The sequence below is a fragment of the Glycine max genome, chromosome 14 (genome assembly GCF_000004515.6).
Source record: "Glycine max cultivar Williams 82 chromosome 14, Glycine_max_v4.0, whole genome shotgun sequence".
In the NCBI taxonomy this organism is placed as follows: domain Eukaryota; kingdom Viridiplantae; phylum Streptophyta; class Magnoliopsida; order Fabales; family Fabaceae; genus Glycine; species Glycine max.
In genome coordinates, this window is record NC_038250.2 from 32810810 (window position 1) to 32882898 (window position 72089).

The following is a 72089-nucleotide window of genomic DNA, read 5'->3' on the forward strand; positions in this document are numbered from 1 at the left end:
ATACCATTTATATTTACATATTAGCAAAAAGAAATCTGGATACAAACCATCAATCTTCTTCCACTGGGAGCAATCAGCCGGATGACGAACCATTCCATCAGAAATCCTTCCATTTGCATGCCATGTTAGGTGTTTTGCGTCGTCCTCGTTAGCAAAAAGACGCTTAAACCTTGGAATGATTGGAAGATACCACAAAACCTTTGCTGGCGGGCCCCTCTGTGACTTTTCATCATAATTGCTTTCCTCGTCATCCTTCACTTTGTACTGTGAAGTCCCACACACAGGGCATTTGGACATTTCTTGGAATTCATGGCTGTAGAGTATGCAATCATTGGGGCAAGCATGAATCTTCTGATACTCCATACCCATGGGACACAGTATCTTCTTCGCCTTATAGTAACTTTTAGGCAGCGTGTTGTCCTCTGGAAGCACATTGTGCACTACCTCAAGCAGTGAGGTGAAACTTTTGTCACTCCACCCATACCTGGCCTTCACATTAACTAGACTTAACACCACAGACAACAGGGTTAAGGAATCCTTGCACCCCGTATACAAAGGCTTCTTTGAATCACTCTGCAATCCTTCATACACAGGGGCATATGCTTCTTGAAAACACTCTTGTCCAAGGTCACGAATCATGTCCTCCAAGCGATCTCCCATTTCTACATCAAACGGTTCAGATTGGGACCCACTCTGCATGTCAGTCACTTCACCATGTCATATCCACGTCATGTAATTCTTCTTCATCCCATCACACAATAGATGGTCCCGTATGTCGTCAAGTAGTTGTCGCCTTCCATTCAAATAGTTGATGCAAGGACAATAATATTTTCCTTCTTCATTCGGTCGACCTCTTTCTAAAGCAAATTGCAAAAACTGCTCGATGCCATCCTCATATTCTGGGCTCATGCGACTTTGATTGATCTAACTTCGATCCATCTAAGCAAATCCATGCATTATAGGTGTGGCCCTATCCCATTTAGGAAGACTGTCTTTTATGTTAGCCTCAAACGTCATGGTTAGCATTATTTTGAACAATTTGAGTAAATTTCGGCAGCATTTCGCATTGGTCTCCAAGTATATGACATCGGTGAAACGAATTTCACGATAATCAAGTATGCACTCAGAGAACAACTTGAAATGCATTGAACCGAAATTTCATCAAATTAATCAAAATAATAATAACCTGACCGAATGAGTCTAACATAAAAGTATCAGTCTCCCCAAACTGTCCAAATGGACAATTCAAGACTAAATACAATGACTAATGCAAACTATCCGCAAGTATCATTGCATTCAGTCTCAAACGGGAATCTATGGTTCACTCAGCATGAACAACAGTTATTTATATAGCAAATTACATTCAACACGTATAACAACATTCATGACATACAAGAACATTCATGACATACAAGAACATACAAGGACATCAACAGTTGTGTGTGTGTGTGTGTTTTGTGTTTGTCTCTTTATCTCTGTGTGTGTGTGTGTGTGTGTGTTTTGTGTTTGTCTCTTTATCTGTGTGTGTGTGTGTGTGTGTGTTTGTCTCTTTATATGTGTGTGTGTGTGTGTCTGTCTGTCTATGTGTGTGAGTGTGTTTGTCTATGTGTGTGTCTGTGACTCAGTGTGTGTGTCTGTGTGTGTGGCTGTGGCTCAGTGTGTTTGTGTGTTTGTCTGTCTCTTTATGTGTGTCTGACTCTGTGTGTGTGTGTGTGTGTGTGTTTGTGTTTGTCTCTTTATCTGTGTGTGTGTGTGTCTGTTTGTCTCTTTATGTGTGTGTGTATGTGTGTTTGTCTATGTGTGTGTGTGTGTGTGTGTGTGTGTGTCTATGTGTGTGAGTGTGTTTGTGTATGTGTGTGTGTGTGGGTCTTTGTGTGTGTCTGTGGCTCAGTGTGTTTGTGTGTTTGTCTGTCTCTTTATGTGTGTGTGTGACTCTGTGTGTGTGTGTGTGTATCTTTATGTGTGTGTGTGTGTGTTTGTGTTTGTGTTTGTGTCTGTGTGTGTTTGTCTCTATGTGATCTTGGAATCAAAGATCTTAGGACATTTAACGCAACCCTGTTGGGAAAATGGCGATGGGATCTTTTTCACAAGCACGAGGAGCCTTGGGCAAAATTGCTAGATTCCAAGTATGGTGGTTGGAGGGCTTTGGAGGAGGGCACAACAACTAATCAAGATTCCATTTGGTGGAAGGACCTCATTTCAATTCTGCACCAGCAGCACAATTCTGCAATAAGAAAAGAAACTGGTTGGATAGTGGGGGGAGGAGACAAGTTCAGATTTTGGGAGGACCCGTGGTTAGATACTACCATGCCTTTAAGGGAGAAATACCCAAGGTTATACCACATATCCTCTAAAAAACAGACAACCATTTCGTGCATGGGAACCAACAATAGCACTGGATGGGAATGGAATCTCACTTGGAGAAGGGATCTTTTTGAATCAGAGTTACTGTTGGCAGATACTTTTATTGGGGATTTAGCTCAGCAACAAGTTCAGCCTCATAGGGAAGATAAATGGATATGGAAGCATGACCACAGTGGACATTACTCATCAAAAAGCGGGTATGACCTTATATGGAGAGAGCTAAGGGGGTCAATCCAGAATTCTGATTTTGTGGACCTATGGAAATTAAAAATCCCAGCCAAATCAGCTATCTTTGCTTGGAGATTTATCAAAGACAGGTTACCAACAAAAATGAATCTTATAAGGCGCCAGGTGGTGGTAAATGACAGGTTATGTCCATTCTGTGGACTTAAAGATGAGGAGGCAGAGCACTTATTTTTTAACTGCACCTATACCTTACCCCTGTGGTGGGAGTCTATATCTTGGGCTAATTTAACAACAGCACTGCCAATTAATCCAAGAGACCATTTCCTACAGCACACACTTGGAGCAGCTGGAGTAAGGAACCATACAAGATGGAAATGCCGGTGGGTGGCTTTGACCTGGTCAATTTGGAACCACAGAAATAAAATAGTCTTCCAAAACCACATGTTTAATGGGAGTAGATTAATGGATGATGCAGTTTTTGTACTCTGGTCGAGGTTTAAAACTATGGAGAAGGATTTTGCTGTACATCTCAATCAATGGTCCTCAAACCTAAAGGAAGCTTTTACTAGCTAGGTGGGGAGGGGTGGTTTATAACCATGTAACAGCTATAGGGGTAATAGCTTGGGTCTGTGTATTCACAGGATTCAGCTGAATACTTACTATCAATAGTTGTATCTCTAGTACCTTTGGTACTATTTCACATTGTCGCAACCTACCCTTCGGCGGGAGGGCGACGCGTGACTCGCGGGATGCGTGTTCCACGAAAGGAATACGCGCGGAGACGCCACCAACGTTTATTTGAGGAAAACGTCGGAAAAACCGGAAAAGACGCGATCTATGAACTTTTAAGTGAAAGGTTCGGGAGTTGTATTTACGCACGGGAAAGGTATTAGCACCCCACACTTCCGCCCCAAGGGACGGCAGCCTTTAATCGAATGTGCAAACATGACTTTGATTTTTTATGTTCCCTTTTTATGTCTCTATATCCTTTATACCCTTTTTATATTTTCTCTTTTTGTGGTCGACAAGGGTGTTTCCCTTTGCTCCTACGTATTCCTCAATTTGGGATGAGAAAATCAGACCTACGTAGTTCTTTCTTATCAAGTGATTCTTTTTTTACTTTAAGAGGTGATCATTTTAAGGCGTTGGACCTTAAAAATGATCCATTTTACTTAGTGAGAAAATGAAATGACAAACTTCAAAAGCCTATTTTTATGGACGAGCTTGACTAGGCGAATTGATTTTAGCCTTTAGTTTCACTTTAGTTATTAATCAATTCGATTAAGAATGAGAAATCCCAAAGAGAAAACGTCCGATTGATTTTTCGCTTTATTTTACTAAAAGATGTCTTTTTGATTATTATATTATTTTTTACCTCTTTTTTGATTTCCAATGTGGTTACGGCACGACCGAATGGTCGGAATTCATTTTAATCGAAGTTAACGGATAATACAATTCAAACGTTCGGTGGAAATTTATTTTATTTTTAAGTTAAGCGAGAAATGACTTAAGTAAAATGGCTTAAGCACGTCAACAGGGGGTATAAAAAGTAAACAAAACGAGAATAAAAATGCACGAAACACAATGTGGACCACTACGGGTACATAGAATGAATCGAAAAGCTTGGTTCGAGGTACTTACCCGTTGAAGATCGAAGAACGATGAAGAACGAATGAAGAACGTCGAAGAACGGTTGAAACCTTTGCGAAATTCTTCATGGAAAACGTTACGGAAACGTTTCGGAAGCGCCTCGGCTTAGATTTTCTTCACGGAAACGATTTTTCCAAGCAAATTCGAAAGAGAGAGAAGTGCCAAAGGGGCTGAACCATTTTCTTCTTCACTTCCTCCCCTATTTATAGCAAAATAGGGGAGGTGGTTGCCGCCCAGCTCGCCCAGGCGAGCTCAGCTCGCCCAGGCGAGCCAGGTTGCTTCCTCCAGAAGCAACAGCCTTCTGGAGGAATATTCTGGAGGGCCCAAGTGGGCCTGGGTGCTATTTGCACCCCCATTTTTACTAAGTACACCCCCTCTACTTTTTTTTGGTGATTCTTTTTTCGTAAAGTTACGGAAACTTACGAATTTCGTAACGATACTTGTTTTCTTTCCGTAATGTTACGAAACCTTGCGGATTACATAATCATCCCCCTTTTGACTTACGGAATGTTACGGAACCTCACTTAATTATGCAACGAGGCTTCCATTTGATTTCCGGTGTGTCACGGAAACTTACGGATTGTGCATCAATATTTTTTTGGTTTTTCGGCATGTCCTGGAATTTCACAAATTGCCCAATGATGGATGCCAAGCACCTCACAAGGACCAAAGAAAGGTCGCATGTCATCAAGCAAAGGTCCCCGGACGAAATTAGGGTATGACAGTTGCCCCTCTTTACTTGTCTTTTATTGGAGATAAAAGGAAAGTAAAGATAAGACACTAATTTCGTTCCTCTCGATTTGACGAGAGTCGCGGGTGACCATAAAATCTCCACATGCAAATGACTTGTTGTTCCCGGATTTTCACAAATTGCCTAATGATGGGTGCCAAGCACCTCACAAGGACCAAAGAAAGGTCGCATGTCATCAAGCAAAGGTACCCGGACGAAAATTAGTGTATGACACTAATTTCGCTCCTCTCGGTTGACGAGAGTCGCGGGTGACCATGACTTGTCGTTCCCGGATTTTCACAAATTGCCTAATGATGGGTGCCAAGCACCTCACAAGGACCAAAGAAAGGTCTCATGTCATCAAGCAAAGGTACCCGGACGAAAATTAGTGTATGACACTAATTTCGCTCCTCTCGGTTGACGAGAGTCGCGGGTGACCATGACTTGTCGTTCCCGGATTTTCACAAATTGCCTAATGATGGGTGCCAAGCAGCTCACAAGGACCAAAGAAAGGTCGCATGTCATCAAGCAAAGGTACCCGGACGAAAATTAGTGTATGACACTAATTTCGCTCCTCTCGGTTGACGAGAGTCGCGGGTGACCATGAAATTTCCGCATGTAAATGACTTGTTGCTCCCGGAGGAACAAAAGGTGCAGAAGACTAAGTCAGCCTCTGCATGCTATCAAGCGTTCTGTCTTACAGATAGCAAAAGAATGTTTATACGGATAACCACTCGGGTATTTCCGCGTATCATCGGGCCCGCCGCCTCTGGATGATACAAGGGTGCAGAATGACCAAATTTGGTCTCTGCTTGTCATCGGGCCCGCCGCCTCTGGATGACAAAAGGGTGCGGATAACCGTAAGGTATCTCCGCGTATCATCGGGCCCGCTGCGTCTGGATGATACAAGGGTGCAGAATGACCAAATTTGGTCTCTGCTTGTCATCGGGCCCGCCGCCTCTGGATGACAAAAGGGTGCGGATAACCGTAAGGTATCTCCGCGTATCATCGGGCCCGCCGCCTCTGGATGATACAAGGGTGCAGAATGACCAAACTTGGTCTCTGCTTGTCATCGGGCCCGCCGTCTCTGGATGACAAAAGGGTGCGGATAACCGTAAGGTATCTCCGCGTATCATCGGGCCCGCCGCCTCTGGATGATACAAGGGTGCAGAATGACCAAACTTGGTCTCTGCTTGTCATCGGGCCCGCCGCCTCTGGATGACAAAAGGGTGCGGATAACCGTAAGGTATCTCCACGTATCATCGGGCCCACCGCCTCTGGATGATACAAGGGTGCAGAATGACCAAACTTGGTCTCTGCTTGTCATCGGGCCCGCCGCCTCTGGATGACAAAAGGGTGCGGATAACCGTAAGGTATCTCCGCGTATCATCGGGCCCGCCGCCTCTGGATGATACAAGGGTGCAGAATGACCAAACTTGGTCTCTGCTTGTCATCGGGCCCGCCGCCTCTGGATTACAAAAGGGTGCGGATAACCGTAAGGTATCTCCGCGTATCATCGGGCCCGCCGCCTCTGGATGATACAAGGGTGCACGTCACATGACCTCAGGGTCAGTATGACAAAGATTATGGGGCGGCCGACAAAAGCAAGGCTCTTGCTCCTACGTATCCTCCAATGCGGAACTCAGACCTACGTAGTTCTGGATAACTTGTGAGACTTGAAAAAGTCTCGGTGTTTTCTCCACTAAAAAAAATGCAAACATGCTTTAGCAAAGAGACAAATATTCCAACTGTTTAGAGCAGCATATGCTTTTTTGAGTGACAAACAATGCGCCTACCAGGGAAGGAGAGTCTGCTGATGGGATCCCCCATAACCATAAATGAGATCTTGGATGTTAGCATTTCGTTTCTAAATGACCATTTAGAGGAAACACTGGGTTCGACAAAAATAGAAGAAAATCACTCAAAGTGTATCAATCTCACACAGGTAAGTGTTTCATCCTAATTCCGGACCATAGATATGTCATGACTTGACTTTGCAAATTATTTCCTATCAAATCAAAAATTACATGCGTGATCATGGATCAATAGGGCTTCCCTTGGGAATGGGTTCTTTTGGTGGTTTTTTTTTTTTGGCTTTTGTGTGTTTTTGGCTTTTGATTTTTCTGGCTTTTTCTTTTTCTGTTCTTTTTTTTTTTTTTTAGTGCGGGGCGAGAAAAAAGAGTCGCTAGCGCACGGGATTTTGGTTGGTAATCAAAGGGAGAAGACCATTTTAGGTCGTGGTTTCCTTTCCTTCCTTTTTTTGTTCATTTGGTGACAATTCTGTATTGTTCAGATATTGTCCGGTCCAAAGACCTCTCTGCACATTTCTTCTGTTTTTCCTTCGACCCCCGATCAAGAGCTTTCTTTCCTTCTTCTTCTTCCTTTTTTACTTTCTCCCATTCTTTGATTGGGAATTTCCTTTCTTTTCTTTTTGCTTTCTCCCACTCTTTGATTGGGGAATTTTCCTTCTTTTCTCTTCTTCTTCTTCTTCTTCTTCTTCTTTTTTTTTTTTTTTTTTTTTTTTTGCTTTCATTGGAAATTTTCCTTCTCTTTTTCTTTGATTGGAAATTTCCCTTCTATTCTTTTTTGCTTCCGAGGGTAAGGATTGACATTCTCACCCTGGGTCAAGGTTTATGGTGAGTCGGGATTTTGGCTCAAAGCTCGTAGAATGGCTAGACATGATACATGTCAGGGCTTGGTTTGGTTCAAGGATAAAAGGGATGCCCCACATTATTTCCATGACACAAATGCAAAAATGATGATTTGGAAATTTTATGCAAAACTGGTCACGCATGCACCTATGCGGACACTCAAGTGTCAAATTTTTATGGTCATGTGATGCTAGGGCTCAGGATTCATTTCCTCTATTTTAGTCAACCCAATGTTTCCAAAATATGTTCTTTTATCAATTTGTGCATTCCTCCAAGTCATTTTGGGCGTCCGGGGAAATTTTCACAGCATTCACCCTTCAGGTGTAGACACGTTTTTTCTTCAAAAATCGGTTATGATCAATGAATGAATTTTTTTCAAAGAAAAGTTGGAAATCGTCTCTTTTCAAAAGCATGTCGGTTTTTAGCTAGACAACTTATTTTCTCTTTTTCCACCTTTTTCCTTGCTTTCTTCCTTTCCTTTTTGTTCTCTTTTCCATTTCATTCATTTCATTTTTTCTTTTCTATTTTTATTTTTATCATGATTTTTTTGTTTATTTTACACATATATTTTTTGGACGATGTTCCTAAACGAAGAACTCTACACGGTTCCAGAATTTCAAACATCATCAATAGTAATGATATATAAACACTAACGCAACAATCTAAACAAAAATGTATGCGCTGTACAAATGACAATCGAAACAACAAAAACAAACATTAGTCTCTCAAGTCAAAACAATAACATAGAATAAAAGAAATATGAAAGAAAACATGAATCTGGGGATCTCCCAGTCACGTATCTCCACTCCCTCCCAAGAAGTCAAGCAAATCGGCCATCTCCTCATCCTCGTGGGCTTCTTCTCCATCGCCGGGAGCTTCTGGGGGTGCCTCTCCTGCTTGGGCCTCGGGCCAATCTCCGGGCCATGCAACCTCTGCCCTGAACTGGTCTGGAGTAGGGCATGAAAAAGAAGCGAAGCCCTGGCTCTGCATGCTAAGGCTCATCTGGTACAGACAATCATGGGTCCGTACATGTGCTCGGTGGTTGGCCGCCTGCTGGCGAACCAAATGCCGTAAATACTGCTCCATGTCAAATGCCCCAGCCTGGCCAGCCTGATGAGGTGGTGGTGGCGCGCCTGCAGCCTGTGGAGCATCACCCTGAGCCTGTCTCTGGGTACAGTACTTCTCAATAAAAGCCCGGGTGATGGGCGGCCGAATCACCTTGGTAGGTGCAATGGGGACTCCGAACGACTGGCAGAGTCCTGTGATCAGTGCGGGGAATCCCAGGGCCCTGTTGGACTTATCTGGGTCCAAAGGGTGCCTAGTGGGCGCCATACCTGCAAAAATATAGATGGCATCAGCGATCAACTGAGCCACATGGATGCTCATCCGTGTCAGGATGGCGTACACCAGCTGACACTTCGGCATGGGAAGGTCGGAATTATGATCGGTGGGCAGGACGTTGCTGAGGAGCAACGTCATCCATATCTGGGTCAGGGTGGTCATGTTGGTGCGCATGATTCGCACTCGCCTCCCTGCAGCAGTCCGGGCAAAATCCTGCCCCGGTATACATAGCAGCTGGGCGATGGCCTCCTCATCGAACCCATCAGACCGGTTCCTCCTCTGGCCATACTCACATTCCTGGCCCTCTTCCAACACCAACGGATATCCTAAGAGTTGGCCGATAGCGTCGGCATCAAACGGGATCCACTGACCCCTTACCCAGGATCTCATGTCACGCACACCCTCCTCTGTTGGCCAAGCATTGGCATAAAACTCAAGGACTATTTCTGGATCAAACTTGGCCATGGGAGTAACCAGTGATGCCCACCGCCGGCGCCCTATTTCCTCCTGGAAATCAGTATATTCGTCGTCCCTGAGCTGGACGCGTCGCTCCCGGAGAAACGACCATCCCCTGATGGCCTCGAAGCGCTGCTGGTGTACAGCGCTCCTAAAGCGGTGACTGTCATACTCCGGAGCGAAACTAGTTCCTTCGGCTGCCTTGTCCTTCCTGGACCTCTTTGAGGCAAGCTTCCTTGGGGCCATTTCCTGCGAAGGCAAACTTTTGGAAAGTTAGTTTTACCAGTGGGACACTACTCTTAAAACAAAAATGGCATACAACCTCTTCCCATAAACATCAATGTAAATTTAGAGCAAGCTTATGCGCATATTTCCTTACGAACGTTCGCTTGCACAAGACATTCTTTTAACTAAGAAAAATGCACCCATATACAATCAAGGCAGCTCTGTTACCTAGATTATTTTACATGTACTTCCAAGGTGTATTTGTTACTTACATCACACACATCTCCTTGGCTAAATTTACATACATGCATACTCAAAGCATTTTGGGGTACCAAAAATTGCACATGTGCACATCTTGGTATTTCTAATACCTATACATACACAAACTTCATGATGAATATTGACTATCTACACAATAAAGTGCTACATTTCATGCTCTTTTCAAGTTTTTGCTACCTAAAGCCGCATGCAAATTCAAGTATATTTTCCTTTGCTGACTAAAATTGTATTAAAAGGTATATATTCTTTTTGTAATGTATTTTCTTTACATAACATGCAACATATTTATATATATTTTTTGTGAGACATTTTGACTACCAAAAATTATATGTACATACATCCAAGTATTTTGCTATCATACCCAAAGTGTAAATTGCCAAAGGTATTTTGCTACCTATTCTAAACCAACACATTCATGACGAGCAAAATTCCTAAACATCTAGGCGTAGGGAAATTATTGTAGCATGGCCCATAGCTGATTGCTGGCCAAAAAGGGTAACTTTACCCAATATGCACCTCTTCTTGTGTTCTTTTTGCATAAAATTTTAGTTCCTAGGCCTAGGATATATGCGGGGCAATTACTCTAGCCTTTTTCAGGAATGAATACATATTCCGAAAAAAAGAAAATGTGTACAAACCAAAATGCCCCATGGGTTGTTTCCTTACAAAAGTCACGCGCTAATGCCATTGAGGCATTTCACCGAACACTTGGTGGGCGCGCGTTTAGGCGTCAATAGCAAGAGAACGGGGACAATGTGGCATGTCCCATTGTTCAAAAATGCATTATAGGCCTAGGGCCATCCCATACACACCCCTAATTCAACCTAATCAATCAAGAAAACAAACCAAAATTGCCCTATATATTTGAGCATACTCCCACAATTTAGAGCACCAAAAGGAGATCAAAATACACCAATGAAAAGCTAGAAAGCTTAGGGATGGAACACTTACTTGTTGGTGATGAACAAAAGCGCAAAACGGAATCAAAAAATGCGGAAAAGGATGACCCTAGGGCTGCAAACTCGTCAATCCTGTGGGTATGGCTTTTGAAAGGGGGGAAAAGAAGTTTTTGAATGCAAAAACGCCCCCCCTTTCGTCATTCTTATAATTTGGTGCAGGGGTGGCTCGCCCAGGCGAGCTCAGCTCGCCCAGGCGAGCTAACCTGCACATTTTTTTTTTTTGAGGGGAACATTAACCATGTCCCCTCCCTTCTCATGGATTAGCATCTTGCCTAACTTGAACTTACTTAGGTTAGAATTAGGCGTTGATTACTTATTTTTTTACTTTTTAAAACAAACAAAAAGTAAAAGAAAGCTGCAAAATGCAAAGGATACGGGGCTGCCTTGCAGCGACATTCTCTGCTTGTTTCGCACAGAGAAGGGGCAACAATCGGTCGGTCGTGACCCCATCCCCACTTAATCCGTCCTTAAGTACCTGCAAGTAATAAACAACCAGGTATGGCCAATCTTGACCGCGTCATTACCCTACCTTGATTGGTTTATGCCGTTCATGTTTTGTCTCTACTCCAGAAGGTAGCCCAAGGTGATCCTGCCCCTGTTTTACCACAACAATATACATGCGTATGCGTATGCGTATGCATGAATGTTTTCAAATGCAGCAAATTTAGGGAAAGTTGGTTCAGGTTCAATTCTAATTAAGCGCTTGGGGGATCCCATGAACTGAGCGGAAGGGCTCAGGTGATCACAGATTAACGCAAGGTGTGAAACTAACGTGAGGACTAAAGCCTCGAATCCACGTTCATTTCTTTGAAAGATTGTAACGAGAGATACAACAGACAGGAAATCCCTGGGGGAAATCCAGAAAACGCATAAAGATAAAGAACATGCAGCGACATCCTTAATTGCCCCAGCTTCTAAGCATAATATTGTTTGACGACATCAGAGTTCACGGGTGAAGGTAGCTCTTCGCCATCCATGTTGGTAAGCACCAGGGCTCCTCCGGAAAAAGCCCTCTTCACAACAAAAGGCCCTTCGTATTTCGGGGCCCATTTCCCTCGATGGTCCTTGACAGCATGGGACATTTTCTTTAGCACAAGGTCTCCCTCATGGAACTTGCGTAAGCGTACTTTCTTGTCGAATGCACTCTTCATTCTTTGCTGGTATAAGCGCCCATGACTCATGGCCGTTAAGCGCTTACCCTCAATGAGGTTGAGCTGATCATAGCGTGTTTCAGCCCACTCTGATTCCTTTAATCCGGATTCTGCCAAGATCCTTAATGACGGGACTTCTACCTCAAACGGTAACACAGCCTCCATCCCATATACCAATGAGAACGGTGTTGCCCCAGTTGACGTTCGCACTGAAGTCCGGTAACCGTGCAACGCGAAGGGGAGCATCTCGTGCCAATCCTTGTATGACACGGTCATCTTTTGGATAATCTTTTTGATATTCTTATTGGCCGCTTCCACGGCTCCATTCATCTTTGGCCGGTAGGGCGTGGAATTGTGATGCTGGATTTTAAACTCCTCGCACATTTCTGCCATCATCTTATTATTCAGGTTGGTGCCGTTGTCCGTGATAATCTTCCTTGGCAAACCATATCGGCAGATGATCTCTTTCTTAATGAACCTGACCACCACATTCCTCGTGACATTGGTATATGAAGCCGCCTCGACCCACTTGGTGAAATAATCTATCGCTACGAGGATGAAGCGATGACCATTCGAGGCCTTAGGCTCGATGGCCCCGATGACATCTATTCCCCACATGGAGAAAGGCCAAGGGGCGGACATGACATTCAGAGGGTGTGGTGGGGCATTGACATTATCTGAGAATGCTTGACATTTGTGGCATTTCCTCATATGGACACAACAATCACTTTCCATGGTAAGCCAGTAATAACCTGCTCTTAGGATCTTCCTGGCCATAGCATGTCCGTTGGCATGCGTTCTAAACGAGCCCTCATGGATTTCTTCGATCATGTGATTTGCCTCCTTGGCATCCACACACCGCAGGAGTGTCATGTCATGATTTCTTTTATACAGTATGCTTCCGCTCATGAAGAAACCGGCTGCCAACCTCCTCAATGTCCTTTTATTGTTGTCGGCAATCTCTGGCGGGTATTCTTTGCTTACGACATATCGCTTGATGTCGAAATACCAAGGCTTTCCGTCCCGTTCCTCTTCCACTTGGCAACAATGTGCGGGTTTGCCACGACACCAAAATTCAATGTAGGGTAGATCCCCGTGCGGTGTTAGCTGGAACATAGACGCCAACGTAGCAAGTGCATCCGCCATTTGATTTTCCTCGCGGGGAACATGATGGAAGGAGATCTCATCGAAAGTCTTAGCCAATTCCTTGATATAGGCTTTGTAGGGTATCAGCTTGGGATCTCTAGTTTCCCATTCCCCTCTCAGCTGATGGATTACCAACGCTGAGTCGCCGTACACCTTGAGTAGTTTGACATTGGAGTCAATTGCTGCCTGGACGGCTAGGGCACATGCTTCATATTCGGCCATGTTGTTGGTGCAGTCGAATCCTAGCCTGGCTGTGAAAGGTACACATTGATTTTCCGGAGAGACCAACACTGCCCCTACGCCATGACCTAGAATGTTTGACGCTCCGTCAAACCATACAGTCCATTTGTCCCGATCTTCGTCCAACTTTTCCTCGAACAAGGCCATGATGTCCTCATCCGGGAATTCCGGATGCATGGGCTGGTAGTCGTTAAGAGGTTGTTGAGCCAAATAATCTGCCAAAGCGCTTCCTTTTATCGCCTTTTGGGTGACGTAGACTATATCAAACTCAGATAGCAAGACTTGCCACCGGGCGATTCGTCCTGTGAGAGCTGGCTTTTCAAAGATGTACTTAACCGGGTCCATTTTGGATATCAACCAGGTAGTATGGCTCAGCATGTATTGCCTTAGGCGATGGGATGCCCATACTAAAGCACAACACGTTCTTTCGAGCAAGGAGTAATTCATCTCACAGGTCGTGAACTTCTTACTTAGGTAGTAAACAGCGCGCTCTTTCTTCCCGGATTCGTCATGTTGCCCCAGCATACACCCCATTGACTCGTCCAAGATTGTCATGTACAAAATGAGAGGTCTTCCAGGTACTGGTGGCATAAGCACGGGAGGATTCATTAGGCACTTTTTGATCCTTCCAAAAGCCTCTTGGCAATCCTCATTCCATCGATCAGTTTGGTTTTTGCGCAAGAGTTTAAACAACGGCTCACAAATGGCGGTGAGCTGTGATATGAATCTGGCAATATAATTCAAGCGCCCCAGGAACCCTCGGACTTGCCTCTCTGTACGGGGTTCTGGCATCTCAAGGATAGCCTTCACTTTTTCGGGGTCTACCTCTATCCCTTTCTGGCTTACAATGAAACCAAGCAATTTCCCTGATTTGACCCCGAAGGTACACTTAGCGGGGTTCAACCTTAATTGATATTTCTTAAGCCTTTCGAACAATTTCTGCAGGTTGACAAGGTGTTCTTCCTCGGATTTAGATTTAGCAATTATGTCGTCCACGTAGACCTCGATCTCTTGATGCATCATATCATGGAACAAAGCTACCATGGCCCGTTGATAAGTTGCCCCGGCATTCTTGAGTCCAAAGGACATCACCTTGTAACAGAACGTTCCCCACAGGGTGACGAAAGTAGTCTTTTCCATATCCTCGGGCGCCATCTTTATCTGATTGTAACCAGAGAAACCGTCCATGAAGGAAAATAAAGCGAAATTGGCCGTGTTATCTACGAGGATATCGATGTGTGGTAAAGGAAAATTGTCCTTGGGACTAGCCCGATTCAGGTCCCGATAATCTACACACATTCGTACTTTCCCATCTTTTTTAGGAACTGGTACGATGTTGGCAACCCATTCTGGATACCGAGCGACGGCCAGAAATCCAGCGTCAAATTGCTTCTTCACTTCTTCTTTTATCTTCAAGGATGTTTCGGGCTTCATCCTCCTCAGTTTCTGTTTTACCGGGGAACACTCGGGATTTAGAGGTAATCGGTGCTGTACAATGTCAGAACTCAAACCGGGCATATCTTGGTATGACCAAGCAAAGATGTCTTGGTAGTCTTTTAGCAGGATTATTAATTCTTCACGGATAGGTGCGGTAATACCTGTACCTATCTTTACTTCCCTCTTTCCACTGCCAATTCCTAAGTCTACTAGCTCTGTTTCTTCTTGATGAGGCCCCATTTCTTGGTCCTCATGGGCGACCATTCTTTCTAGTTCTGGGGGAAGTCCCACATCCTCATTTCCTTCATCTTCCGTTTGATTCATTTCTTGCTCGAAGTCGATAGACGGGTCCCAGGTATTAGTACCTTCGGGGGACTCGTCATCGGATCTGCCGTTTCAGAAAAAGAAGTAAACATGCAAATGAATGAGAATGGGTAGAGACCAGGAACAGATGAAGAAAGATCCTTGTATTATAAATTCAAAAACAAAAGACACAAAGCCTTAAAAAAGGAAAAACTCTAAAGCCTAGGCCCAACTATAGAGCTTTTAAAACCGTAAAGGTTTACATTATGCTTGTTGCGTAAATGCCGGGGCGTTCCTCCGCTCGCCAACTTCCCAGCTGGAAATCAGGAGGGCATGGTCGTACCAAATCCAAAGTACTCGGAATACCATCTTCGCATATCGCAAACGCTTGACCTTTGTCTCCCGAACCCGCGCTTATAAAGCTTCTACTTATGTGGCAGGGCGGGCTTCCTTCACCTTCTTGTCTCCAACGCGAACTTTGACCATTGTTCTTCCTTCCCGCGATGCTTCTTTTCATGTCCGCCTGAGTGGGCTTATAGCCTAAACTATACTTCCCATGATTTCCTTGGGTATTTATCAGGCTAGTTATGCCGCCTTTGTTTTTGCCTAAACCCATCCCGGGTTCATAACCGTTCCCCAACATAACTCGGGCCATCATTACCGTTGCATCGGACAGACAAGGCTGCCCAAAGAGGGAGTCCACGGAGGAAATGCTGACCACCTCAAAAGACTGGAAAGCAGTTTCTAACGATTCTTCTGCGGCTTCCACATAAGGCATGGAGGATGGGCAGCTTACCAAGATATCTTCCTCGCCTGACACGATGACCAAGTGCCCCTCCACTACGAATTTCAGCTTTTGGTGGAGTGTAGAAGGCACAACTCCCACCGAGTGGATCCACGGGCGCCCCAACAGGCAGCTGTAGGGGGGGTTAATATCCATTATTTGGAAGGTGACTTGACAGGTGTGAGGGCCTATTTGTACTGGGAGATCGATCTCTCCCCTAACCTCTCGGCGAGTGCCGTCGAAGGCCCGAACCACCATTGAACTTGGTTTTAAGTGGGAAGCATTGAATGGTAACTTCTCCAAAGTGCTCTTAGGCATCACGTTTAAACTGGAACCATTATCGATGAGCACCTTGGCTACGATATGGTCCATACACTTGACTGATACGTGTAAAGCCTTATTATGCCCTCTCCCCTCGGCGGGGATTTCTTCTTCGGCGAAGGCAAGATAGTTGTTGGCAGTGATATTGTTGACCAGCCCTCCGAAACCTTCTACCGAGATATCTTGGGCCACGTGAGCCTCGTTCAGCACTTTTACTAGCAGAGCCCGATGAGGCTCGGAGCTCATAAGTAACTCCAACAGCGAGACCCTAGCCGGGGTTTTGTTGAGTTGTTCGATAACCTTGAATTCGCTCTGCTGAATTATCCGAAGGAACTCGCTGGCTTCCTCTAGCGACACCTCCTTTCTACCATCCTTTTTCTCCGGGGGCCCCTTTGCTGGAATATCTTTATTCGAAGCGTGGGGTGCTTCGCCATCTTGTTCCTCCACCACTTTTCCTTTTCCCTTGACGTCGGCGGGTTGGACTGGTAGGTCCGGAGGTGCGAACACACGACCACTACGGGTCACACCACTCAGTCCCGTGATATTTGTTACTTTAGCTGACAGCGAGCTGACGTCAGTGACTTCTTCTTCCTTCTTCCCCGGAGGTGTATATCTCCACGGGACCGCGTGACTATTTTGGTACGGGAAAGGAACAGGTTTGGCTATTAAGGGGTGTCCAGGCTTTTGCGAAGCTGCGCTTTTAGTGAAGTATATCACCAAGGGTTTGGGCTTCGCAACACCGCTCCCCTCCGTAGATTGCATGCATATATGCTGCTCTTCTTTTCCTTCAATGCCGACTTCCAGTCAACCTTGATCTATCATCCGCTGTAACAATTCCTCTACTTCCAAACACGTCTCCATGTCATGCATCTCGCCGGAATGTAGCAGACAGGAATCCTCCTTACACCCACTATGGGGAATCACACCTCCTTTTTGTAGGGCCTCAAAGATAAACCTCCTAGGGGTTGCCACATCCCTTAAAGGTTTAGACCTGTGTGGCCTATCGGATTCAACTGCATTAACTGCTCCCCCTCCATGATTGGCGAGCGGGTTGGTTCTCACATTGGGCCGATCCTCTTGGAAAGTCAGCCATCCAGCATCCATTAAATGTTGGACCTTGTATTTAAGGGCCAAGCATTTTTCGACGGAATGCCCCGGGACACCCCCATGGTACTTGCAAGTTGCGTTAGGGTCATACCACTTCGGGAAAGGGGGTTCGAGGACCCTTCCGGGAGTTACCACGGCCAAATGATTGGCGATGAGGGATGGTAGAAGATCTTCGTACGTCATTGGGAGCGGGGTGAATTCCGGCAATGGCCTCGGAGGGAAGTTCCTTGTCGTGTTGGAATTACCGGCCAGTCGAGTCGTGTTCGAAGTTGGAACTTGGGGAGCTTCCCTCTGGGTGGGTGCCTTAGGCTGCACGGGTGTTGAACTAGAGGCATTCCCAGTATGAGCCGAGAAGTTTGGGTGATGTTGCGCGTACTGATGGGTACCATGAGGTGTTTGCTGGGTTTTGACCCACGCGGGTGTTGAAGAGACGGCATGGGCATCTCCCTCCTTCCTTTTTGCCCCTGTTGCCCCGATTCTTTTGGCATTCGCGTTTGTGGAGGAAACGTAATCAAACTTTCCTCTTTTCAATCCTACCTCGATTCTTTCCCCGGCAAACACCAGATCCGCAAAGCTGGACGGCATGCAACCTACTAGCTTCTCATAGTAGAACACTGGCAGAGTGTCTACCATCATGGTGATCATCTCTCTCTCAACCATGGGAGGAGCCACTTGTGCCGCCAAATCCCTCCATCGCTGCGCATATTCTTTAAAGGTTTCACCCTCTTTCTTGAACATATTATGCAGTTGAGTACGGTCAGGAGCCATATCAGAATTGTACTGATACTGCCTTAGGAAGGCGGTAATCAGATCCTTCCAAGTACGAATACGGGAAGCTTCCAAATTAGTGTACCACACTACCGCAGCTCCGGCCAAGCTATCCTGAAAGAAGTGTATCAACAGCTTTTCATCTTTAGAGTGGGCGCCCATCTTACGGCAGTACATTTTGAGATGGTTTTTGGGACAAGTCGTCCCTTTATACTTGTCGAAGTCCGGCACTTTGAACTTCGGGGGAATAACAACATCGGGTACTAAGCAAAGATCCGTCATGTCTGTGAACGGATAGTCCCCAAATCCTTCCACAGCCCTCAGTCTTTCCTCAAGGAGATCGAGCTTCCTCCTTTCTTCAGTTGCTGGGGGCGGCCCTTCCGTGGACAAAACTATTGGTGATGCTGCGATGTTGGGTTGAGGCAACGTGCCTGGTGCCGGCCCTTCGGGGATCGGGGGATAGAACTCGACATCCCTCCGAGCATAATCTTGAGGGTCTTTGTGGACCTCGTCGGGCTGCTGAGGAGGCTCTCTTTCATGGACGGGAGAAACAATGTGGCCCGCATCTTCTTGCAAGACGGGTGGTGAATAGTTGGGCGGCAATCCATAAGGGTAAGCCGCTCGGTTGTATCCCAGGTGAGGGCTGCCATCGTGCCCCAGTGTGTCCCTTCCCCGTCCTACTATGTTTGAGGGAGGATGGTGCGTAGTTGCCAAGAGAGTCGGGTCTGCTTCGGCAGCCGAACTGACAGCGGCGACGGTGGCCGCGTTCTTCTCTATGAGCTGCTTCATACTTAACATGGCCTCCATCATGGAGGCCATTTGTTCTTTCAGAGCCGACATGTCGGCTTTCATCTGTTCCTGCGTCTCCTCTTGATCACCCATCGTTCTAGATTTGGATCTGGTGCGATAGGGATCCCTTGCGGCGCGTTTAGTTATGGTGTTTTTCCCTAAAAAACCAAACGTGAGGAGTGGGTAAAGAAAGAAAATGCATGCTAGAGATGAAACGTAGGAGTGATTTGATTTGCACAAGTTTTTTGGAGTAGAAACATGGGACCAACTCATTTTATTTCAAAAAGGAAGTCATATCTAGTCAAGGTCTGAGAGACCATACAAGTTTCCTAACGATTTCTAATTATGTGGGCCATTAAGTCTATCATATGCTGACAATAGCTGAGAAGCCCGTGAATCTCTTCGGGGGCGGAGTAGGTGTCTGCCATCGCTTTGGCCTTGGCTAACAATCGGGGAAGTTCTTGACTCCCGTTCAAGGTAAGAGCAAACCGATCCATCCACATGGTTGCCTCTTGGTGTAAAGAGTCGATCACCCTTCCTCTAGCCTCTTTTTCCGCGTATACTTGGGCATATTCATCCGCAATCCTATGCTCGTGGGCCGCGGCTAGACCTAACTCTTCTTGGTACTTGGCGATGATAGCTAGCATGTTGGTCTCCGTCTCGCATAAACGCTGAGACAAGCTTCTTTTGGACCTTGAACAGGCAACTAACTCCTCTTTCAAAACCATGCTATGTGCTCGCGACTGGTCCCTTTCTTCCCTTCGCAACTTGAGTTCACTATTGCTACCCCATAGAGCTCCGCGAAATTTGTTCCGGCCATACACTTCCTTGCGAGCCCTCTTGGTCTCTTGTTCAAGGGCTCTTGCGGTAATTGCATTCTCTTCCCGTAACCCGGCACACTCCTTCTGTACGTGTGTAGCGGCCAACTTGAACTTCTCCTTGGCAAGTTTTGCCTTTCCTAACTCGCTTTTGAGAGCTTGGACTTCTTCGTCCTCTTCCGGTGCTTCAAAATTCTCTTCGCTGACGACTTTTAACTTGGCGAGCCAATCTAAACCTCGTATATGAACTTTCAGCCATTCGTGGTACCCACCAATGATGCCATTACGAATGCCTCTAAGCTCTTGATCTTTCCTTAACGGGGTTTCCCATGCCTTATGGATTCTTTGTATAGTCTTGGAATTTTGTGCGCCGAGATCCCTCACAAGGAAAGGAGACATGCTTTCTTCCGTCGGTGCTCCCCTCATGGGGTACCCTAGTTGTCTTATAGCGAGCGCGGGATTGTAGTTAATACAACCCCTCGTTCCTACCAGCGGAATGTTTGGGTATCTTCCACATGAGAAAAGGACTCCTTCTTTTCCTTCCTTCCATCGGGGGAACCAACTGATTGTTCTACCTCCTATCCCGGCCAAGAGCTGGTCCCAATCTATTCTCCTCTTTTCAGTACACGAGCGATGGCTCAGGAGCGGACATGGATGTCTTGTGTCTTGTTGGAACAAGTGTGAAACCAACCAAACACAGAGGGCGGGTAAGCAACAGATGATCCGTGCGCTACTCTTTTCGCACCTTCGGTCAAATGTGTCAAATAGATCTGCCAAGACAGCTACCACCGGACTTTCCTTGCTATGGTGGTAGGCAAGGAAAGCGTCGATTGCTGCTAGGTCTACCAAACCATCCACGTTTGGAAAGAGGACGACCCCAAAAATTAGCAAAGCTAACACATCCATAAACGGGACCCAGTCTCCTTGATTGGCCATACCCCTCGCCTTGTCTTCTAGGTACTTCTGTGGTAGGCCCGCTATGCCGTTCCGAGTCTGTTTTATGCGGTCCAAACCTCTTGCTGAATCCTTCACCACACTTGCAATTCTGCTCAAAGAGGGGAGACACCCGGAGGAAAGATATGGTTTTCTTCCCCCGAGGGGACATCCTAGAATTTCCTCAAATTCTTCAATGGTTGGTACTAATTGGAAGTCTCCGAATGTGAAGCACCTCAAAGGCTGGTCGTAGTATTGGGTAAGTGATACAATGGCTTCTATGGACACCTCTGCTATGGTCAACTCTAAGATCTTTCCGTAAGTCTTGCGGAAGGTTTGCATTTGGAGGGGTTCCATCAACCGCCCTAATTCCTTGATGCTAGTGGTATCTAGGCTTTTGACCTTGACTTGGTAGAACCTCTTGCTGGTTTGATTTGTTCCCATGCTTACTAAAGTGAGATAAAAGCTGGTGCAAATCAAAACTCCGGTATCTCATGGGTGGGATGGATGAATGCATGATGGAATGCATATGACACAGATGCAATCTAGGAAAACGGGGGTCCGGGGAATTTGTCCCCTTCTTAGATACGACGTCTAGGGGTAGCGAAATGCCCCAACGCACGTTTTTAAGAAGGCGACATGGACCCTCCGTTGGTTTGTTTACAGTAGGGATCAAGACAGAACCCATATGCAATGCCTATGCAAAAGACACAATGCGGGAATGTGCACAGTATGACAATATTTACCGAACATAAGCAAAAGGGTATATGATACTCATGCATGGCAGTGTGAAAAATGGCACGCAACGTGTTTGCTTCGTGCCCCTATTTAAGGGACCTATAAGGGAGAGAACTAACTAGGCTTTTAGCAATAACCCCCAAGGTAGTTATATCTCTCTTGATGGTTTCTAGAGGTATCATCCCCTTTGAAGAACATATTGTAGCAGTAGGGACTACTAGCAACAATAGGTTTTCAAAGAGAAAAGCTCTAGATGAGGGTTCACTGTAATCAAGCAAGTCGGAGACCTAGCATGATCACAGATTCACCTCCACTCCTTATGCTCCCATGAACCCGGGTATAGGGCCCTTTTTCACTCACAGTGTGTGCAAATAGTGTTGGTGTTTGTGTGCATCAAATGAATAAATATTTACTTCATGCATACATTTAAAACGCACTAAAAGCAACAAAGAGTTTATATACACAAGAACATAATGAAAGGAAACCCACAAAGGGGTAAGTCACGGTAAAACATTGCACAAAATTAAATGGCCTAACTCTCTAAAAACATCTCCCCAGTGGAGTCGCCAACTGTCGCAACCTACCCTTCGGCGGGAGGGCGACGCGTGACTCGCGGGATGCGTGTTCCACGAAAGGAATACGCGCGGAGTCGCCACCAACGTTTATTTGAGGAAAACGTCGGAAAAACCGGAAAAGACGCGATCTACGAACTTTTAAGTGAAAGGTTCGGGAGTTGTATTTACGCACGGGGAAGGTATTAGCACCCCACACGTCCGCCCCAAGGGACGGCAGCCTTTAATCGAATGTGCAAACATGACTTTGATTTTTTATGTTCCCTTTTTATGTCTCTATATCCTTTATACCCTTTTTATATTTTCTCTTTTTGTGGTTGACAAGGGTGTTTCCCTTTGCTCCTACGTATTCCTCAATTTGGGATGAGAAAATCAGACCTACGTAGTTCTTTTTTATCAAGTGATTCTTTTTTACTTTAAGAGGTGATCATTTTAAGGCGTTGGACCTTAAAAATGATCCATTTTACTTAGTGAGAAAATGAAATGACAAACTTCAAAAGCCTATTTTTATGGACGAGCTTGACTAGGCGAATTGATTTTAGCCTTTAGTTTCACTTTAGTTATTAATCAATTCGATTAAGAATGAGAAATCCCAAAGAGAAAACGTCCGATTGATTTTTCGCTTTATTTTACTAAAAGATGTCTTTTTGATTATTATATTATTTTTTACCTCTTTTTTGATTTCCAATGTGGTTACGGCACGACCGAACGGTCGGAATTCATTTTAACCGAAATTAACGGATAATACAATTCAAACGTTCGGTGGAAATTTATTTTATTTTTAAGTTAAGCGAGAAATGACTTAAGTAAAATGGCTTAAGCACGTCAACAGGGGGTATAAAAAGTAAACAAAACGAGAATAAAAATGCACGAAACACAATGTGGACCACTACGGGTACATAGAATGAATCGAAAAGCTTGGTTCGAGGTACTTACCCGTTGAAGATCAAAGAACGATGAAGAACGAATGAAGAACGTCGAAGAACGGTTGAAACCTTTGCGAAATTCTTCACGGAAAACGTTACGGAAACGTTTCGGAAGCGCCTCGGCTTAGATTTTCTTCACGGAAACGATTTTTCCAAGCAAATTCGAAAGAGAGAGAAGTGCCAAAGGGGCTGAACCCTTTTCTTCTTCACTTCCTCCCCTATTTATAGCAAAATAGGGGAGGTGGTTGCCGCCCAGCTCGCCTAGGCGAGCTCAGCTCGCCCAGGCGAGCCAGGTTGCTTCCTCCAGAAGCAACAGCCTTCTGGAGGAATATTCTGGAGGGCCCAAGTGGGCCTGGGTGCTATTTGCACCCCCATTTTTACTAAGTACACCCCCCTCTACTTTTTTTTGGTGATTCTTTTTTCGTAAAGTTACGAAAACTTACGAATTTCGTAACGATACTTGTTTTCTTTCCGTAATGTTACGGAACCTTGCGGATTACATAATCATCCCCCTTTTGACTTACGGAATGTTACGGAACCTCACTTAATTATGCAACGATGCTTCCATTTGATTTCCGGTGTGTCACGGAAACTTACGGATTGTGCATCAATATTTTTTTGGTTTTTCGGCATGTCCTGGAATTTCACAAATTGCCCAATGATGGATGCCAAGCACCTCACAAGGACCAAAGAAAGGTCGCATGTCATCAAGCAAAGGTCCCCGGACGAAATTAGGGTATGACACACATTAATATATATCTATTTTTGTTGAGCAAAAAAAAAGGCAGAAATTCTACAACATCTGCAGTATGTGGGTGAAAGACCAATTCTGCAGCCAACTTGGGATCTTTGGCTTGCCAAAATTTATATAAAAAATAATATAATCCTCATACAAAAACAATCATGCAAGCATATTTGAAAACTTAAAATACGAATAACTCAAGTTAAAACCAATTCATTTTTTACAACTGTGAACAAATTAACTAAGGTACAGTAGGCAAATTTGTTTTCACTAATATTAGTAGGTCATCACCACTGCAGTAGAATTTAAGTTAAACTTAGATAAGTACCTTATAAAGAGGCCAGCTACCTTGTCACAGCTAACAAGTCAGAACTGAACAAATTTCTGCATGTATAATTGAACAAATTTGTTATCAAACTTGTGTGTGTGTTTGTATGATGAGTGTGTGTGTGTGTGTGTGTGTGTCATCAGTGTGTGTCTGTGTGTTTCTATCATACGTGCGTGTGTGTGTGTGTGTGTGTGTGTGTGTGTGTGTGTGTGTCATTAGGGTTTATGTGTGTGTTTCATGACCAATTTTTCTTACTGGCAATTCAGTGGCAGTGTATTGCTTAGGCTTCCGTCGAAATGAAAGGAAAATCAATGAGTCTGACAGAACAACTTCAGTCTTCACTCTTCACTAGTTGAACACAAATAAAAAACAAATTAAACTACTTCAAGGATAAATAAAAGGTTCAGAAGCAGCAGACCTAGATTGTCTAACCTATTTTATAATGGGCAGCTATAGTTACAATGATGATGAAATGAACCATAGAAAAAAAAGTATAAAATACAGAAGAATAAAAAAAGAATTAAGGGTAGAACTCAAAAGCTTTTAGCCATGCTGGTTAGAATTTAATCAATGAATCAATCATGTCACTGAAATTTGGAACATAAATTAACTTCTCCCTTACTATCATTCTCTTTCTTTATTTGTCCCCCTCTCTCTAGCTGCCTTGTTATGTTATATATCTATCTGCATATACAAATGATACTCTCTTTTTACTGGTTTCAATTTTCTACACAAGTTACATACAAAAATTATTAGGATCACTTCACAAACAAAAATATGCATAAAAAGCAATCATTGGAACTATCTTAACTTTTAGACCAAAATACTGACATTGTGTTGGATTAAAAGAACGGGTTGATAGAAACTATCATTGGAAGAAAAGTCACCACAACAACAATAATAGCCTTATACCACAAAGTGACTAGAGAAGAAAAGAGAATCAGAACACATTTAGTAAAAGGGCAGATAGAAACCTACTATTCTATTGCAGACAACTGGATTATCCTTTTTTTTTTTGGAAGGCAAAAATATGTATATTAATATTAAACAGTGGTGTGGAGACCAGCATCTTGGATGGGGTGGTATTGTGCTCAAAAATAAATTGAGGAACCTGAAATCCAGAATTAAACAGTGGAGTATACAGAATGGGGATGTCAATAATAACAAAATTCTGCAACTGAAACAGAAGCTGCGTGAAGTTGATTTAATTGCCCAGGATAGAACCCTGTCGGAGGATGAAGCTAAGTCCATGAGGTCCATTCAGCAGGATCTGTGGGAGGCTTCATTCGCATATGAATCACTCTTGAGGCAGAAATCAAGGATTAAATGGCTTAAAAAAGGTGATAGTAATACAACATTCTTTCATAAAACCATAAACTTCAAAAGACATTATAATGCGATTCAAGGCATCTTCATTGATGATGTTTGGGTTCAGCAACCTAAAGTGGTTAAGGAAGAAGCTGTTAAATTTTTTGCTAGTAGATTCACTGAGGAAAGCTTAAACAGACCTACCTTGGATGGGGTCCAATTCAACAGGATTACTCACACGCAAAGGGAGGAGATGATTGCCCCTTTTACAGATCATGAACTTATGGAAGCTGTATGGAGTTGTGGAGGAGAGAAATGTCTTGGGCCGGATGGATTCAACTTTAATTTCATAAAGGAGTTTTGGGGGGTCTTAAAACCAGAATTTAGGAGATTCATGGATGAATTTTATGTTAATGGAAGCTTCCCTAAGGGCAGTAATGCATCCTTTCTGGCCTTAATACCTAAATCACACAACCCCCAGACGTTTAATGACTATAGACTCATCTCCCTCATTGGCTGTATGTACAAAGTAACAGCCAAATTATTGGCAAACAGACTTAGCAAAGTGATGGCTGACCTTATTGATGAAAGGCAATCGGCTTTCATAAAGGATAGACACATCCTTCATGGAGCTTTGATTCTCAATGAGGTAGTAGAGGAAGCTAAAAGGTGTAAGAAGCCAGCACTGGTTTTCAAAGTGGACTTTGAAAAGGCCTATGACTCGATTTCATGGTCATTTCTGGAGTATATGCTGGATAGGATGGGTTTTTGCCTTAAATGGAGAAATTGGATCAATGCTTGTATGCAATCAGCCACTATATCAGTCTTAATAAATGGCAGCCCTACAAAGGAATTTGCTCCCTCTAGAGGACTGAGACAAGGGGATCCTTTAGCCCCTATGCTTTTTAATATTGTAGCAGAAGGCTTGACTGGTATGATGAGGGTGGCAACAAACAAAGATTTGTTCAGAAGCTACTTGGTTGGGAAGCAGAAAGAGCCTGCAAATATTCTGCAATATGCAGATGATACAGTGTTTGTGGGTAAAGTTTCATGGGACAACATAATTGTGCTGAAGGCAATGCTTAGGGGTTTTGAAATGGCATCTGGATTGAAGATTAATTTCTCAAAGAGCTATGTGGGGATATTTGGAGATGATACCAGTTGGGTTCATGGTGCAGCTCAGTTTTTGAATTCTAGGCATATGGGGACACCCTTCTACTACTTGGGAATCCCTATTGGGGCTAAACCATCTAGCTGTATGGTGTGGGAACCACTGATCAAAAAATATGAAGCCAAATTATCCAAATGGAACCAGAAAACTCTATCAATGGCAGGGGAGGCTATTTCTATTTTTTACACATTTAAAACTCAAACATATAAAATAAAAAATATATAACAAACTAACAAAGATAAAGACAAAAAAAGGAAATATAAACTCACCTCAGTTGGTGCTGCTGCCCATCATTTAACTCTCACAACAAATAGGAATCATGTACCTGCATGGAAGAAATAATCACACAACACACAATGATCAGAATAAGCAAATGCATATAATTAAGCATGATACAATATCAATATTGATGGAAGTAACAATGACTTGTCAAAAATTTGGATGAAATTCAATATGTAAATCAAAGCTTTGTCCCTGAAACCCTCTATGTAAATTTGATAGCCTCGTCTCTCCCTTCCTGAAAACCCACTAAAAATTGCCTAACCCCCCCTGTTGTTACTCCATAATTTATTCTGCAATAATTGCTTAAGGCAGTTACATATGGTCCTAAATCACTACAGATTCATTTTCGATTAACCCTTTGTTCCTAACTAGGGTTTCGAAACATCACAACAGAGACAGACCATTGAACAATGGATTTTCATCATTAACATACAACAGAGACATACCTTCGATGGAAGCGCAGACACGAACTCCACAAATGCGAACTCGACAATGTGGTTGCAGTCATGGAAGCGCAGCCCAGTTTGCGACAAACACGAACTCAGGCAAAAGAAGAAACAACAATAACGCCCTGGGAGTACCCTTTCCGGGACTCTTTCCTTTCCTACTTTTCTTCGACCTGTGAAAGTGAGCAAATGTTAAAACGACGAACGCCTAATGTTAAAACGAAAGGACGTACCTCAATGGATAAGTGGCAAAGACGATCTCCACAAAGACGATCTCCACAATGTGGTTGCAGTCACGGAAGCGCAGGCCAGTTTGACACAAAGACGATCTCAGGCAGAAGGAGAAAGAAGAAGAACGATAGGGTTCAAGCGCGCGGGTTGTGCAATTTTAGAAGTTTAATATATAATGATAACAAAATCGGTTTTTTAAAAATAACCGATGTTAACATCAACTACGTAACATCGGTTATAATAAAACCGATGTTAACATCGACTCGATAACATCGGTTTTTACAAAACCGATGTTAACAACGACATACTAACATCGGTTTTTCCAAAACCGATGTTAACTAAGTCTACTTATTTACAAAAATGCCACCGCGCTTTTGTTAACATCGGTTATGTGAATAACCGATGTTAAAGGTCCGATGTTATATGTAAAAATTGTAGTAGTGGATTTATTTAATGGATTCGATCCAATCTGATATATTTAATAACAAAAATTCATCCAATCCATCCATTAATACAATTTTCATAAATAGATATGCATTCAATTTATCCACAAACAAAAAATTTAAATTTAATTATTTTTAATTTAAAAATTTAAAACTTAATTGTTTTGACTAATCTCAATCAAGATTAATTTTTTGTCAACATCGACTGTGACTATCTTTCAGCCAACATCGACCGATCCATGATGATTTTTGTTTGACATCAACTAACTATATTTTGCCATCATAAGCTTGAACTATTTTTTGGCCACATGAATATTTTTTGGTCATGGGCTCATGGCCAGCTAGGTTTTTAGTAAGCTAAAATTTATACAATGGTTATCCCGCCAGGTGCTAAAATTATGGCACAATTATTTGCTAGTGTACAATTATTGTTTACCATTAATGTCAATAAATTCATTGTACTGCAATATGAATTGATAGTTAGCTAAAAGCACTTATGATGTTACTATGAATTTCCAATTTTGAAACATACATAAGAACAAAAATAAAAGTAATGTAGAATTGACAGGAATATTTAATCTTTGACCAAGTGTTAAGCCACATGTAACTTGGAGAGTGGTAATGTAACACTCCATCTTTCGGAGAATAAATTATAAATTATTTTTTATTTAAAAATAAATAAATTTTTAGGAAAATGATGAGATTTTTATAATTAAATAAATAAGGAGAAATAACTTTATTAAAATAACGGTTTGAAGGAAAATAAAAATGATATTTTATTTATTCATTTGATAGGAAATAAAATGAGTGAATAGACAATTTAGTCCCTAAGATTGTACCTATTTTGCATATTAGTCTCTAACTTAATATTAAATTCAAAATAGTCTCTTTCTTTGCATAAGTGTTACAAAATAGTCCTTCTGTTAAATTTTAAAGTAACGCTGTTAGTGAAGTCAATTTTAGTGCCTCGTTGGATAGTCCACGTGGCATGACACGTGGACGTGTCTCTTAAAAGATGTCACGTCATTTGATGATAACAAAACGAGTAAATAGGCAATTTAGTCCCTGACTTTGTACCCCTGTTGCATATTAGTTCCTAACTTAATGAAAAATTGAAAATAGTCCCTATCTTTTAGCATAAGTATTGCAAAATAGTCCTTCCGTTAAATTTTAAAGTAACGCTATTAGTGAGGTCAATTTTAGTGTCACGTCATTTGATGATGATAGAATGAGTGGCTTCTTTAAATTTGATGGTTCTAAACCAATTGAGGCATATATACGAAAAAGAATCCACACACACTTGCACAAATAAAAAGAACCAAAAATTCACAGCAACAATCTTATCTCTGTATCCGTCAACACCAATGGGTGAGGTATGCATAACCATTCTCTTTTGCTCTTTTTTTGTCTTCAATTACCATCAATGTATCATTCTGGGTTTTGATTTTTTTTTTTTGTGTTTTGAATAGGAAGAGAAAAAACCAGAGGACAACAAAGTGGAGGAGAAAAAAGCAAAGGATGAAGAAAAGAAAGAAGAAGAGAAAAAACCAGAGGAATCAAAAGATGACAAGGAATCCAAGGAGGAATTTGTCCCGCCAGAAATCATGCAAGACACAACCTTTGCAATGCATGGACACTTTAAGCACGATTTCTGACATCTTTTAAGTTAGGGACTATTTTGTAACACTTATGCAAAAGATAGGGACTATTTTGAATTTTTCATTAAGTTAGGAACTAATATGCAACAGGGGTACAAAGTCAGGGACTAAATTGCCTATTTACTCATTTTGTTATCATCAAATGACGTGACGTCTTTTAGGAGGCACGTCCACGTGTCATGTCACGCCATCCTTTAGTGCCCCGTTGGATAGTCCACGTGACACTAAAATTGACCTCACTAACGGCGTTACTTTAAAATTTAACGAAAGGACTATTTTGTAACACTTAGGCAAAGATAGGGACTATTTTGAATTTAACATTAAGTTAGGGACTAATATGAAAAATGGGTACAATCTCAGAGACTAAATTACCTATTCACTCGAAATAAAATAGAGTTCATTTTTATAAAATAAAAAAGAATAGAATAAATAAAAGGCCTAGGATACCCTAGCTATAAATAGAGACGTAATAGGTCACTCTTTACATACATTTAAGGTGTGTCTTTGCTCTCTCTCTCTGAAATTCATTTTCCCTTATTCCTTTTCCAAATCTCTCTCTTTTTCCCGCATACACTCAAACTTCTGTACACGTTAACCATTAGATCGTCATGAAATTTGAACAAGAGGTTCGCAACTTATTTTTGCACACACTCACCATTGGGATTTTTGAGATAATGTCTGTGGTGGAAGAAATATCCCTTACACTGAGCTTTGTCTTTTCCCTCAAACACCCAAAACTTGTAACAGTAAAACTGTGATCCCAGATTCGTCAACCGTTGGATCGTCGTGAAATTTAGATACCATCTTTGGAACCCATTTATCGCAATTGGTGTTAGAATGAACATGTGTAGGGATTCTTAGAGGATCAAATTGGGGTTTATTTTGAAATGTTTATTTTATTGTAATTCTTCATGTATGATTATAATTGTGAGACTATTATATCGGGATCATGAAATTGTGATTCTAATTTTGTGTAAGTGATAAATTGAATGTGATGAATTATGAGATAACATGTTGCATTGAGATCATAATATTGTTATTAAGATTGAGTATAAGTGCAAAGTTGAACATGTATTAATTTGTGAGATTCACATAAATATGTGATGGTGGATTGTGATATTATGAGATGTTAAATTGTGAACATGAGATTTGATTGTGAATAAGTGTGTGGTTAACACTTAATGTGACAATACTTGTGTTGTGAGCTGTGAATTATACAATAACCCGACTGGTGTTTACCTTGAGAAAAGTGTTTATGTGTAGTGTTAAAGGAAAAATATAGGATTCCTAGTTAGGAATCTAAAGTGTTAAATTGTAGCATAATGTGTTAAACATGTTTGAAACACGAGTGTGAGGTTGTGAGTATTGTATAATTCATTAGCAGTGTCTGCGTGCAAAAATTGTTTTAGGGGTTAGACCTGAATCAGGAAGGTGAGACCCTAACGGATTCTTTTGAGTCTAAGTCTTGGGGGTAAAGACACTTAGTTTGAGTGTTCCTTTAAGCCTATATTGATCCCAGATGGTTGGAACATTCTCGCAAAATAGAGTGACCCTGACTGATCATCTTATGATTTTACTTAGTCATAGTGATCTGACATACCCATTGTGTAGTGTGTCATGTCATGTACTCTTAAGCGCTCCAATGTGATTTTTCACTGACATGGTATCACATTGCATATAGGTTTGAGTCTTAGTATAATTGTTGCATAATGTTTGCTAATTGTCTATTATGAAATTGATGAGTGTTATTATGTCTTAACCCGAGTTTGTGATTCATGTGTAATGTGATTGGTGATTGAAAAATAAATTTTAAATGATAAAGTAATGAAGTGACGTGGATTGCATTAAGTTGAACTATGTTATAAATACTTCCATAATTTATTTTGATTACGTCTTGTTTATTTGTTTTTTTATAGAAATATGATAACTCTCTCCCTGTGTGTTATTTGTGTTTGAATCTTGTGATGATCTCAAACCTTGTATTCATGGAAGCAGATGATTAGGTGGATGATTTTAAAGAATCTCATGCTAGAAGACGCTAAGACACAATGCTCTGATAGGATGTGACATTGGGGATGAATTTTTATTTTTAATTATATGATGTTATTTTATTTTATTTTACTTCACTGATTTAACAAAATTTCATTTGTAAACTTTGACGGTCTTATTCTGAGCCGGATATGCTTTTAACAAGTTTTATTTGATAATAATAAAATGAATGTGAAACTTTTACCCATGTGAATTTGTTTATCTATATTTTTATATGTTTTATTTATTTATATGTATGTTGAAGTAAAGGGTGTCACATGTAACGAAAACAAGCAACAAAATATGATTATTCATGGCTTGCATCATTGTCTTCCCAAAAGTACGTTCAGAGGGTATAAGAAAAGTCGTTTTAGTATATCATCTAATGAACAAAGTATTGAAAGGGGTGAATTTTTGTATCATAATCCGTACGTATACATGGATCATTTGCTTTTGTAAACTATCTCTTCATCATCCACATCAAATGCTGGATTACAGAGGCATTTGAAGAGCCTACCCAGACCCTGCAGAAGCATAAATGCACACATATTATCGTAGTCAGAGTATCATGTATTATACATGGTGGTATAAACTTAATTTTAAATATTATAAAGTGTAAATTTAAATTTGAAGTAAGGTCTCATACGCATGCATTTGATTAATTCTAAATATTTCTAAACATACCTGCGTGAAAAAGGGAGTTCGATAGGAAATTGCTCTAGGCGATTCATCATCTGAAGAATCAGAACTGCTTTCTTCATCATCAGAATCAGCAGCAATCTTCTTCTTCAAAGTTTCTCCTTTTGGATACTTGTCCTGAAGGAAGCATCATCGTATTATATCAGCTAACTTGATAATAGCTTGTTTGACTTCCTTGCAGAATAGGAATTTGGCCTTATAATAAGATCCAAATTGCAGAGAAATCATATAAGAAGACCAAAATTGTCTTGATATTTATAGTTATACCCAACTACACTGTTTTAAGAGGATTAAAACGAAAACAACCATATTATCGGGACTAAAGTTATTTAAACCCAGAAATTATTATAATGAACAATATTCCTAGAAAGCTGAAAACTGGAATAATTGATGCCAAAGTTTCTGAAAATTGGCACCTGAAATATCTTCCCAAGAATTTTAAGAGCAGTAGCCCGAAGTCTAAGTTCCTCTTTCTTAACGTTATTTTCCTTTAGTACCTGCAACAATAAATTTATGAATAAAAATTTGTTAGCCTTTTTACTTCCTTTTAGGCTCAAAAGATGCATATCTAAAATTCATTATAACTCCTTTCAGATTACATTTGGCTTTAGTTTCTCAGGCTTTCTACCTAACAAACCATTCCTCATTTCACCTTGTGGAAATAGCAGTTATTTTTTCATACCGATCTTCATGGTATCTGGATAAGTGACAATGAATACCATAACCTGTTTCCTGATCAACTATGGAAGTATGGAACTACCAAAAAGCATCCCTTTTTGTCATATAATTAATAATTAAAAAGTGTTAAGAACTCACCATTTGACACACATGTACGAGGGTTACTTCTATATCCACAACATTTAACTTCCACAAGGAATTCATCAATGTATCCTTATTGAGGCGAATGTGAGAGTCAACATCATTTTCCGGGACACTACTACCATCCATTTTAAATTGCTTGCGGATGTCATCTTGGAGCTGAAGCAACTGATAAGCACCTAGATTTCATGTCCTTGGAAAAATTAAACACTGTTCGGAATAACTAACCTCCAAGAAAATGCAACTGACTTTTTAAGGGAGGGGTTGCTAATGGAATTGCCTGTCATTTTACCTTTAGCAGCTGTGAATTGTGATTTCCAGAAATGCCCTTTGTTGCGTACCCATTCAGCCAGAAATGGCACTCCTAGATAAATGGCTTTTTTACCTAGTTCTTGTGCTGCCTGTCTTGAATATATGTAGCCGATGGTATGTAACATATCTACTCCAAATGCTGCATTCAGAGACAGTGGAGACTAATTAATTATATCAACGATACATCATACAATAACATGCTTAAAATCATCCTGTATAATGTTATAGTCGTTGCTATGAAGCTGAACTCATCAATCATGATGAAAAGCATTTGAGTTTCGATGGCACTGAATGATAAGCAATGTTACCGAGTGTTTAGTCCCTAGAAAAGTGTTGAAGTTCACTAACCAGCACGAGAAAGCCGTCTTGCTTCTGATTCTGCGCGTTGGAAGAATCCTTTTTTGTCACCCCGGACATATTGACCAAGATAATCCCTCAAAATTTTTGCTAGCTTTTCTTCTCTTTCTTTTTGGACAGCCTATAGAACACACAAAAGACAAGGTAAAATTCAAAACAAAAAATAAATGTACCCCCTTTCTTTTTCTCAAATCAACTATCTAAAGTATAGTTAACTGTCAATGTCATATTATCACCACAAGATACAACAAGGTTTTAAATGAGTCTAAGTACTTAGTGAAATGGTTGTAAAAACGAATGTATATTATATATACTCGGGGAAATATTGAACACTGGGTAATACTGAACAAAAGAGGCAGAAGCAATATAATGAGGAGTCAGGACAGTATAGATATTTCAATTTCTTAGACATAGAAAGAATAGTCACAGTCTTAGAATTGAAATGATTTTTTTATAACAAAGAATACTACTACAGAAGATTTAGCAAAACTAAATAATATAATAGCTTACCTAGTCTGTCATATCAAACTAATTAAAGTAAGTTATGTTTCAAAACAGATGGAATTAACATTCACCACTTCAGCATTCTAGTTCTAGGTGAACAAAATTGACAAATTTCTCTAGTTTTGATCAATGAATCGAAATGTCTCTATTAATGATAATTTGTGTGTTTCAGAACAAAGTTACACTATTTGAAAGCAGAAGGAAGTGTGTGCTCAGAATTTTTTGTTAGCATCACAGTAAACCAAAACTATCAGCTTCTACTACGCAAATTACCCAGATTGATTTTTTTTTCCTTTCTCATAATAATAAGAGAAAGTGTGCAACTGTATTGTGTTCTGGAAATCTAACACTGAAAATATGATTACACCCCAAAAGTGAATGTAACGTAGACAGAGTCAGAGTAATATTGAAAAGTGAATGTAAAACATTCTTGCCTTTAGCTTCTCATTGAGTTTATCAGGATCCTCAGTTCCATCAGCTAGCTCAGAGGAAGCCATTGATGCCACAGCTAGATGCCCTATGTAGTCCTCAAACAATTCACTCCCAAAGAGCAGAGCGAAGACAGCCATGGGGTCAAGCATAGTTTCCCTGTCAAGGAAAAAAGAAATTCTTCTTCAGGGAAGATAGCAATTCAAGGATATTTTTTTACTTTTACAATGAGGACGTTTGAAACTAAAATCTCATCTAAACTACCTAAACCTTCGTCATTAAGCCGATTCTAGTAGATAATTCGAGAAGCTTTTAAAAGACCTTACGAATTTATCATCTTGTCTTTAAGTTATTTTTAACATTATTCCAATGATAATTAATGAAGCTTATAAAAATAAGTTTACTAAATTAAGTGGTTATGTCATAAGTTCTTCTACAATTAAAGTTTTCATTAAATAAATCCTTAATTAAATTATTCAAGCTTAAATATGTTTTTATTTTTAATATATAGTCGAATTTTGTGTTTGATCCCTGATAAAAAAAATTTTCCGCCAATATTCCTGATATTTGAAAATTTTTGTTTTAGATCTTTGTCATCAACTATATGATGACGTATTAGTTAAATATTTGATAACACGATTTGTGACGGCTCAAAAATCACCCATATTTGTTTCAAAATCAAATTAAAAATGAATTGCTTTCTCTCTCTCATATTTCACCCTTATTTTTTGCCTCTCTCTCTTCCGCCCTCTTCTCTTTCTTCCTCTTGCGTGGAAATTCAAAAAACCACCCCAAAACTACAACGACACCAAATCACGAACCACCCAAACTACCACAAGCCACAATTGTGAACCCGCCCCAAAACTACAATGGCACCAGATCAACACAAATATAGAGTGCGTTCAAGGAAATGTCTAGGTTGTTATTTGGGTCTCGGATCTAGGTTGTTGATTTGGGTTTCAAATCTAGGTTGCACTCTGTTAGGTTAAGGGTGTGGTGAGCTTTGGGTCGAGGTGTGGTGGTTGCAACACAAACCAGATTGCAAAAGTTGGTTCATCGAGGAAGAGCACGATGAGGTCATGAATGATATCGATTCTGATGGAGATGTAGTGGCGTTCACCACCAGAGACGCTCCAGTGGCTCTCATCATCAATGGCGGCGACAAAGGGCCTTCCTTACCCCAATTAGCCAAAGTTCCTCAACCTAGAAACTGAAATTTATCTTCATGCACACGCACACACTCTATTTGTAGCCACTAGAACCATCGCGGAGCGCCATCAGCCCTCTCCACAATTGCGAGTTTGCGTTTCATGTTATGGTTCAAAGTGTGAGTTTGAAGAAACAAAATTTGTGATGTTGGGAAGAATGATAGTGTTTGTGAGATTTTTTTTAACTGATTTGAAATATGTCTTTTTTAAAAAAATTGAGATTTGTTTTGAAAGATTAAGGTTGAAGGAGAAGAATGTAGGTGAAGGGCTGATAGATGACTCGAAAGAGGGTTCTCAATGTTTGATTTACGTGTTTTTTTTACTTTAATTGATTCTGTCACCAAATAATTTAAATTTGATTTTGAAACAAATATTGAAGATTTTTGAACCGCCAAAAATCTCATTATCAAATATTTAACAGACACGTTATCACTTAAGTGTGAATAGAGATCTAAACTAAAATTTTTAAAACATCAAGAAACAAGTGTGAAATTTTTTTTTATTAAAGATCAAACATAAAATTCAACTATATATTAGAAAAGGAAAACATATTTAAGTCAATTATTTATAAAACACCCCTTTAAGACCGTAAAACGTGGCTTAGACCAATCGTCTTTTTATTTTTATTTATTTGACCGTAGCCATCTTATTTTTCTTTTTCTTTCCGGTTCACTTTTTGAGGAATTTTCACTTTCTTAACCTAGATTGTACTCCGATTCTAGTCAGTTAAGTAGAATTGCGATTAGATATGCCTATTCACAATGGCTATGTATTAGTCACGAGAGGCTATCGTTAAAACTAACATTATCATTAAATTCTAGTCATAATAATACCTAATATAACTTTTTTCAGTGAACTCATTAATCCAGGTTGTAAGGAAATAAAATAAAGTTCCTCATCGAATGACATCTAAGCTAAGAAAATTCATCATCATCATTGAGCATCATTTGTTACCTAGATACAGAATGCTTCCCATTTTGATTGTACGCATTCCTCTGCACCGGATCACTCAAAACTTGGTACGCTTCACCCAAAATCTGCCAACATCACAGAATACAATAAACAACTACATTATATATAGCAGCATCCAAGCACTTAAGAACCTCGAATCGTTAATAATAATAATAAGTTTAATTTCGATCAACCTGAAGTCAATCAAATTAGAAATCACTCTTAATATGATTTTAATATACCAGTTTAAAGTAACCGTTACTATATAAAGCAATTTACAATTAGATGAGTGCATTCTAATTAAATTCTAGTTGTAAACTTGAGAGATTGAAGTGGATTCGAGTTACCTGAAACTTTTCGGCAGCGTGAGGATCGTTCGGGTTTTTATCGGGATGAACTTGCATTGCCTGCGATCATTTAACAACAACAGAAAATGAGAAGAGAAAAAAAAAAGAAGAAAGTTAATTCAATAAATGAATGAATAATTAAATGGATTAAAATAATTAAGTAACCTTGTGATAATAGGCCTTGCGAATTTGGTCATAGGAGGCAGAGGGAGAGACCCCGAGGATATCGTAGTACTCTGTTTCCTTCACCATTGTTGTGTGTGCGAGCACAAACGTGAGAACAGAAGAGGAGCAAGAAAGAATGAAATGGGAAGGAAAGGAAAGGAAAGGAAAGGGGTCACGAGGAAGTGGAGGCTTTACAGTTCTGATGCGCAATATTGTATTTCACGGGAAGTACTTTTTCGCGGGAGGAAACAGTTTTTTAAGCGCTTTGGTGTGTCCCAGTGACAGTGAGAAAAATGGAATAATGAGGGGATTGGCTTTCGGAGTGGTAAGTGGGCCTTTTCACCACTGTGGCCCTTAGTTTTTGTTCTTTTGGACTTCTGGAGCCTGCTGCTGAGAGTGTGTGGTGGCTTTTCTAGTATGTTCCACCTTTGATGGGCTTCGAGGATCCTGGAAAGTGATTTTTATGGAAAAATAAAAATTTCCAGCTGAAAGCTGCATCATGATTTGATGTATTGGTGTCAGGGATAACTTTTCTGTTATTCTGTGGCTGGAGCTGAAGGCAGAGGAAAAGAATTGCCACAAAAAGGTAAATCTTGATATTTTTATATATCGTATGATAAAAATATGATAAGAAAACAGGTCCTACCGGGAGTCGAACCCAGGTCGCTGGATTCAAAGTCCAGAGTGCTAACCACTACACCATAGAACCATTGGATGTTTTAGGAAATAAATTTTAAGTTCGTGTATATTATCCATCTTTCTTTTTGAGGCATTGTTATTTGTTAACCGACTCAGTGTCGAGCTTTTGCAGCCAACCACAATGATTAGCTATTTTTATGTCAAAATTCGAACCATGAATTTCATAATCAGTAGAAAAGCCGTAGTTATAAACACAAACTATTGCCACCCCGATCCAGGGCCCTGCCATTATAGATTCCGGAAAATTTTGACTCTAGGTTAAATTACATTTTTTATCTTTCAGCTTATACTTTTAGTTTATATTATGTGTAATTTTAGTTCTTTATGGTTTTTAAAGTTAATTAAGTTATTTGTTTTTAAAAATAAACAAACTCTCTAACGGCCAACAAAAAATATCAAATATAACCAAAATAATAAAATATTCCCTATTCCAATCCTAATATGACTTCTTACAAAATCTTTCAAATTTTATTAAATTTTCAAAAAACAACACGACAGTTTTAAAATTATTTCTTATTCCAAATTCTTCATAAACCATTAAATATTTGGATAAAAAAAAATATAGAAGAAAATTGAGCAGAGAATAAATTTATTTAGTTTTATCAGTAAAGGAACTAAAATGACTCAAATTTTAAACACCAAAATTGCACATAATCCAAACTAAACAAATTAAACAATGATTTTCATTTCTGAAACACTTTCTATGAACATCTTCAACAATTTTACAGAAATTCTTTTGTTGATTATTTTCTCGACTAGTTTTCCACGAGAGCAAACAAACAAGCTAATATGAATCAACAAGTTCGATTTATGACACGTGAAGAGGGGGGACCATGTACACCCGACATAAAATCACGTTGACAACTTCGTGAGGCATTGTTCATACTGTCGTGGCGTTTTTCCATGTAAAACTTTATGTATTCTGGATTATTACAATAATATAAACATGCACTGCTTAACATTTAAGATAGGTGTAAACTGATTTTTAATCTGTTTTAAATTAAATGTCAACCGTCGAGAACGTTACCATAACACCACCTTAGAAATCCAGTTTTCAGAAACAATTTAAACATTATCAGCATGATGAAATGACAATGATGTTACACGCTTCTGATTAAAAACATACACAGTCAGAACCATGATGCCACGTTTTTCGTTTGTTTCATCTTCTGAATTTCCAATTCTCTCTACTAATTATAATGTGAGCCTAACATTATCATGACCATTTTGTCGTTAGTTTAATCACCCAATACAAGTAGACTATGAACTTACAACTGATTTGCCACCTCCGTATTGGGTGGCAGGTTCAAAAATTCTATGATGTTCCATACTCTTGTATGCTGTGGAAGTTCTCGTTTGGCTTCTGTAGAGAAATTTGTTTCCCCATTATGTAAATCATACCCATGATCTTGTTAAAATATCAAAGCATAAATATAGACACACGCTTTTCATATGCAAGGGCAGTATGAACTACGTATCCCGAGCTGATTACTTGCTCACACCACAAATAAAATGGAGATCTCTAAACGTTAAGAAAATTCTTGAGAGCAATAATTTAATCTAGATATATAGGTTGTAATAAAAATATTTCTGATACATGTAATGAAATTTAATTGCACTTGAAATCCGGACCATACCAAGGAGTGGAAGATGAAATCCCCTTAAACATGTAAATTACCATGAGCAGCAGCCACTACTTGATGCATCAGACAGTGGGGGTTTCTGCTTGAAGATGTTCTTTTTCACACCAGATGAGCCCTCAGCCAAGAGGCTTGGTGTCTCCAAAATCTGCAGATAAACAGGGAACCCAAATTTGAATCATTTCTTCCATTTTTCTGAGGTGTTGAATTGCACTTGACTCAAATAAAATATAAGCAAACCAGGGAGGGCAACATTACAACACCCACAATTCTTCTGACAAAGATGGTGAAAAGGGAAATCTTGAAATGCACGTCAATTAGATTCAGTATTTGCGCATAAAAATGGTTGCAAAGTCTTAAAAGGATACAGCAGTCTTTTGAGTATTTGAGAAGCCTACACCATGAGATTTAGTTACATTACAATCTACCATTTGAAGCTTATATTTAGGACAGCCATCATGCTGCAAGCATTTCTTGGAGGTAAGAAGTGAAGGACAAAGGTACTCTATTTAAATATACACTGAGCTGCTGTACTGGCTACTTAGATTGGGATTGCTTAAGCTATTAGTGTTCATTTGAGGTAATCGGCAGTACATCAGACAGCTAGGGCAAGACTTTCCTAAGGGTCAGGATTTGTCTTAAATAGACCAGATTGGTAACTTTTTATTTTATTAATAATAGCTAGAATCTCTCTATTGGCTGTGTTCAAATCTCTTCCCTCCTTCTTCTCTTATCACAATTCCATTTATCCTGTCCTAATATGTCAAGTTACTGTTCATTTCATTACTTGAAGTTAAGTATTTCCAAAAAAATATTTCACAAAAAAGATAATGTAATGAAAGGACACAAACAAAGCAATATTAACCATTTCAATTATTTCAGACCCCACCCCCTTCCTGTTTTTGTCCTTCTTGCGTTGGAAAGAGTTGCATTGTATGCATACCTTCATCACAAGCTCATCAAAACACTGTGTAACATTGACTCTGGTTTTTGCACTGCATTCAGTATACAGACAACCATATTCCCTAGCAAAGTCTATTCCTTCCTTTTTGCTGACAACCCTTTCACTTTCCTGAAATATGAGATTATTAGGATGAGGTATACTTCCATTCATGTCTACTTTAAAATATGACAGCTCACAAGAGCAGCATTTGAAAAAACATTCCCTTGCAAATTTCTAATGGAATTAGTGAATTGAGACTTACCCTCACTATTTGTTAGAAAGAGGAATTATACAAGGCAAATTCATCAATGACGTACCTTATCAACTTTGTTTCCAACAAGCATCTTGATGCAATCTTGATTTGTTGAGTATAAGTCAATTTCTTTAGCCCATATATCAGATAGATTTGTAAAGGTTTCCCGCCTTGTTACATCATATACTGTATTGATCACTCAGATTCATTGAATAGATTTATAATATATAACTGCAACAAGCATGTGATTGATACAGATAAAACAATTTAAACAATAAACAATCACATTACATTTGGAAGCAAAAACTGCTATTCTATTTCAGCCAACCAAATTTATGGTCCAGAAATAAAGACAATAATACTAAGTAATTATTCAACAAATGAGAAACTATAACATCAATAAATTCTCTATAAGTAATGTGTCCAACACTCTCATTGCAGTAGTATCTAATTTACGATATTGTGAGCTCAAGAAAAAGCTTTCACACAATTGCCAACACTCAAACATCAAATGTTCAATATTTTCAAATTGAAGGAAATATCCTGGAAATCAAGGCTATTGAGCTGAGTTTCTCAGATTTAGAAGGAATAATATTATTGTATATCTTTTATGAGGTACACCAGGTGCCTATATATACACAAGCCTGTTGGCTATTTTAGGAAATAGGGACAGCTAATTCTAGGGGACAAATCTCTGTGATTATGGGATTGCTTCCTAATATACACACCTAGTATTAATAGCAAGATACATAACAGATACGGAATAAAAATACAGCAGGGATAAAATATAAAACTTCCCAAAATAGGAGTAACACAGTTTTGACACTCCCCCTCAAGTTGGAGAATAAGTGTTCTCCATTCCCAGCTTGGATATAACTCTTTTGAAGTTACTGCTGTTCAGCCCCTTGGTGAGTATGTCTGCAAGTTGACCCTGAGTAGACACATATGGGGTGCAAATCAAGCCACTGTCTAGCTTTTCCTTAATAAAATATCTGTCCACCTCAATATGTTTAGTTCTATCATGCTGCACTGGGTTGTGGGCTATACTAATTGCAGATTTATTGTCACAATATAACCTCATAGTTTCATCCCACTTTACCTTCAAGTCCTCAAATATAATCTTCAGCCATAGAAGTTCACATATTCCTTGGGACATTGCTCGAAACTCTGCTTCAGCACTAGATCTAGCTACCACACTTTGTTTTTTGCTCTTCCAAGTCACTAGGTTACCTACTTCTTTAAGCAAATCAGTAATACATTTTTGTTGAGATATGAAGATTCCTTTCTTGGAATGGGCCACTTCAATCCCCAAAAAATATTTAAGTTTCCCTAATGTCTTGATCTCGAACTCCTTGGCAAGGCATTGGCTTAACATTTGCTGCTCCTTTTTGTCATCCCCAGTTACTATAATATCATCTACATACACCAATAATATTGTTGTTACCCCTAAAACTGAATGTTTGATAAATAAAGTGTGATCCCCTTGGCTCTGTTTGTAGCCAAGACCCGTCATAACTTTGGTGACTCTCCCAAACCATGCTCTTGGTGATTGTTTAAGCCCGTATAGCGCCTTTTTTAACTTGTAAACGGTTCCTGCAGCAACCTGTGTCCATCATAACCAGGGGGCAACTCCATGTATATTTCCTCTTCAAGGTCTCCATGTAGAAATGCATTCTTCACATCGAACTGCTGCAGATTCCAATCATGGTTTGCTGCTAATGACAATATTACTCTGACCGTGTTCATCTTGGCAACCAGGACAAATGTCTCCAAGTAATCCATTCCATAGGTTTGAGTGAATCCTTGGGTCACCAACCTTGGCTTATACCTTTCAATGGTCCCATTAGCCTGATACTTTACTGCATATACCCATTTTCATCCTACTGGTTTTTTTCCAGTTGGTAAGGTGACAAGTTCCCAGGTCCTGTTTTTCTTCAACGCCTCTATCTTCAAGTCCATGGCTTGTTTCCATTTCCTGTCAGATTATGCTTCAGATACAGAGGAAGGTGTGGTTGTAGTGTTTAGGTTTGTACAAAAGGTTTTATGGGTAGGAGAGAATTTTTCAAAGGATAAGAAATTGGATAGAGGGTAAAGTGGCTGTTGGGTACATGTTCTGGTTCCCTTTCTAAGAGCAATGGGAAGGTCTAGGTTTCGGTCCACCTGTGCATCTGATTTTTCAGAAACAAACTCTTTAGAATCATTGGAATTTATAGGATCAGAAAGTGTTACCTTATGTAACGATGTTGGGTTGGATTCTTGGACATGCACAGATCCTGGAATGGCCTTTTCTCTTCTGGAATATGTCATATTCTTTCCAAATTTCCTACTATTAGGTGCGGGTTCAGATGCAGGTCCTGCTGTTCCGAGTTCAGGTGCAGGTTCTACTACTGATTCAGGTGCTTATTCTGATTCAACAACACGATGTTCTACTACTGATTCAGGTTCTTGTTCTGATTCAACAACACCATTTCTTCTGATTTCTGGTCCAAATGTCATATTTGGAAGCATGGGAGGCTCATCTTCCTCTCTTACATTCTCCCCCTGAGATGAGGCTGCTTGAAGTAGCTCTCTTGTTCGTTGAAGGTGACATCCCTTGACACAATTTTTTTGGAGGGTGAAAGCATCTATACCTTTTGTGTGGCAGAATACCCTAAGAATATACATTTTACTGCCCTAGGATCAAGTTTTCCCCTTTCATTCCTATGAACATGCACAAAGGATAGACACCCAAATATTCTAGGTTGGAGTTTATTTGTAGGGGCCACATGTGGGTAGAATGAGGATAGGACTTCCATGGGAGTTTTTGATTCTAAGATTTTAGACGGTAACCTATTGATTAGGTAGGTGGTAGTAAGTATGGCTTCCCCCTAGAACTTAGGAACATTATTTTGAAAAAGAAGTGCTCTAGTTTGGTCTAGTAAGTGTCCATTTTTCCTTTCTGCAATTCTGTTGGGGTGTGTTAACACATGAAGATTAATGGATTATCCCTTTCTTTTGACAAAAAGAGTTGAGCACAAGATTAAAGTAGTCCTTGGCATTATCAGACCTAATTCTCTTGATATTGACTCCAAATTGATTTTTAATCATTGAGACAAATTGTAAAATTACAGAGCTAACCTCAGATTTTTGTTTCAATAAGAAAACCCAAGTCACCTGAGTACAATCATCTATGAAGGTTAAAAACCATTTAGCACCTAAGATATTAGGAATATGGGAGGGACCCCACACATCAGTATGAACAAGATAAAAAAGGAGAGAAACTCTTTTTATTGCTAATGGTAAAAGGTACACACTTGTGTTTAGCAAGTTTGCACACCTCATACTGAAGATTTTCCACATTTAAATTCTTAAACAAGGAAGGCAAAAGAACTTATATAACTCGAAATGAAGGGTGTCCCAGGCAACAATGGTATAGTTGAGCTTTCTCTTTACTGGTCATGGTAGATTCAGATATGAGAGTGACTCTTGGTAGGCTGATTGGGATCATCCATGTAGTAAAGGCCATTCCATTTTCTAGCATGTCCAATCATCCTCCCCGATTATTTGTCCTGCAATATACAAGAGTCGCTATTAAAAACAACATTACATGAGAGATCTTTTGTGAGTTTTTGTATAGAAATCACATTGGTGGACAGTTTAGGGACATGAAGGACATGTTTTACTCCTTGTCCTGTTGCTGTTATAAGGGTTCCATCTGCTGTGAAAATTTCCTTGTTGCTAGGACATGGAGAATATGTGGAGTATTTAGGGAGTGGTGTCATATGGTCAGTGGCTCTAGAGTCTAGTATCCAATAATGGGTAAAAGGTGTATCTGAAACATTAAATCCAAAGGAAAATGGAAACTTACTAGAATATGTTAAGGAGCATGTAACTGTGGGCGTTTCCATTTTACTAAGGAAGGATCTTGCCCTTTCTATCTCTTCATGATTTAGCTGGACAGATCCTTCACCTTGTCTATTAGCAATGTGTGTTTATCCCCCCTTTCTTGGAGGGCCTCCCTTGTGTCCCCATTCTCACTCTCCTTTCTGCCCCCATTCTTAGCTTGGGGATTTTCCATGTAATTTCCAGCACTTCTCCCTTGTGTGGCATCACTTGTTGTAGTAGGTACACCAGACCCCTTCATATTTTTTCTGATCAGCAACCATGGTTGTTCCTCCTTCGACCACCATTGCTAAGCTTTCGGTAGTTGAGGTCTCTAGCATCAGTCCTCTCCTGCTTTCTTAACTCCGGATACTGGCTACCACTTCATTAAGCCCTGGGACTTTCTCCTTTTCCAGGATCTGGATTCGGACCTAGTCATATTCAGGGTTCAGGCCCACCAGAAAATCGTAGACCCTATCTTGTTCAATATACTCCTTAAGGATTGCTGAGTCTTCTAAACACTTAGCTTTTATAACTCGGTAATGGTCCAGTTCCATCCATAGAGACTTGAGTTGATTGGCATATTCTGTAACTGATTTATTCCCTTGTTTGGCAGCCACGGTTTTCACCTTTACATCATAGATTTGAGCAGCATCCTTGGCCTTAGAGTAGGTTTGTTCTACAGCCTCCCAAATTTCCTTTGCTGATTTGAGGAACATGCAGGTATCACTGATTTCTGGGACCATTGAATTCCACAACCATGCCATGATCATGGAGTCTTCTTCATCCCATGATTTGAACTTGGCATCCTTTTCATCAAGGGCAACATCAGTCACGTGACTGACCTTTCCTTTTCCTTTCAAGATCGTCCTAATGAGTTGAGACCATTTGAGATAATTCTTTCCAGTTAATCGATAAGCTGAATGAATATTCTACAATTCACCAGCAGTCTGGGATTTGTCCCCAGTTTCCAGAATAGGGTTCACGATTTCAGCCATCACTGATAGGTGCGATCAAGGTACAAAGTGAAATGCGCAGCAATGAAGGCTGCGATAAGGATTAGGGTGCGCAGTCAGAGGCTCCCAAAGATCAGAAGCTCTGATACCATCTCAGATTTAGAAGGAATAATATTATTGTATATCTTTTATGAGGTACACCAGGTGCCTATATGTACACAAGCCTGTTGCTATTTTAGGAAATAGGGACAGCTAATTCTAGGGGACAAATCCTTGTGATTGTGGGATTGCTTCCTAATATACACACCTAGTATTAATTGCAAGATACATAACAGATACAGAATAAAAATATAGCAGGCATAAAATATAAAACCTCCTAAAATAGTAGTGGCACAGTTTTGACAGAGTTTAACAGAAAAGTCAGCTAAACCATTGCAATCACCACTGTCCACTGCCACAAAACTGGCCAATATGTTAATATATTAATGCTGGTAATGTCTATGGGCATTGCTAATTCTCTCGATTCTTAACTAAAGTGTAGTTTAACTATTAGAACTCTAGGTTATCAAAGATCTGCATCCACAACAAGCATATCCCTTGTCCCATTTTATGGGATGCCTTTGCTGGATTGAATTCTCCTCATAGTTCTTAATAGGAGTGTAAAATGGATAGTTTGGATAAATTTGAATTTGATTATAAATTTATAATAGATGGATAAACAATGAACCCTTAATCCATTTATAATCTATTAAAAATGTGTTAAAAGAATTCAATCCATCTATGGCCCATTTAATAAAATTGTCCAACCCTATCTACTATTTCATTAGTTATTTTTATGGATGGATATCCAACCCATCCATTTAAAAGTATATTATACTTTCAAATTTTATTTTATTTTTTACCTATCAAAATTTTCTCTCTAAATTTTCACTGTCTAGTTTAAAATACTTGGTTCATGACACAGCTATGGCATTAGATTTGGTCAATTGTTCTAACAAATGTGTTATTTAACAGAATGATGCTTCATGCACAAGACTATGTTGTTATATTCTTATAAAAAAATTTCAAAGAGATAAAATAGAAATAAGTATAAACTACAGAATAGCAACGTTGCATGATTTACAGATTAACAAGATACCAAATTTTAAACAAACAATAACAAGTGCACATCATATTCATGGGATAACAAACTGAAATTATAAAATATAACGTACCCATAATTATTCCTTGTGCTCCTCTGTAATATGAACTAGTAAGTGTTCTAAACCTTTCCTGCCCAGCTGCACAAAGAGAAAATAAAAAGGATTGCAATTAGCTTATTCTAATGAAGGATGACCAGACTTCTCTAAAGCATAGGTTAGACAAATTTGCAACAAAGAGAGGAGAATTAAGTATATCAGAAGCTTCTTATTTCTCTATATAAGAAATAATATAAATTATACTGCACATAATTGCTGAAGCATTACATTAGACTATATGTTCTCTTAAATATACATGATGGAACATTTTAAATATGCCACATTTTCAATAACATATATTTGAAATATGATTCTATAGTCTAATACTCTGTTAAGGACTCTGATAAAAGATAAGGTACATTCCAGTATGCTGATTTTAAACAATATTGCAGAACTTTCCAAATTCTGTTTAACTTGGGTGTTATGACTTATAATCTCAACCTCCAAATCCATACATGTCATCCTAATAATATGTTAATCAACCAACAGTAAAATATTCAAAAATAAAATTCAAAGGTTCCAATTGGTATGGCAAAACTCTCAAATAAAGCTCGAAAGAGTTAAGTACATCAGAGCCCCAAAGCTCCACAGTCACTCTGCAGCATGAGTTTCTAGCAATGGAAAAAATTCTTCACCTTAACTAATATGTAATTTTGAAAATATAAACCAGAAGCAAACAACATAGAATAAAAGGATTGGACTTTCAAGAAATTACAATTAACAAATTCAGATTACCTGTGTCCCAAATAGCAAGTTTTAACTTTTTCCCTCCAATTGTAACATATTTAACTTTGAAATCTACACCTGCATCGTGAATATAAAAATCAATGCATATGATTGAGAAAAAGTACAACTTACAAATAATTGCATGATAGTCTCCTTAATAAATAATGAACCATAACAAGGACATCACCTTTTCTAATGGATTATCATGACTCCATGATTGAACAACTAAATAATCTATGTTGTAGACTTTTAGGATCCAATTGCAAGGTATGACACTTGAGTCCCACATTAGAAGTATGGGATTCTAGTGTGAGGGTTTGAAGCGTTAGTTATATAGTGAATTTGTGATCTGTAATGTTGCAAATTCTGTGCATGTTTGGATTAAAGTTGAGAGAGTCTAAAAATATTAAATAATCTATGTTGTATACTTTTAGGGTCCAATTGCAAGGTATGACCCTTAATCCTTTAAAATTTTCCTCCAACTCCCACCATCAGAGAGAACCTCCAGAACTCAATGTTACAAAACAGATAACATAATAAACCACCGCCACGAAGAAACATTGACAAGTGGGACAACATACATTATCACGAAAATCTAAACCTCAAAATAAAAAACAAATATCATGTAAAAGAAAATGTTACTAACCGATGGTGGGAGAAAGATCCTCGAAGGTATCGGAGGTGAAGCTCAAAAGCAGGGTGCTTTTGCCAACCCCAGAATCCCCAATCAAGAGAAGCTTGAACAAGTAATCGAATTCAGGTTGACTCGACGAGGAAGATGAAGCATCCATTGAGAACCCCTAATGAGCTGATCAAAAATAAAAAAGAGAACCCCAAATGAGAAATTCGATCGACCACGCGTTGGACTTGGGTCTTGACTAGATGTACAAATATTAATTTGGATTGGATCTAAGAGGGGATTTTCCTTTGTTCGGTTCGTTGGAAATTCTAGACTTGACTTGGATTCGGTGGAAAGTGGAAAAAGATTGAAGTGAAGGAGGATTTTAGTAGAAGGTTGCGGACGGTCAAAGAAAACCCGTTTAAAGTTTGTCGCGTGCTTGCTGCTGTGAGTGTTTGTTTGGGTTGTCGGTGTTTTCCCACCCACCTTGTGCGCTTCCTGATGAATAAGTAAGACATAATAAGCAAATTTTTAATTAAGGAACAAAATATTACGTATAGTATATGTCGGATAAAATTAGTCAAAAATTAGCATAAAGCTAAAAAGTTAATTGGTTGAATTATAAATGTTTAATGATATTATATGTTAAAATAATCAATGTTAAAATATCCGAAGAATGTAAAATTAGGTAAAGAATAAAAATAATAAAAATTTATTTTAAATAAAAAAATTAAAAAGGAAATTTAGTAAATGTTCAAAGACAAAAACGAAATAAAAAAAATTAAAAGATAAAAGTTAATATTTTAAAAAAAATTATTTTAAGAAATGTCTTAAAAAATATTAGAATGTAATTAAAAAAACTTGTTTACAAAATAATCAAATAAGACTTTTAGCTAGTAAAAAAAGTTAGAAATTTTTTAAAATGTCTTACCAAACTAATATTAGTATATTTTTGTTTGATAAAATTTAAAGATGATTTTTTAATGTTATTATTTTAAAGAAATGTCGAGAATATACTTTCTAATACATTTTTTTAAAAACATATTGGCTATGTTTGGGAAAAATCATGTGGAAGCTGGAAAGTCAGCTGAAAATCGTAGACGGAAGCTTTTAAGCTAATTTATTAAATATAAGAATTTAATAAAATTAATGGTTGAAATAGTGAAAAATGTAAAAGGAGATAAATGACATATTTAAAAAGAGTAATAAGAAAATTGAATAAATATTTTAAGGATAAAAAAGAATAAAGTATATAAAAATAGAATTTAGGAGCTAATATTTCAAACAAATTTTTCAACTAATGAAAAAATTTAGAAGTTAGCTTAAATAACTTGCCAAAAATAGTCATTCTTTCTCATTTGTTAAAATTTATTAAAAATTACAAAATTTTATGACTTTTTCATGATTCTCTCTATGATTTTGTAATTTTTTATAAAGGATATTGCTAGCCATTGACGTATTGATTAAGAAGTTATTACCTTTGTTAAATAAAATTTGTCTAAGTTGCGAAACATATGTGTAGTTTCGATGAACTTGTCTTAAGAGAAACAGGAAGGTGCATTCAAAAGTGATCAAAGTGTAGAGTAAAATTTGAGAAGTTAAATACGTCATCAAAAGAATTTATTTTGATTCAAAATGACGATTTGGATGACTTCATTAAAGCACTTGGGATTGGAAAAGCGCTTAGAAGCATCTTTTTGAAAATTGAAATATGAATTGACTTGGTTACAAAGAAGGTATGTGAAAATGTCAAATAGCATCAAATCTATGTATTTAATCAGAAATATTGTTGTACATATGTTGAAATCATAGAATTCGGCCATTAGTATTAGAAGTTTATAAATAAAACCTCTAACTGCCAATTTTTTGTGAATTAAATCATTATCACTTAACTCCTTAAACATTGACAACACCTCACATCGAAATTGGCTATAGGTTCAAAAGGTCATCTTGCATGTATTCAATTCTCACATTTTATGAATTCATGTTTATTTACTTTACTACATCTTTCTAAACCCTTTACTTTTTTCAATCTCCATTTCTTCTCTAAACCTTTACTTATCCAATATTTATTTCTACTAACTATTGAAATTACTATGAAGTATAATAATTATCGAAATTAACCTTTTAATCGAAAATACTACAATAAAAGTTACTTACAAATCATCTTATAGATCATTATACGATAGTTCTATAATTAAAAATGAATATCTTTATTGAAATTACTATTGTTATATGTATTAAGTATTAGACAATTCTCTTATAAGTTGAAAACTATGAACTTGCTTGTTTGATTAAAAAGAACTTATAATTGAAAATGGATTTTATGTCTCATATTTAAACATTTATTTGTTAATAGAATCATTTAGTGAAAATTACTTAGTTTGCTATGAAATGTGTTCCTTTCGAGCAATAAGTACAATTTTCACGATTAACAAATTGGCACACCTGGTGGGACTAGTTTGCCAAAAAAAAAAACTCGATCTTAGGAACAAGTCTTAATGAGAATTATATGTTGTTAAGAAGTGGTAGAATGACAATAAATAGTCAAAGAAACTGTAGTAATAATAATAATAATAATAATAATAATAATAATAATAATAATAATAATAATAATAATAATAATGGCAACAATGAACAAAATCAAATAGATCTACCTTTCAGGGTAAGTAATGAAATAGTCATGGGTATTAGTCATGCAAACAACAATGCTATAAATATAAGTGACGAAGACACAATGCGTTCGCAAGTCCAGACAACTACCGTCAAAACTTCTTTGCACAAAATAATGTAATGTCAACTATAAACACCCTACCATTTTCTACTTCAAGACCATGGGGTATGCCACCATTGTCTAACGAAATGAATATGCCACAATTAAGTTTGTCTATGCCTCAAAGTCAAAATACAATACCACCTATTGTAGTTAGTAGGCAAACCAATAGACTTCTAGAACTGGGGGGCAACAACCATTCTTATGATGCTGACCAGTTAAGAAATATGAAAGTTCCTATCAAAGATACGATAACAAGAGATAGCGGCATGGTCTCCACAAGTGTTTCTAACGAAATATTAACAGTTTTTAGACAATAAATAGACCATGGTAATTATGAGATGGTTAATACTTTGACAAATCACATGGCATAGATTTTAAATCCTATGTTGAGAACAACCAATGAAAGTTATCAACAAATGAATGGTATTCTAACTCAAATAGGAGATGCTTTGGTCATTCCTACAAACCAACCTGAAAATAGACATATAATTCAAGAAATACTCATGCAAGAAAGACTTAATAATAATAATAATAATCCTAAAAATGAAGTTAATGTCCCAGCATGGCTAGTGAATGATAGGGAACAATCAAACCTTGTTTTAGTGAATAAAAACCAAAATGCAAATGAAGTTTTGGTTAATATGCAGTGAAATCAGATACTTTGAGGACAAAATGGCCCAAACAGAGATTTAGGCCTTGAAGCAATTCAAAATCCTCAAATTAATCAAATGATTGAGCAATCATTGAATAGGCATGAATTCGAAACAGGGAATGCACAACCACCTTATTTCGTTTCTGTCTTCCTTGATTATATTTTACAATCTGAGTTGCCTAAGGGTTATAAGGTGCCTAAATTTTTGAAATATGGAGGTGAATTAGAAGAGTCTAGTGTAGAACATGTAGCCTATTTTCAAATAGAATGTGATGATTTAGCAATTGATGAATTTCTTAAAATGAAATATTTTCCTAGTTCTTTAACAAAAAAATGTCTTTACTTGGTTCACCATATTACCACCAAATTCGATATATACTTGGGCATAACTCATTTCTTTAGAGGAGAGACTAAGGATAGTCTCATAGGTTTGACAACTATTAAACATTTCAATAGTGAAACAATTGAAGATTATTTAAATAGATTTTGACAAATAAAGTCTCGATGCTATACTCAAATTCCTAAACATGAATTAGTTAGAATGGCTACTACAGGTTTAGATTTTTCAATAAAAAAAATTGGTAAATCAACAAGTTAAAAGGATTGAGCAAATAAAATATGAGAAAGAAAGAAACAAAAGATTTGATAAAAGTAGAACAGATAAAAGAGCATATGTGGAAGCATATAGAGATAATGACAATTCTATAAATTATCAAGATTTAGATGTTAGTCAAGAAGAAGATGAAATATACATGACAAAATTACAGCCTGGACCTTCTTATACTTGTCAAATGTTAAAATTGGAGGGAAAAAATTTTCGTAATTCGAAATATAGTTTCAATGTTACTAAGGTAGATAAAATATTTGTTGTATAATTGAAAGATAAACAAATTGCCCTTGGTGATGATCATAAAATTCCTTCTTTTGAATAAAGGAAAGGAAAAAGATATTACAAATTCCATAATGTTTTTGGCCATTGGACTAATAGTTGTGTACATTTTAGAGATATGGTTCATAAAGTAGTTGATGAAGGAAGATTGAAATTCGAAGACAAACCAATGAAGGTGGATATTGATCCATTCTATATCCAGACTAATTATATCTAACCCATGCAGATCATAATGATGGGAGCTTCGACAGGAATGCCAAGGGTGAACACTCCTTTATCTGAAGAGGAGGTCAATCAAGCCTTGAAAGAATTTGAAAAGGAAGAGGAATTAGTTGTCCGACCTGTAGGGAAAACATTAGTGGAATTTTTGTTGAAGAAACAAAAGGTTGAAAAATAGGTCATGTTATGTCCTTGCTGTAGCACCATATTTGAGAAGTTGGCTGCTAAAGCCTTCGAGGCTTTGGAGATTCGAATGAATTTTCAAAAGATTCAGGAAGTAAATGTTAAAGGAAAAGAGAAACAGAACATAAATATAACTATAAGTCAAGTTCAGAGCCCTTATAGTTTCTCTCAGAGGAAATCTTATGTTCCTCATGCAAATGCTCTGCCAAAAAAGTGGTTTCAATCAAGGAATGAAAGATCTATTTCACGTATTAAAGAATTCAAAGTTAATAATTTGACACTTCGAAGAGGAGGAACTACTAAAGGTTCTAGAAAAGGATATTATGAATACCAGAATCATCCAAGGATGAATAGGAACATGTCAAAAACCCAGTGGAGGGAGCATTAGAGAATATAAAGGTATGCGATATAGGCAATGCAACAAAAGAATGGTGTTAGACCTTTAGTTTTTGACAGTATAATCAAAGGCACACCCCCTAGTTTCGAAAAGAAAATATCAAGCAAGAAATAGGAAGATAAGGAAATGATAACTAACTCTTTTGAGTCTAGTTTCAAAAATTCTTTTGAAGCCCTGTGTTATGCTGAAGATTATCAAAACAAGAACATATTTAGCGATTATGCTAGGGAAGATTATTTTGATGATCCTTCTCTAAGCTCAAAGGTCGTTTGGGTTACTCAGGTTTCCTATTTTACTCCTCATCAAAATGTTGTAGTTTTATATCCTCCTATTGATGACATGAGATGTCACATGAAACCACTCCACTTGACGGCTATGGTAGAAGATCAAATTATTAACAAGATTTTGGTCGATGGAAGGGTTGCATTCATAATCTTACCAAGATCTATGTTACAGAGGTTTGGTAGTATTGTGGAAGATTTAATACCTTATAACATAGTGGTGTCAAATTTATGTGGGGAGCCCTCAGATTTTGGAAAGGTAATTTGTTTGGATGTTTTAGTAGGTAGCAAGAGAAGACCTAGAATATTTTTAGTGATTTCCTCACTAGCTAACTTCAACATGTTACTGGGAAAGGAATGGATACATAGAGAAGGAGCAGTTCCATTAATAGTTCATCAAAAAATTTTCTTTTGGAATGAAGATGAAAAAGTTGAAATGGTGGAAGTTGATAAGTCATCCTATGGAATATATGCTAACTTTGCAAGTGAAGGTGGTCAAGCAATGGCAAGAGCTACTCCATTCGAAGTTGAAGATTCATTCTATGTGAATAACAAGCCAAGTGATAAAAAATACAAGTTCTTTTGTTGGGATGCCACTAGGGGTTTCCTTTTAATCAACAAAGTCATCGAAAAAATGGTCAAAGTTGAAGAATCATGACTTCGTCAAAAGCATATGCGAGCCTTATGGCTTACATAGCCGATAATAAGAAACAAATGGCTACTGTGATTGTTGAAATTAGGAAAATGGCTACCCCGGCTGTTGAAATTGGAAAAACAGCTACTGTGATCATTGAAATCGAAAAAATGGCTATTACAACTATCGAAATTGGAAAATCGATTAATGCGGTTGTCAAAATTGGAAAAGCGATTACTACGGTTGTCGAAAAGAAGGAGAAGATGGATATTGATGCCATTAATGAAAAAAGGAAGGAGATGGATATAGACGCCATCGAAGAAAAGAAGAAAAAGATGGATACTGATGCCATTTTTCATACCCTAATTTCGTCTGGGGACGATCATTTGCAAACATTTAGATTCTTGCCAGCCGAATTAAGCTGTATAACACTAATTGCCGCACATTCCGTAAGATTTTTCGACGTTTCAAAAGGAAATGTGAAAATTACTCAAAAAGAGGGCAAAAGGGTCACTTTATAGGCATTTCTCAGCCCCTAAGCCACCTACATAACTCCATGATGAAGTAACCAGATCGCCTGGGCGAGCAAGTTACTTCAGGATGAAGTTATTAGCTCACCTCGGTGAGCTCAACTCGCCTGGGCAAGCTACCTTTAGCCTAAATGCCTTGTTTTGCTATAAATAGGCATGGGAAGGCTGAAGCAAAGGGTCTCTAAGTTCCCAGAGGTCCAAAGAGAAGAAGAAAGAATAGAAAGGAAGAAGAAAGAAGAGAAAACAAGGCTGAAACGCTTCCGAATCGCATCTGTGATCAATTCCTACACCGTTTGTCGTTTGTTCTTCGGTCGTTCATCGTTCATGCTTCGTTCTTCATTCGATTAGTGTTTGCTTTAAGGATTTGAATTTGATTTATGGACCCTTAGGGGTTCCCCTTTATTGTTTGTGCATCTTTATCTCCTTCTTCAATTATTGGTGATCTTTTCTTTGTTTAAAGCGAGTTTCGACCGATCGTTCATACCGTAATCTCGTTTAATCACCGCTAAAATAAAATTCAACCGATCGCTTGTGTTGTAATCTCACTTAATCACTGCTTAAATGTATTTCAACCGATCGTTTGTGTTGTATTCTCACTTAATCACTGTTTAAATAAATTTCAACCGATCGTTTGTGTCGTAAACTCTTTTCATCAATGTAAAATAAGTGTTAAACGGTCATTAATGCTGCAAGTTATCTTAAAAAAAGGATTGAAGATTAGTGAGCCAAAACCAAATAAAATCAACTCATAAACTTCTTCATTTCATAAAAAAAATCAAGAGATCGTTCAAAGGTCCAACGCCTTAACAATTCTCTCCTTTCAAAAATAAAGAGGTTGTTTCAAGGTCCAACACCTTAACGATTCTCTCCTTTCAAAAATCAAGAGGTCGTTTCAAGGTCCAACGCCTTAACGACTCTTTCTCCTCTTTTCAAAAATTAAAAGATCATTTCAAATGGCCAACACCTTAAACGACTTTTGTCCACAATTAAAATCAATCTTTCAAAAAAGATAAAATCAATGTAACAAACAAACCTTCAGTTCTTAAAAAAACTACGTAGGTCTGATTTCCTCATCATACCCGAGGATACGTAGGAGCGAGGGAAACATCCTTGTTGACCCCAAAAAAGTTAAAAGCATAAAAGGCAAACAAAGTAAAAACATAAAAAGGGAAAAAGATAACTTAAAAAGGGAAAATACACAGTTTTGAAGTCATGATTTGCACACTTGATTAGAGGTTTCCGCCCCTTGTGACGGGTACGTGGGGTGCTAATACCTTCTCTGTGCGTAAACAACTCCCGAACCCTTATTTTCAAAATACACAGACCCTCAACCTTTTCGATTTTGGTTTTTTCGACATTTTCCTCGAATAAATGTTGGTGGCGACTCCACGCATTTTCCTTCAACAAAAGACGCACCCTTGGCCCATGAGAGAGGCCTTCTTGCGCCCCCGCCAAAGGGCAGGTTGTGACACCATCAAAGAAAAGAAGGAGAAGATGGATATTGATGTCACATCAAAGAGAAAAAGGAATTACAGGACGATAAAGAAAAATCAAAAGATATTTTCAAGCGAAGAGGTTAGGAGTTAAGCTTAGATTGTATTTATGACAATTCACCTTTAGGATTCGAGAAATTGTTGTCCTTAAGATTTAAAAAGATGGAATCTCAAGATCCTTTGGAAGAAATTAACCTGGGGATTGAAGAAAATTGAAAGCCTACATATGTTAGTAAATTGATAGTTGTTGGGCTTTGAGAGAAAATAATGTCTCTATTACATGAATTCAAGGATTATTTTGCATGAGATTATGAAGATATGCTTGGACTCAGTAGAGAATTGGTGGAACACAGATTGCCTATCTGTGAAAGGAAAATGCTTGTGAAGAAAGCACCAAGAAGATTTGCTCTCAATGTCATGGAAGTCATTAATGCAGAGATAGAAAGGCTACTGAAAGCCAATTTCATTCAAACTATAAGGTATGTTGACTGGATTTCTAATATAATTCTCGTAATTAAAAAGAATGGGAAAATGTTTGTGTGTGTGTGTGTGTGTGTGTGTGTGTGTGTGTGTGTGTGTGTGTGTGTGTGTGTGTGTGTGTGTGTGTGTGTGCGTGTGTGTGTGTATGTGTATTTTAGAGATTTAAATTCAACAACACCTAAAGATGAGTATCTCATGTCAGTCGTTGATATGTTAGTTGATTTAACAACAAGCAACAAAAATTTAAGTTTATAAGATGATTATTCAAGATATAATCAAATATATATTGCCGAAAATGATCTATCTATAACTGTATTTCAATGTTTGGGGGCATTAGGAACATATGAATGAATAGTAATGTCATTTGGTTTAAAAAATGTTGGTGCAACATATCAAAGAGCAATGAATCTTATTTTTCATGATTTGATTGTCAAATTCATGCAATTCTATATAGATGACGTTGTTGTGAAATCTGAATTGAAAGACAATAATCTAGAAACATTTAAGATTATCATTCGAAAGAATGAGAAAGCATGGATTGAAAAATGAATCCATTGAAATGTGTTTTTGGTGTCTCTACAGGTGAATTCTTGGGTTTTGTTATCCATCAAAAGGGAACCAAAGTAGATAAAATTAAGGTGAAAGCCATTTTGGAGACTTCCCCTCCAAAGAATAAGAAACAACTTTAGTCATTATTAGGTAAAGTGAATTTTCTTGGAAGATTCATTTCTAATTTGTCAGAAAAAACTAAAATGTTTTCACCTTTACTCGGATTTAAAAATGAAGTTGAATTGTGATGAAAAAAGGAACACCGAAAAGCCTTTGATGACATTAAGAGATATCTTGCCAATCCACCAATTCTAGTTCCTCTTGTGAAAGGAAGAGACTTGAAATTGTATATTTCAGCATTAGATTTGACTATTGAAAGCATGCTAATGCAATAAGATGACAATAGTATAGAATGTGCTATATATTACCTTAATCAAATTCTTAATGATGTTGAAATTAGATATAGTGTTATAGAAAAATTATGTTTATGTTTGTATTATTCTTCTACTAAACTCAAGTATTTATCAAGTCTTTCAATGTTCAAGTGTCGTCCCACAATAATGTTATCAAATTTATGTTATCTAAGTCTATTTCGCATAATAGAATAGGAAAATGGACCCTTGCAACAAAATTCTCACTTATTTTTGTGCCTTTGAAAGCTATTAAAGGCCAAATTGTAGCATATTTTTCTGGTTGATCAGTCAAACATAAAAATATTGGAATATTATATAGGAATTAAACCTTGGGTGTTGTATTTTGATGGATCCAAACATGTGAATGGTGTTGGGAATAGTGTTTTTTAATTTCTCCAAATAATATACCTATGAAGATCCTTTTCGAAATCCAACCTTTATGTTCCAACAATGAAGCAGAATATGAGGCTTTAATAGTGGATTTAGAAATATTATTGAATCTAGGTGCAAAACATGTATTGATTAGAGGTGATTTTGAGTTAGGCCTCTATCAATTAACTCATAAATTTAAGTGCATCAAAAGTAGTTTGCTTAAATATTTTTCATATGCATCCATATTGTTAAGTAGATTTGATGAAGTTGAATTTGAACATGTGTTTTGAGAGAAAAACAAAGAAGCTAATGACTTGGCTCAAATTGCATCTGGTAATAAATTAAGTTAAAAAAATGAAACTTTAATAACTATTAAAGAAAAATTGAAGGAAGAAGTAGAAATTTTGAAGATAAATGTATTCACAACTTGTGATTGGAGAAACCCATTATTCGATTATCTTCAAAACCTTAATTTATTTATGGATTGAAAGATAAAATATAAAGTTATAAATTATGTTATTATTGGAGATGCTTTATATGAAAAGGGAATAGATGGAGTCCTATTGAAATGTTTGGGAGAATTAGAAGCTTATATAACTTTGGTTGAAACTCATGAAGGAAATTGTGGTTATCACTAAGCTGGTGAAAATATAAGTGGATGTTATTTCAACAAGGCTATTATTGACCAACTATTTTCAAAGATTGCATTAATTATGCAAAATCATGTGAAGAATGTCAAAAACATGGTCCCATACAATAAGTTCAACAAATGAGTTACATTCAGTAACAAAATCTTGGCCTTTTTGAGGATGTGCTTTAGATTTAATAGGTCAAATTTGTGGAAGCAATGCTTTCCAAGTTTATTTTGATGATGCCAAAGACTCAAATCAAGAATCAACAGTCAAACAAGTTTCAAGAATCAAAGAGTCGTTCAATCAAGAATCAAGATTCAAGTAAAGAATTCAAGAGAAGACTCAAGATATGCAAGAACTTCAAGAAAAACATCAAGATAAGTATAAAAATATTTTTTCAAAATAAAAGATTGAATAGCACAATTTTTCCAAAATAATTTTTCAAAGAAAAATCTTTTACCAAAGTTTTTACTATTTGGTAATCGATTACCAGAAGCCCAAACAGTTTTATAATTGTTTACAAAGTAGTAATAGATTACCATGGATATGTAATCGATTACCAATGTTTTTAAATGTTGGATTTCAAATTTCAAGAGTCACAACTTGCGATAAAACATTTTCAAATCATATCAAACTTGTTTAATCGATTACACAATACTTGTAATCGATTACCAGTGTTTCTAAATGTTTTGATTTTTCAATTTAAACATGAAGAGTCACATCTGTTGATGTGTAATCGATTACACTACAATGATAATCAATTATCAGTGACTTATTTTGAAAAATAAATTACCAAAAGTCATAATTCTTAAAGTGACTAGTTTCTGAAGATTTTTTAAAAAGTCACAACTTTTAAAGTGACTAATTTTCAAGAGAGTCACAACTTTTAAAGTGACTAGTTTTGAAGAAATTGCCAAGAGTCACAAATTTTAACTTGGTTTTTCAAGAGCCATCAAATGGCTATAAATATGTGACCCTGACATGAATTTCAAGTTACTGATTTCATTCAATTATTCTCAACATCTTTCTATGAGTTTTTGTTCAATACTTTGTTCAAAAACTTGTGCTATTCTTCTTCTTTTTTCCTTCTCCCTCTTGCCAAAAGAATTCAAAGAACTAATTGTCTGAGAATTCTTTTGATTCTTCCTTCTCCCTCTTGCCAAAAGATTCAAGGGACTAACCGCCTGAGATATCTTTTGTTTCCCCCTACAGAGATTCAAGGGACTAACCGCCTAAGAATTCTTTGTCTTAACACATTGGAGGGTACATCCTTTGTGGTACAAGTAGAGCGTACATCTACTTGGGTTGTAATACTGAGAACAAGAGAGGGTACATCTTTTCTGGATCAGTTCAAGTGGAGCGTACATCCACTTGGTTGTTCAAAGAGAACAAGGGAGGGTACATCCCTTGTGGATCTTTGCTTGTAAAGGATTTTACAAGGTTATTGGAAATCTCAAGAACCGGTGGTTGCTTAGGGACTAGACGTAGGCACGGGTTGTGGCCGAACCAGTATAAATCTTGTGTTTGTCTTTCTTCTTCCCTACACTCTTTATTTTTCCGCTGTGCACTTTTTATTTCCGCTTTACTTTTGTCTAAGTTATTGTTTCTGTTCTTTACTTTCTCATAACTTAGTAGTAAAGCCTAATTGAATCTAGTAACATTAAGAAGGATAAATTTTTAATTAGTCAAGACACGTTCATAATTAACTCAACCCCTCCTTCTTAATTATTCCGAGGCCACTTGATCCAACAAAATTCATCCACCTTCTTCAAAAGGGCATAGGTCTATCTTGGTTGCAATGGATTATTTTACCAATTTGGTAGAAGCGATTCCTTTGAGAAACATTGATCAGAGCAGGTTTCTTGAGAAAAGTTTTACAACTTCAAGATTCATGGCCTCCTCAAATTCTCTATTTCTCAAAGGAAACTCCATCCATAGGCCACCTATCTTTAATGGTGAGGGTTACCACTATTGGAAAACCCGAATGTAAATCTTTATTGAAGCCATAGATTTAAACATTTGGAAAGCAATAGAAATAGGACCTTATGTGCCCACCATAGTAGATGCAAGCACAAGCACAACAACAGAAAAACCTAGAGATAAATGGTCTGAAGAAGATAGAAGAAGAGTCCAATATAGTCTTAAAGCCAAAAACATTATTACTTCTGCTCTAGGAATAGATGAATATTTTAGAGTTTCAAACTGTCTAAATGCAAAGGAGATGTGAGATACACTACAACTCACACATGAAGGCACCACTGATGTTAAGAGATCTAGGATTAATACATTAACCCATGAATATGAACTCTTTAGGATGAAAACAAATGAGAACATTCAAAGCATGTAGAAAAGATTCACACACATAGTTAATCACCTTACCTCCTTAGGAAAAATCTTTCCTAATGAAGATTTAATTAATAAAGTTTTGAGATGCTTAAGTAGGGAATGACAGCCCAAGGTAACTGCCATTTCTGAAAGTAAAGATCTTTCTTCTGTCTCTTGCCACTCTTTTTGGCAAATTATAGGAAGATGAGATGGAACTCCAACGACTAAATCAAAATGAAGAAACCAACAAGAGGAAACGAAGCATAGCACTAAAAGCCTCCTCATCAATGCAAGAAGAAAATGAAGATGAAGAATCAGAAGATGAAGAAGACTTCTCACTCTTTGTGAAGAAGTTTCACAAATTTGTCAAGAATAGAAGAATCGAGAGGCGTCAAAATTTCAACCATGGAAAAAGATTCCAAGAAGGCTCTCCAACTCTTAGATGCTACAAGTGCAACCAACTTGGTCACATCAAAGCAAATTGCCCCTCAAACGAGCAATGGCCTGAGAAGAATGATAAGAAAAGCCATGAAGAAAGAAGGACCAAGAAGGCTTACATCGCTTGGGATGATAATGATTCATCAGAAGGATCTGAAAAGGAAGAAATCAATCTTTTAACAAAAGACTATGAGAGTGAAGAGGACATCACTCAAAGGGATTAAAATCACGATGGCAATCTGATTTCCATTTCATTCCAATGATGAAGATCAAACATTCCAATCACGAAAAGGGTATTATCTTATCCAATTACTCAATTAAGTGGTTCAGTTCATTAATTTTGGATTAAATTGTTAACATGATGACTAACATATTTTTTTATTGGTTTGGGATTGCTTTTAAATGATTGATTGTTTTCTTTAAACTTTCCAAGTTTTAAATTACCTTTAACAAATCTAAATGTTTGATGATGTCTATGTTCTATTTCCTTCAATCCTTGTATAACTCTTGTTTGATATGTTTGAATTACTTGATTGATTGTTCAAAATATTTTTTTTTATGCTTTTCAAAATTATTATATTTTATTTCAAATAAAATTATTTTGAAATGATAAAACCTTCTATGTTAACAAAAATTCATCTTGGTAAATGTTGATAGTCAATTAGCACTTAGTCTTAGGAAAAAGGTGACTGTGTTCTAGAATTTGTAGATACCAAAAACCAACTCGCAGACATCTTCACAAAACCACTACCCAAAGATTCTTTCTACACCATTAGAAGAGAATTAGGACTTCTAGATACTAGTGACTTAGACAAATGATTTGTTTTATGTTATGATGTCTTATGACTTATTTGATACATATGCTTTTATTATGATTTGTGGATAATTTATTATCTTGTTTGATTTTTATAAGTTTCTCCTTTTTCTTGTATGAATATATTTCTTGTATGTTTATCCATTTATGTATGATTTTATTTTACGCACTTTGGCTTTTTGATGTTGCCAAAGAGGGAGAGAAAATGGGTATTTTAGAAATCAAGATATTATATTTTCAAAGTTTTAAAATTAATCATGAATTCAAAAAGAAAGGGGGAGAAAGAGATGAGTGAACGATAGAACAAAACTTGCATGTATTCTCTTGATTTCAGGATTGTCATCATCAAAAAGGGGGAGATTGTGGAAGCAATGCTTTCCAAGTTTATTTTGATGATGCCAAAGACTCAAGTCAAGAATCAACAGTCAAACAAGTTTCAAGAATCAAAGAGTCGTTCAATCAAGATTCAAGTAAAGAATTCAAGAGAAGACTCAAGATATGCAAGAACTTCAAGAAAAACATCAAGATAAGTATAAAAATATTTTTTTCAAAAGAAAAGATTGAATAACACAATTTTTCCAAAACAATTTTTCAAAGAAAAATCTTTTATCAGAGTTTTTACTCTCTGGTAATCGATTACCAGAAGGTAGTAATCGATTACCAGAAGCCCAAACAGTTTTATAACTGTTTACAAAGTAGTAATCGATTACCATGGGTATGTAATCGATTACCAATGTTTTTAAACGTTGGATTTAAAATTTCAAGAGTCACAACTTGTGATAAAACATTTTCAAATCATTTCAAACTTGTGTAATTGATTACACAATACTTGTAATCGATTACTAGTGTTTTTAAACGTTTTGATTTTTAAATTTAAACATGAAGAGTCACATCTGTTGATATGTAATCAATTACACTACAATGGTAATCGATTACTAGTGACTTATTTTGAAAAATAAATTACCAAAAGTCACAATTCTTAAAGTGACTAATTTCTGAAGATTTTTTCAAAAGTCACAACTTTTAAAGTGACTAGTTTTCAAAAGAGTTACAACTTTTAAAGTGACTAGTTTTCAAGAGAGTCACAGCTTTTAAAGTGACTAGTTTTGAAGAAATTGCCAAGAGTCACAACTTTTAACTTGGTTTTTCAAGAGCCATCAAATGGCTATAAATATGTGACCAGGGCATGAATTTCAAGTTACTGATTTCATTCAATTATTCTCAACATCTTTCTATGAGTTTTTGTTCAATACTTTCTTTATCAAGAAAAGTGTGGAAGCAATGTCTTCCAAGGTTATTTTGATGATGCCAAAGAATCAAGAGTCAAGCAAAATCCAAAGATTCAAGAATCAAGTTTTAAGAATCAAGATTCAAGAATCAAGTTTCAAGAATCAAGATTCAAGAATAATTCGAGATCAAGATTCAGGAATCAGGAGAAGACTCAATCAAGATAAGTACTAAAAAAGTTTTTCAAAACATTGAGTAGCACAAGAAGTTTTCACAAAATCATTACCAAAGAGTTTTACTCTCTGGTAATCGATTACCAGAATCATGTAATTGATTACCAGTGTTTTAAAATGTTAAGATTTCAAATTTCAAGAGTTACAACTTATGTTTAAACAGTTTTAAATCATTTTAAACTTGTGTAATCGATTACACAATACTTGTAATCGATTACCAGAGCTTTTAAACGTTTTAATTTTCAAAATTCAAAATTAAAAGTTACATCTGTTGATGTGTAATCGATTACACCTTAATATAATGGTAATCGATTACCAGTGACTGATTTCGAAAAATACATTTCCAAAAGTCACAATTCTTCAAGTGACTTGTTTCTGAAGATTATTTCAAAAGTCACAACTTTTTAAGTGACTAGTTTTTAAAGAAATTTCCAAGAGTCACAAGCTTTGACTTGAGTCATCAAGAGATTATAAATATGTGACCATGACATGAGTTTCAAATATCATCCTTAAACAATCAATCATCAATCATCTTTGAATCATCTATCTTTCAATCTTTTCAACATCATCTCTCAACATCTTTCAATCAATCTTTCAACTCTTTCTACAGAATTTTCTGATTCATTTCTCTTCATCTTTCTAAAAGTTTGTGATCAACACTTTCTCTTCCAAGAAAAGTTCTTTGTTCAAAAACTTGTGCTATTCATCTTTTTCATTCTCTTTTCCCTTTGCCAAAAGAACGAAGGACTAACCGCCTAAATTCTTTTGTGTCTCTCTTCTCCCTTACAAAAGATTCAAAGGACTAACCGCCTGAGAATTCTTTTGATTCTTCCCTTCCCCTTAAGCAAAAGATTTCAAAGGACTAACCACCTGAGATATCTTTTGTTTCCCCTTTACAAAGATTCAAAGGACTAATCGCCTGAGAATTCTTTGTCCCAACACATTGGAGGGTACATCCTTTGTGGTACAAGTAGAGGGTACATCTACTTGGGGATTGTTATACTGAGAACAAGAGAGGGTACATCTCTTGTGGATCAGTTCAAGTGGAGGATCCAGGGAGGGTACATCCCTTATGGATCTTTGGCTTGTAAAGGATTTTACAAGGTTGAAAGAAATCTCAAGAACCGCAGGTTGCTTGGGGACTGGATGTAGGCACGGTTTGTGGCCAAACCAGTATAAATCTTGTGTTTGTCTTCTTCTTCCCTACACTCTTTAATTTCTGCTGTGTACTTTTATTTATCGCTTTTACTTTTGGTTAAGTTTCTATTTCTGTTCTTTACTTTCTTAACTTAGTAGTAAAAGCCTAATTGAATCTAGTAACATTAAGAAGGTTAAATTTTTAATTAGTCAAGACACATTATAATTAATTCAACCCCCCCTTCTTAATTATTCCGAGGCCACTTGATCCAACAAAAAGTTCATTGGCCAAAAACTTGTGCTATTCTTCTTCTTCTTTCCTTCTCCCTCTTGCCAAAAGAATTCAAAGAACTAACCATTTGAGAATTCTTTTGATTCTTCCTTCTCCCTTTTCCTAAAAGATTCAAAGGACTAACTGCTTGAGAATTCTTTTGATTCTTCCTCTTCCCTTTAAACAAAAGATTTCAAAGGACTAACCACCTAAGATATCTTTTGTTTTCCCTTACAAAGATTCAAGGGACTAACCGCCTAAGAATTCTTTGTCCTAACACATTGAAGGGTACATCCTTTGTGGTACAAGTAGAGCGTACATCTACTTGGATTGTAATACTGAGAACAAGAGAGGGTACATCTCTTGTGGATCAGTTCAAGTGGAGCGTACATCCACTTGGTTGTTCAAAGAGAACAAGGGAGGGTACATCCCTTGTGGATCTTTGCTTGTAAAGGATTTTACAAGGTTATTGGAAATCTCAAGAACCGGTGGTTGCTTGGGGACTGGACGTAGGCACGGGTTGTGGCCGAACCAGTATAAATCTTGTGTTTGTCTTTCTTCTTCCCTACACTCTTTATTTTTCCGTTGTGCACTTTTTGTTTCCGCTTTACTTTTGTCTAAGTTATTGTTTATGTTCTTTACTTTCTCATAACTTAGTAGTAAAGCCTAATTAAATCTAGTAACATTAAGAAGGATAAATTTTTAATTAGTCAAGGCACGTTCGTAATTAATTCAACCCCCCATTCTTAATTATTTCGAGGCCACTTGATCCAACAAAATTCATCTACCTTCTTCAAAAAGGCATAGGTGTATATCTTGGTTGCAATGGATTATTTTACCAAGTTGGTAGAAGTGATTCCTTTGAGAAACATTGATCAAGGGTACGTAATAAATTTCATAGAACAAAATATTATTTTTCGATTTTGTATTTCTGAAACACTTACAATAGATTAAGGCATCATTTTTACTGGTAGAAAAGTGGTTCAATATGCCAATTCTCAAAATATCAAGTTATTAATTTCTACTCCTTATTATTCACAAGCAAATGGCCAAGTTGAATCCATAAATAAAATTTTTATAAGCCTAACTAAGAAACACATTGGCCAAAAACCTAAGAGTTTGCATGAAAGTTTTGATCAAGTGCTTTGGGCTTATCGAAATTCACCAAAAGGTGTTACTAGTGTCACTCCTTTTAAGTTGGTTTATGGGCAAGAAGTAGTTTTGTCTATCGAAATAAATCTAAAATCGATTCGTATTCAAAGACAAAGTGAAGTCCCTGTTCAAGATTATTGGGATACGACGTATGACGAGTTGAATATCTTAGACAAAGAATGTTTAATCATCCTAACAAACATTATTCGTCAAAAGGAAAGAATTGCTATACACTATAACAAGAAATTAAGGAAAAAAATCTTTTTGAATTGGAGATTTGGTTTGCAAAGTTCTATTGTCAATGGATAAAAAATTGGAAGTTCTTGGTAAATGGTCACCAAATTGGGATGGACCATATGTTATCGAAAAGGTTTTTTTTCGGGAAATGCTGATGCGATTTGAGAAGTAAATACGAACAATTATATTGGTTCGATAAATGGAAAGTACTTAAAAACACATAGACCAATGATAACTAAACTAAAAATTTGCATAATGTAGAAATTTAGAGTGCAATTTGTTCAAAAGGAGTTTACATGAATTGTAAAATATCAAAAGAAAATAATAAAACATTGTTCAAGAATCCACAAAGGATGAAGATTTAGTAGATAGAATAAAATGACTACGCTTAAGTTCATTAAAGGCTTCGATCCATGTGGTTAGGGCATTCATAGACTCCTTTTCAACAAACTAGAGTTGGATGCGCTTCTCGAGAGGGCCTTTTAGCTCTCGCACTTGTTAGATCAAAGTTTTGCAAGCTTGAGGCGAGCGACATGAAGTTTGCCTTGAATTGGTTTAAACTTTGTCAAGAGATCTTCTTCTTTCTTGACCAATTCTGCTTTAGATCGCTCTGTTTTTTTTTTTATTGGCCCTTGTATTAGCATAAGTTTTTCCTTAGCCTTCTGAAAACCTTTTTGAGCTTGAATTAACTTATTTCAATCCTGCTCTATAGAAGACTCTATTTCAACAATATAAATTGTATGTTGACTATGTAATTGATGAGCTTTAAAGGCATTATTGAAGATATTAAGGAAAGATTCCATTTTCCTTTTGAATCTCATCAACCACCAAGTTTTGAAATTTGAAAACCTCATTGATTGATTGTTGAAGTTGAGGCTTGTAATTTGGATTGGAAAGAGAGTCTTTGAGAGATTGATCGAAAGCAAGCCTTCGAAACTTTGCCTCAGCTTCATCAAAGTGTGTAAATGGCCTATTATAGCTAGATTCAGAAGCTTTGGATGGCATTGAATCAAAAAAATCAAATGTCGATAAATACAAAGGCATGAACATCAATTGGATTTGCCTCTCCTTAAATATTTTCTACATTCACAATGGGAGATTCTTCAACAATAACTGCAATCAAATCAAAATAGTTAAACTTAATCGTCGAAATGAACAAAATATAGTAATAGAGTTCTTTATTGTTAATACTTTGGTCAACTATCGGCTCATTATTATCAACAATCAGAATATGGAAAAAAAACATCAGTAGGATCTATGAACCCAAGTTCCTCTCCTGCAACCGGAGTGTGTTGCTCAGTTTCATAGTTCAAAAAATGGTCAAGATTTGAATCCACCGTGATGGTATTTTCTTCAACCATTAGCTCTGGGAGTGACATTGGTTTCGATGGGGAGGATTCACTATGGCTTTAGGCATCATCATGTTCCTCTGTATCTTCTACCTCTCTAGTATTGCTTGCATCCATTGTCGAAATTGGTATATCTGAATCTTTTGGGGAAGTAAACATATTTACTAATGCTAGTTTCTGACATTGAAATGAAAGTATTGGAAAAAATTAGGGATTGAAATATTTACCAAGTGTTTCCTTGTTTATGCTTTTCGCACTAGAGCTAACAGTTGGGGTATCTTGAACTTCTTTTTCCTATCAAAAGTTAATAAGTTGGTTCTATAGTTCTTAATAAAATTTGGCAGGGAAAAAGAATTCATAAATGCTTAGAGATTTACCCCACCATCACTAGTTTGAGAAGGACCTTTAGAGATTTATCCTTCAGTATTCCATTTGAAAGATGTATCTCAAGAAATTCTCTAGATTGAGATCGTGTGAAATAAATTTTCCTCAAAGTTTCCTGGAACACCTTTCGCTTGGTTTGAGCAGAAGATGGCGGTTTAAAGGAGGAACTAATGGGCATGTCTTCATCAGAATCATCTAAACCCTTTGAAACTTTGGTTTTGAAGGATTGAGAGGTAGTGACTTGGAATAATAGGAAAATTGATAAGTTATGCAAATCAAGGAAATGAGTTATGTCAAAATAGAATGAATTGAACATTTGATGGTTGTTGGAATTTGGGTGGCTTTGATGGAAGCTTCACTTTGTCATCAATCTTGGCTTTATTAGTTTTCCTCAATCCCTACAAGACAGTTAATTGTGTTAGCAGAAAATTACTAACAGTAGAATCTAGTTCATTAGAAATTCAATGTACCTTAATTTTTGTACTACTGGAAGAAGAAGTTTTTCTTTTTTGAGAAGATGTTTTAGGTTCCCTTTATTGTCATCCTCCCAATCTTCATTTTCTCCTTGATGGGGAATTTTCATGGGTATAGCTAAAAGTTGAAATTGAAAACATCAAAACATTCAACGAGAACTATTTCAAATACTTTAATATGACAAAAAAAAATGAAATTTACCATTTATTTGTTTAGTTTTAGTTTCTACACATTCTTGTGGTATATTTCCTTTTGGATAGTAAAGATAATCTCCATGGTAAATTTTGGAAAAGGTGGCTTTTCAAGAAGAAAGAGCATTTTCATGGCTGTACATGATTGAAAATGATAATAGTTCTTGAACCCAAGGGGGATTTCGAGGACTTTTGCTTAGACCAAAACAGTCTTTTGGGAAGAAAAGAAGGTCTTTTGGGCAGTATCGAGAAAATTTAGTGTCTCCTTTCGAATTGATGACTCTACCATTGGCTCTGTTTTTCTCTATTTTTTCTCTAAGAGCAAATATTGCTTCTCAAAAAGTGGCTATCAAGTGACTTGGATGATAACAAATATGATAGAAATTTTTTGAAGCGAGTAATTTCAACAAAAAGTTCATGTTTACCTTTACTCTTTTTGTTGGTGTGCTACACAAAACCACAAGATTTAATTAGTTTTTCTAAGTAAGTCGTGATGGAATTAGGTATTTGAGAATAATATTTTATCCACCACAAATGAAAATCCTATGTGTTTAAGAAATAGTTCTCGAAAAGGGATGGTTTTGATTGCAACTTCACTTTAGGGATGTCGTTCTTGATGACCCTGGGGATTAGTGTCTCTTCTCTTGAGATTTGATCTAGCTTAATTATTTTTTGTTATATTGGTAGGGGGAAGCTGACATAGGCCAAATTGTCTTGCAAAAAGCTAGGTTTGGTAAGGATATAATCTGATGTCCTTCGAAGTAGTTCCATTGAAAATAATGTCCTGAGTAGGAAATTACTCCTAATTTTGACTAATTCGGGTCATTGGCTAGGAGTCTCACAAGGGAATCTTTGGTTTAACCATTCTGTACCTATCAGATTTGTAGTTGAAAATGGTGCCAAATTGATGTCAAATTGATCAAAGTTAAGAAAAGCCTTGATATACTTGGTGTAACACTCATATGTGCAAAATTCTTTGCTCGGAATGCTGTTGGCTTCGACTCAAAGAACCCTTTTGCTTCTTTGATGGTTCCACCATTTGAAGGGGTTATTTGAAATTTTAATCGGTTCAAATGAAAGAGAAAGAAAAAAGATGAAGTTTGGGCTTTGTGGGGAGTGATTTGGACAAGAAATGAGTGAGATATGGTAGAAGGAAGAATTGGGAACGAGGGTTTTCGAAAAAATGAGAAGTTGCAGATTTCTAATTTTGAATTTTGAATATATAGGGGCAGGGATGCATTGTAATCGATTACAGTATTTGGTAATCGATTACACCCTTCTTAACTGCCTGTAATCGATTACACTATTGTTGTAATCGATTACCAGAGAGCATTTCAGCCAAAACTAAATGTTGAATGACTTTTAAGGGAAAAAGGGATTTGAATGAATATCAAAATACATTTTTAAAGAAAATATATATAACATTAAATTTTGAAAATACTTTATGAAAAAACCTTAATCAAGTAATTCACATATCACATTCAAAATCATGCATAACCATTTAAAAGAAACATATATATTCAATTATATCAAAATAATCAACACAAGTATTGAAGAATAAAGATCATAGATATTATAAAAAAAAAGAAAAAACTTCATGCTTTGAGAAAGAGAATTAACTCAATAAAAAACATATGAACTCATACTCATAATTTCAATCAATCAAGACAAACAAATAAAATTTTGTTAGTCATCATAATCAAATTAATTGAAAGGAAAATTTCAACCAAAATAAAATTTTAAAAGAGAATGGTTTTGATGTTACCTTTTTCATGATTAAAGTATCTAGATCTTCAAAGATGGAAGTCATACTTTTACTTTTTGCTTAATCTTGTTGAGAGTTGTTCTCATCACTCTCATAGTCCTTGGTTAGAAGGTTGATCTCCTTCTCTGAACCGTTGGATGAGTCATTGTCATCCCATGCAATGTAGGCCTTCTTGGTCCTTCTTTCTTCATACCTTTTCTTATCACTTTTCTCAGGCCATTCCTCATTTGAGGGACAATTTGCTTTGATGTGACCAAGTTGGTTGCATTTGTAGCATCTAAGAATTTGAGAGTCTTCTTGAATCTTCTTCCAATGTTGAAGTTTTGACGCCTCTCAATTCTTCTTTTCTTGACAAATTTTTGAAACTTCTTCACAAAGAGTGAAAAGTCTTCTTCATCATCTGATTCTTCTTCTTCATTTTCTTCTTCCATTGATGAGGAGGCTTTAAGTGCTATACTTCTTTTCTTTTTGTCGGTTTCTTCATTTTGATTAAGATGTTGGAGTTCCATTTCATGTTCTTGCAATTTTCCAAACAAAGTAGCAAGAGACATAGAGGAAAGATCTTTACTTTCAGAAATAGCAGTTACCTTGGGCTGCCATTCCCTACTCAAGCATCTTAAAACTTTATTAATTAGATCTTCATTAGGAAAGATTTTTCCTAAAGAGGCAAGATGGTTTACTATATGTGTGAATCTTTTCTGCATGCTATGGATGTTTTCATTAGGGTTCATCCTAAATATTTCATATTCATGTTTAAGGGTATTGACTCTAGATCTTTTCACATCAGTGGTGCCTTCATGTGTAAGTTGGAGAGTATCCCACATCTCCTTGGCATTTGTGCAATTTGACACTCTAAAATACTCATCTATTCCTAGGGTTGAAGTAATAATGTTTTTGGCTTTAAGAACTGGATTCTTCTTCTATCTTCTTCTATCCACTTATCTCTAGATTTTTGTGTTGTGGTGCTAGTGCTTACATCTACTACAATGGGTATGTAAGGTCCTATTTCTATTGCTTCCCAAATGTTTAAATCTATGGCTTCAATGAAAATCTGCATACGGGTTTTCCAATAGTGGTAACCCTCACCATTGAAGATAGGTGGTCTATGGATGGAATTTCCTTCAGGGAACAAAGAATTCGAAGAGGCCATGAATCTTGAAGTGGTTAAACTTTCTACAAGATACCTGCTCTGATACCACTTGTTGGATCAAGTGGCCTTGGAATAATTAAGAAGAGGGGGTTCAATTAATTATTAATGAACCTTTACTAATTAAAAATCTATCCTTCTTAGTGTTACTAAAATCAATTAGGCTTTTACTATAATGTTAAGAAAGTAAAGAACGGAAATAGAAACT

The 72089-nt window shown here is 37.5% G+C and overlaps 2 protein-coding genes, 1 long non-coding RNA gene and 1 other non-coding gene across 8 annotated transcripts; all 4 read right to left on the bottom strand.

Annotated features, from left to right (window-relative positions):
- Positions 1 to 31792: 31792 nt before the first annotated feature.
- On the bottom strand, positions 31793 to 37833 carry LOC100793811 (chaperone protein dnaJ 10). The gene is made up of 10 exons (XM_003544677.5): positions 37303 to 37833; positions 37138 to 37197; positions 36794 to 36876; positions 34637 to 34790; positions 33690 to 33819; positions 33322 to 33480; positions 33027 to 33208; positions 32627 to 32707; positions 32196 to 32327; positions 31793 to 32035 (listed from the first exon to the last, which is right to left on the bottom strand). Exons 1-10 carry the CDS (start codon positions 37387 to 37389, stop codon positions 31955 to 31957), a joined length of 1149 nt encoding a protein of 382 aa, XP_003544725.1. The 5' UTR covers positions 37390 to 37833; the 3' UTR covers positions 31793 to 31954.
- Positions 37834 to 37939: 106 nt separating this feature from the next.
- On the bottom strand, positions 37940 to 38011 carry TRNAQ-UUG (transfer RNA glutamine (anticodon UUG)). Its single transcript has one exon. It is a non-coding gene; the product is annotated as a tRNA-Gln (tRNA).
- Positions 38012 to 39203: 1192 nt separating this feature from the next.
- Positions 39204 to 48738, bottom strand: LOC100794330 (ras-related protein RABC1-like). 5 transcript variants are annotated; one of them, XM_041008782.1, is made up of 7 exons: positions 48265 to 48738; positions 47628 to 47696; positions 46869 to 46934; positions 40902 to 41023; positions 40507 to 40713; positions 39639 to 39789; positions 39204 to 39361 (listed from the first exon to the last, which is right to left on the bottom strand). In XM_041008782.1, exons 1-6 carry the CDS (start codon positions 48407 to 48409, stop codon positions 39676 to 39678), a joined length of 723 nt encoding a protein of 240 aa, XP_040864716.1. In that variant the 5' UTR covers positions 48410 to 48738; the 3' UTR covers positions 39204 to 39361; positions 39639 to 39675. The 5 variants fall into 5 exon arrangements, with proteins under 5 accessions (XP_040864716.1, XP_040864715.1, XP_040864717.1 ...); XM_041008781.1 differs by having other exon boundaries at positions 39204 to 39364; XM_041008783.1 differs by having other exon boundaries at positions 39204 to 39364; positions 40585 to 40713; positions 48265 to 48736.
- Positions 41130 to 46858, bottom strand: LOC102660374 (uncharacterized). Its single transcript, XR_418073.3, has 2 exons — positions 44685 to 46858; positions 41130 to 44385 (listed from the first exon to the last, which is right to left on the bottom strand). It is a non-coding gene; the product is annotated as an uncharacterized lncRNA (long non-coding RNA).
- Positions 48739 to 72089: the final 23351 nt, after the last annotated feature.

Bases quoted from the DNA above. Each gene is read 5' to 3' on its own strand.
- LOC100793811 (XM_003544677.5), bottom strand. From the start codon at position 37,389: ATGGTGAAGGAAACAGAGTACTACGATATCCTCGGGGTCTCTCCCTCT. The intron at 34,791-36,793 runs GTAACAAATGAT...TTTCCTTGACAG, and splicing joins GGGAAGCATTCTGTATCTAG to GGAAACTATGCTTGACCCCA. The intron at 33,820-34,636 runs GCAAGAATGTTT...TGTGTTCTATAG, and splicing joins AACTCAATGAGAAGCTAAAG to GCTGTCCAAAAAGAAAGAGA.
- LOC100794330 (XM_041008782.1), bottom strand. From the start codon at position 48,409: ATGGATGCTTCATCTTCCTCGTCGAGTCAACCTGAATTCGATTACTTG. The intron at 40,714-40,901 runs GTACGTCATTGA...CTCATATTTCAG, and splicing joins TTGGAAACAAAGTTGATAAG to GAAAGTGAAAGGGTTGTCAG. The intron at 39,790-40,506 runs GTTAATATTGCT...GTTTATCTGCAG, and splicing joins GGTCTGAAATAATTGAAATG to ATTTTGGAGACACCAAGCCT.